The following is a 61,511-nucleotide window of genomic DNA, read 5'->3' as shown; positions in this document are numbered from 1 at the left end:
ATTGGAATCCAAAATCGTAGCTACCATGGAATTAGTGGAATCCTCAATTGTGTCAACACTGTGTGGATGAAATTAGTGGGGGAAAAAAAAACTTGCCTTTGGCATATAGATAATTTTTGAAGAATTGATAAAGGGATTTTATGAATTCTCACATATGGTTAACTGTGATGTTCGCATGTAATCTACCTTGATCATTAGGTGCATCACTCCATTTCAACCGCGGTGCTTAAAAATCAACATGGTTTATGATGTAAGTGGACTGCATGATTAAAAATAATATATAGGGCAATGCTCACCTTTCGAACTATTTTGTCTTCAGGCGCCCTACCTAAATCAAGAATTGGCCTAATATTTTGTCAAATGACCTAAATTTTAGCTTGACATCTAACAGTTGGAGTGGATTACATATAATCATCACAGTGGACCCTAAAAATATCAAGGGTGACCCTCTCTCCCTACTAATTCCCTCTCCATGGGATTAAATTGGACTGGTTTTTTTTTTGGCCCATACGGCTATAATGGGGTGATGTACTTACAACTAGGGTGATTTTTCAAAGTATCATAGTGGGGCCCACTATTTCATGTGATTTATGAGAAATCCACCTCAATCATCAAGCATATCCCTCCATTTTAGATGTAAGGCTCAAAAATGAGCTTAGTCCGCATTTTAAGTGGACTAATGATTGAAAATAATATATGAGCCAATGCTAACCCTCCAAACTATTTCATTTAGTGTAGCTTACTTGAATCACATGGGCCTGATCTTTTATCACAGCAATTACGTTTTAACTCAGCATCTAACATTTGGAATGGATTTCATATGATCATCGTGGTGGGCCCTTAAAAAAACCAAGGGTGGGCATCACTCTCCCAATTGTTTTCCAGTGCTGTATGTCTCATCTACATAATGTATTAGGCTTCTTTTTGTGCCCCACAATTAAAATGGAATGACACACCTAGTGATTAGAGTAGATTTCACTTAAACATCATGGTGGAGTCCACCAAGGGCCCATTTAGGAGACTGGATTTGAAATGCATTGAAATGCAAATCATAATTAAATTAAAATCAATGTGATTCAGAATCTTCATTTGTGTGTTTGTTGAAATACATTGGAATCAAAATCTTTGATTTCAAAGCTTGTATTTGGAAGGCATCAAAATTCTTCGACATATTCACAAGACTTAGATTTAATTAACTAAATCAACTTTCATATTAAATTTGATAGAATGATTGCAATAAGCCCATTAAAATACATACTTCGTCCAAAAAAGACGAAACAAACAAGCAACTCATGAGTGTTTTATAACTGGATGTTGGATGTTTGGATGGTTTAGATCAATCTATTAATGTGATTCTAGTGTTGCGGTTGATAATTGAATTGTTTTAAGATATTATTAGCATGCCATGTGTCCAGTGGATTAGTAGCCTCAAGACACTCTTGTTACATGTGTAACACTCATGCTCTTAAAATTGAGGTAAATAAGCCATTTCCCTTGGATTACTTCATAATCTTAGTAATTTGCTAAGATTTCAAAATGCATGTAACAAACATGTCTTAATTCTTAAAGTGTATTTCTAAGTGATATTCACATAATCTATTGACATGAAACACGTTTACAACAAAAAAATTATCATACATGACCTACCATAATGTTTTTGTGAAATCCACCCTAAGCACCAATTGCCTTATTTTATTTTAGTTACATGGCCTAAAAAATTTGCCAAATCCATGATTCCAATGAACCATGCGATTGGAACTAGTATATAGGCAACACTCACATTCTAAATTGTTTCCCCTCACTTGGCCCATTTAAATAAAGGATGGACCTAAATTTTTGTCCGAGGTCTAGATTTTAGCTTGGCACATAATAATTAGGGTGAATTTAATATAATTATTATGGTCGGCTCTTAAAAAATAAGAGTGGGCATCCCTCTCAACTATTTCCCTTCATATGCCCCACTTGAACTATGAATTGGACTGACTTTCAGGCCCTATGACTAAAACGGGACGGTAAACATGATGAATAAGGTGGATTTCATATAAACATTACAATAAATGACTATTATCCTCTTAGTGAAGTCAAAATAAATTTGGATCCTCATCTTGCCACAAGTAATAAAAATTTACCTGTTTCAATTTAATTGCGCCACATCATTATATATTACATTTAATGTAACAATGCCAAAAATGTTAGTAATGATGCGGACAAACTCAGGATGCCACTTGTGGCAAGCAGAGGATCCGGATTCTTTTAAAATAGATGAACTGATACAACATATGATGAGACTAAAAGCAATCAATTTTTGCCATCAGTGCTGACCACCTGAAATGAGCCAAGTGTCAAAGGCACTCGAAGATGGGGGAGTTTTTAATTCTCGACGCTTGGAAATCTAAGTCAAAAACAAATTGCCAAAACGCGGGAACCACCTTGGATTAATATCAACTCGAAATCAGATAGACTTATATTTACGGATACTGATTCATGGAGATTGTTCGCAAACTAATTTTCATTACAGCCGTCTAATAAAATGCCTACCAATCGTCCAGGTTAAATATCTACCAATCGTCCAGTTATAAAATCCAATCAGTGTTAATTTTGGTTCATCATTTATCTAAGGTAGGATACACGTTCTGGACGGTTTAATTTAAGTTTTGATGCAAGGTGTAGAATTTTTTAGTGCCTGCGTATCAGCCATCAATATGCCAGAGTATCAAAAATATCAGCCCCGCCATGGAAACGAATGGACAGCCTCCGCGCGCGCACAGATATTTGATCCTCAGAAGAGCTCTCTCTCTCTCTCTCTCTCTCTCAATGGCGCTTCTGAATTCGACGGCCCGCTTCTACTACAGGTCTCCAAGGTCCGCAGCGACACCAATTTCCCAAGATCCGCCCTCTTCCTTGCCCTCCGCAACTCCAACACCATCCCTCCCTTCGGATCCCATAAACCCCAGTGAGACCCGCGTCATCCTCCCGAAGAAGAAGCCCCTGAAATGGTCGACTGGCGTAGCGCCAGGGGAATACGGTGGTCCACCGACGACTACGAAGCTCCGCAAGTACTGGGGAGGAGAGGCAGAAGATCCTCTCGCCACAGACGATTTCATGTGGAACAAGGAATTCATGGGCCGCATGAAGAGATTGATCCAACCATCCGACTCTTCTCTCCAACCCCCATCTCCTTCCAAGGTAATTCTTTCCATTTTCTCTGCTATACACGGCTATTCAATGTATACTCGGGACGTGGTGCTCTTCTTCTTTGAGTTGATTGCATACATACGTGTTTGTACTTTATGATGCTCTGGTGCGTGCACCTTTCAGTGATCCAGATCGCTCATCTGGTCTTCTACCACCATGGATGTGCTATGTACTGGTAATGCCCTCAGTTGAACAATCTCAGCCATCAGATCGGTGAATTCTTCACGTTGCAGGTGGAGTGTTGGCTGTCTGTTAGCGGATTTCAACTGATTTGGATTGAGGAGCTTTTCCAACTGATCACCAATCCACGGTGGGCCCACCAGATGAATGGACCGGATCAACAAAAGCATGCACCATCTGCATTCCTGCTGCAAATGAAAAGGCCAGTAATTCAGGCCAACTATGGCACATGGTTTAGAAAACAGTGTCACGAATCATTATGCCCACTTGCAATTGCATTACTGTTACATAAATGTAGAGGCTATTATGATTTTTATTTTTATTTTTGAAGGGTAGCTGTTATGATTTTTTTTTTTTTTTGAAAGATGATATTGTATTAACAGAAAGGCAAAAAACAAAACAGGAACAAAGCAAACAACAACAAAAGAAAAAAGAAAAAAGAAAACTAGAAGAAAACACCCCAACAAAAGAGTTCCCAAAACTCTGGACCCAAACCAAGGGACACTCAAAGAGCCCACTCCTTAATCCACTGGTACACTTTACAATGAGCCCCACCATGAGGAGAGGATTTATCCCCAAACACGGACCGTTCCTTTCAAGCCACAAGGCCCAACTCGCAGCCAGAAAAGCAATTTTCCATCTCTTTTTTGCAAGCTTCCCTCCTCCCCCAACTTCCCAAGAGCGAAGATGATCTTGAATGTGAAACGGCACTACCCAAGCAACATCCCTACTGGAGAATTCAATTCCAGATGTGTGTAGAGAATGAACAGTGAATCAAAATGTGATTGACAGACTCCGCATCAGCCATACAAAGAGGGCAGACAATTAGGAGAAAGAGGCCTATCTTTTGGAGGTTGTCGATGGTCAGAATACGATTTCTAGCAGCCAACCAGACGAAAGTGCCACTTTCGGGGGCGCTCTGCAGGACCAGACCAAGGCAATGCAGCTGGGAAGGGAAGGAGCTTCTGAATAGACAAGGGTACTGTAGAAGGACTTGACAGAGACCACTCCAGACTTGACAGGAATCCAAATCATCGAATCTTTAGCCTCAGGTCCACCAAAAAGCCTTGCAATCGAGAAACAAGGGAAGTAAATTCTTCTATTTCATCGTCCCTGAGATTTATATGAAAAGTAGGGTACCAAGCTCCACCCGAGCCAGTTAAGGAATAACATTCGGACACAAAGGCTTGAAGAGAGGAAGAAATCTGGGCCAGGGGGAGGGGAACTACACCAGGGATCCAACCAGAGGAGAATATATATATTTTTCCATCTCCCCACAAGAAGGAAACATTATAGAACACCAAATCACCGACCCTACTAATCTCTTTCCATAGATTGGACATCCTATATAGGGATGAGTTTTTGAAACTCTAGCCACCTTGATCCACTCCATACTTGGCCCTAATAATAAATCTCCACAGGGCAGCCTCTCCCGAGGTAAAACGCCAAGCCCACTCACGAAGAAGAGCAGAATTAACCAAGTCTAAACATTTAACACCTGAACCTCCTTCCCAAACAGGCTTACAAACCTCTTCTCACCTTAACAAAGGAAGCTTTCTGCAAGGAGATTCCCCTTGCCGCAGGAAGTTCCTTCAAAGCTTGTTGATCTTAAGCTGAACTGATTTAGGACAGCGAAACAAAGAAATAAAGTAAAGAGGGAGGTTGGAGAGAGAGTCTTTAACGAGAGAAATTCTCCCACTCAGGGAAAGGAGATTGCTTTTCCATGGAGAGAGCTTTCTAACCATCCTTTCGAGGACTACACCCCATAGATGCAAGGCAGGCTTGCCAATACATACTGTAAGGCCTAGATAAGTGGAGAGGAGGAAGCCCACTCGACACCCAAAAGCAGAAGCAAGAGAAGCCACTTCATCCTGGGTCAGATGGATGTAAAAAAACTCACTCTTGGCTCTATTAATGTTAAGCCCTGACACCACTTCGAACTAGCATACAATCATGGCTAAACAATCCACCATAGAGTTAGAAGGTTCGCAGAAAAGAAGAGCACCATCAACTAATTGAAGGTGACTTATTCTTTGTTGGAAATTGCCCATAGAAAAATCACGATACAAGCTAACCTCCTGACCCCTAGAGAGCATTCTACAAGGGGCCTTAGATACGATGATGAACAAAAAAGGGGACAAGGGGTCTCCTTGTCTAAGGCCCCTAGATGAGATGAAGAAACCAAATGGAGAGTCGTTAAGGATAACAGAGAACCTAGCCGACGTTATACAATTATGCATCCACCCATGCCATTTGATCCCAAAACCTAAGTGATTAAGCATGTAATCCAAAAAATTTCAATTGACATGGTCATAAGCTTTTTCAAGGTCTGGTTTACAGAGAATTCCTTTTTTACCAGCCTTGTGATAGGAATCCATACACTCGTGAGCAAGCAGAGCACAATCCAGAATTTGTCTCCCAAAAATAAAAGGCACTTTGGAAAGTAGAGTTCACATTAGATAGGACTAGCGTAATTCTGGAGCTTAGCTATTTCGAAATAAGTCTTGTAAGGGCTGCCAATAAGGCTGATGGGTCGAAAGTCTTTGAGGCTTTCAGCCCCCTCATGCTTAGGGACCAATGCTATGAAATAACACCCAATTTCTGATGGAAATTTCAAAGAGCGGAAGAATTCATGAACCAAATCAAAGACGTCTTGTTTCACCAAATCCCAAAAGGACTGGAAAAACGCCAAAAGAAATCTGTCGGAGCTAGGGGCGTCTCTTTTGAGATTGAACACTGCAGGCTTAATCTCTTATGGGAGGAAAGGTCTTTCCAGAGAGTCTCTTTCCTCGGGAGAGACATGATCAAAAGATAGATCATCTAGCAGAGGCCTATATAAGTTTTCATCCAATAGAAGACGGGTATAAAACGACAACAACCTCAACAATAGGTTTCTTCATAGTTAATCCTTTGCCCTCTACTACATTAGAAGAAATAGAGTTACACCTCACTCAAGTTGATGGGGACATCAGGCGCACATGCACGCCTCCGACGCATATACGCAAGGAGGGCCCCATCATCGATCTGGATCGATGACGATGTCCAAGGGAGACCCCCTAGCTAGGGGACTATGTTTTAGTTCCTTGGAGTGGACCCGATCGTCATGTGAATCCCACCATGGGATCTCATGATCGTAGCCCACTATTTGAGATGATCTAGTACTTTGGGTTTTGCTTATTATTGTTATTAGAAATATTATGGACGGTTTAGATTGCTTTGATTAGTTGTTATTTTTGATTACTTTGTTTCTAAGTAATAGGGTGCACACATGGCGCGAGTTTTGGGGTATAAGATTTTATTGTAAATAGACACCCCTTGTAGTCTTTTTTTTCTCATTGATGATTGAATAAAATTTCTGCGTTTCCCTGCTCCTCTCCGAGTCGTGAAAATCCAATTGGGTGAGAAATCCTCTCTTCTTTGAAGGGCTAACTATCGTGATGCGAAGCCACACCCATCCCAATTCGCACCCCACCTTCTACCATCCATATTCCTCCTCCTACAGTCATTCCACTTGTAAATCCATCATTATTTTGCAACCATTCCTTTTCTACAGCAAATTTCTGGAATCTGGCCTTGCAGGAGGGCTGAAACTTCGACGGAGCACCAGGCACGGACCGTACGTTGGATCGGACTGAAACTTTTTTTTGAGGGGAGGGGGGTTTGTAGTCCAACTTTAGCTGCCTAGCCCCAAAGAGGGGGTTTTTGAGTTCATGGGCCCCACGCACATGCGGACTGCCCTTAGCGTACGTGTGTCTGGTGTGGCCTGCTGTCCACAAATGCGGGCAGCCTTCAAGTTCACTCTCTCCTCTCTTTCATTTCTCTTTTACCTGATTTCTCCAACCCTAACCTTAGATTGTTTTAAACTCCCAATTTCTCTGCCTTTTTTCCAACCCTAGGGTTTCCCGAATTGAAACTTGTGAATCTCTTGGATTGGAGAAATTATTCCTATGCATGTGTGGCTGAATCTACTCTCCTTTGAGTATTGTTTGGTCTATAATTTTAATTGATCCAGTCCTAGCATGTGTAGGCTTGGACCCGCATAGATTTTCTTTGATTGAGTGTTTGAATTTATGTGGGATGTGGAATTTTGTGTGATTATTTTGAACTAGTATGATCTAAAGCTTGGAATCTCGCATAGCATGTTTAAAATTTCATGTCCTGCATCACAAGCATTAGCTATGCCATTAGAGAATCTTGTGTTTCTGTCTCCCTCTTTAAGCCAAACTGCTTTAGAATGTTGGTGCCACATTATTTATTCTTCAACAAGTCTACTAGAATAGTTAGACAATAACTTTGCTCTTAGTGAAGTTTCTTGCTCTAAAAGAGCCCCTCCTTCCTTGATGTCTAGAGCCTAAATCTAGCACAAGGAAACTATATCCTTTTCTTTTTGGCCAAAGATCTCGCGGTGCTACACCCTCAAATTTTCTTTTAACACATGCATTTTCTTAAAAAGCATAAAATCTGGTTCCCTTTGACCGTAAAGGAAGACCATCACTCGCCTATCGAGGATCGTAAGCCTTCCAACTTCAGCCAAGCCAACTCGAACTTTAAAGGCATAGGGCCTTTGTTGATTTCGTCTACTTCCAGGATAGTAGGGCAGTGGTCAGAGAGAAATGCCCCCAATTTTGGGCCGTTTTTGTATTGTTGGGTCCTTCTCGAAGTCGGTGAGCCAATGTCTGCTTGCTTTGTATGGCATGGGTCTTGGAAAATCCAAGAATATGCTTTAGAGAATGGCTTTGCTTGTCATTTGGTGGGCGGTTTGGAAAAAGAGAAATGCTAGATGCTTTGATAATTCCAAGAAATTGGTAGATGACACTTCCCAAAGGGCTAGATTTTTAATTATTGAATGGGCTTCTTCTGTCTCGCAACTATTGGGTTGTAATATGGATTTTCTTGGGGCGTAGTTCGGTTGTTGCCTCGATGTTCCTTTGTTGTTGCTATGTTTTTCTTTGTTGTAGGCTTTGCTTGTAGTCGTTTTCCGCTTTTAATAAAATTTTGTCATCTTGAAAAAAAAGGGCAGTGGTTAGACATGGGCTTGGGCAATCCTCTTTGACGGGAAAGGGAAAACTTCTAAATCCAATAAGGGACAACCAAGAAACAGTCTAGGAGGGACATAGCCTGGGGGACATGCTCATTTGACCAGGAGACTTTAATATCCCCATAGGGACATCCACCAGATTGTGCTTATGACTCTAGTCAAAGAGCCTCACATACTGGCCATGACCCTGTCCTCATTAACCTTCTTGTGAACAAAGTGGTTGCCATTAAAGTCTCCGGCAATATACCAAGGGAGTTGCCATCTATCCCAAACAGAAGACAGCTCCGCCTAGAAGGAAGCATCCCGTGTGTGTGTGTGTGTGTATGTGTGTGTGGGATAACCAACAAATTCAGGTGAAGTTTCAGTAAAAAATAAGTTAACAGAAAACTAACCCGACCAGCTTTCTTCCCTTTACCAGGATGCAGGATCCCAAAGAACTAGAATGCCTCCTGCACACCCCGATGCGTCCAGGGCTTCACATTCAACACCCTTACAACCCTAGACAGATCTTACTTTCTGCCCACTGATTGCAACTTAGACCATTGGATAGCGATAAAGTGAGCCTTCGATTTGTCGCAGGTTTCTTTCACTATGGAAAACGTTTGAACCATGCAAAGTCGCGGCCATATGTTTACTGAAAAGCATCAATATCATTCTGCTGTCTATAAAGAGAATTGCCAAAGGGAAAAAATTGCATGCAGTTAGTTTTTTGAAATTATTAAACTTGAGAGACCATCAGGTGGGCTAAGTATATGGAGACCTTCCCATGCTCATAGTTGCATCTGGAGTTGTTGCTATCCACGTCAGCTACTTTGACCATCCATTAGGTCCAGTCCATTCTTCTTGTCTGCCTAAAAAAGAATTAGATTAATAGAATGGTCCAAACTGCTCAGTTCTTTTGCATGCAAAAAATGGATGGTGAAGATTGCTTGTAGAAGGTATGTCTAGTTGCAAATGTTCAGGACCATCTGGCTGTTGCAATATTTGGCAAGTAGCAGAAGAAGAGTGGACACAAATACCTAATGAACTGGACCTGATGTGGATGCCAATGAGTGCAAATGCAACTGCATGCATCAGAAGGTTTCCATAAACTCAAATCTCTGGATCATGTCTCATTAAACTGTGCCTTAAGAAATGAGGGATTTTAAGCAAAAGAAAGAGCATTTAGGTGAGTGGGGTGAAGCTCCATATTAAGTTGATTCATGGTGCTCTCCACCAAAAGTGGCGAGATTCTATGGTAGTTCAACACTATTTTATTCATGGTTCATGGTCCTTTCTCCCCCAAAAATGGCGGGACTCCTATGGTATTTCACCACCATTTTAAAAATGGTGGTAACTCTTTGACCATACACATGGCACAGTTGTGCAGAAATCCAGACCATCCAAAATCGTTGACTCAATTTTGGATAGAGCATAACCTAGAAGTTACATTGAGAAAATGATACTAACCATCTGATTTCACCCCTGGAATTTTGAAAATTTACTATTTTACTTTTAAGCATCGATTTCATGGCCATCAATTGGAGGGTTAAGATTGCTTGGTCAGTATAATTTTACTGTGCCCTGCAATTTGGATGGTTTGGATAGTGTTCGTGAATGCTGCATGTAAGAAGAATGAGTCATCACCATCTTCAAAATGGTGGTGTCTGGCCCCACCAAAAGAAACTTGTCTTTTGCACTGCTTCACCTCTCCTCTCTCCCATGACTTGCAAACAGTTTTCTCTCTCCATGCACATCATACATGCCAATTCACTTGTAATTCATAACTTATTCTGTTGTTCTGTTATACAAGGCTGTTTAATAGATAATGGCCATTATTTTGAAAATAGTGGCTGTTATTTAACATGTCTTTTTCGTGACAAAATGAAACATAGGGTGACCTTTACCATTATAACGGCCACTGTAGCGCTGTTATGACCCTTTTGTAAACGTTGGCATTGCATATTTCCTTGTTCATGAAAGTTTTGGTAATGGATGGATATCAACTTTAAGGATAATGCATGATTGATGCACCTGTATAAGCAGAGTAGACAGATTTTAACTTTTGGTCTTTTTCTTCTTCTTTTTGGGGAGCAGGAGGATTCAGGTTTTCTAAGCCTAAACAGAGCCATGAGCCTTGACAGGTTTGTTTTTTATCTTCTGCCTTCGAATAGTTTTCTTGGAAAAAAATATCTACATAATAGAAAAGGAAACTAGATGTTTGTTTCTTCTTCTTCTTCTTTTTAAAACATTCTAGAAGGATTTACGTTTATCATCAATGTATAGTGTGGACATCGATCTGAGTAGAGAGCTCACGTCGCCTCCTCCAAAGCCTGTGTTACAACTGCAAGTTGAGGCTGCGAGGCGTGGACGTTTGTCGGCTGAAGTAAGATAAACTGTTTGGTGTTTAAGATACCATTGCAATTATCTTGATTTTTTTTGGATTGTGGTTTTCACTAAGCAGCAGAAGAAAATGATTTTTCCAGAGCGGTGGGAATGCGGCACCTAGATGGAGATTTGTTCCTACTCGACGGGAACAAGAGAAGTGGGATCGGGCAAATAAGGCTGCAACTGGTGGCAGTGTAAGTGAGCATTGTTCCTCCACTGACTCATGAGAATAACAGAAATACCAAAATTTTAATACGTAAGTACCACCCTGTAAACATTGCTTTAGCTCTTCTTGTTGAGGGCAATGACATTGAAGAGTTCTTTTGAAGAGTGGAAGTTTATGCAACAAGGACACTCCATTTCCAAAAAGATTCCCGTGACACCCATGCCAGCCCATCAATTATGAAAAACCCGATGACACCCTATATATATTTTAAATCATCCATGTTTATGTGTTCCTGTTGGTATGTTTGATACTCCTGGGAATGGCTCATAGAAAAACCTAATATTTGTAATTTATTATAATATTTTATTTTGAGGATCCCTTTTACACACACTAATGCAGGGGCATTTTCACCCCGGGCTCGAGTTGGTGGCCTGTGGGATGTATGGGCACACTCAGGGTGGGCGGCCTGTGTGAGGCGGGTTGTTCGTGTGAGCAGAACCCATGTGAAGTGGGGCCCACGAGGGGGGTTCGGCTGAGGTCCTAACCCATGTGACATGGGGCTTGGGCTATGAGATAAAGGGATTGATTCGCCATGCTCTATCAGTTCGAGCTTTTAGAGCAAGTGGTTAATTGTCCTACATCACATACATAATTCATCATCATTGTCATAGCCTTCCCTAGCTATTTGGGATTGGCTTTACAAGTATCATTTCACTAGTCAATCCTATCGAATGCCCTATCCTTGGTAAGTGAACGAGATTTCATATCCAATCTCACCAATTTGATCCAAGTCCTTTTAGGTCTTCCTCTCATCCTTTTTCACGCGCTTCAACCAAATCAATGTTCCCTTCTATACTAGTGCTGTCTGTAGCTTCATCACACCTTACACATAAATTGATCCAAGTGAACAAGATACTAGAGCTGTCTGTAGCTTCATCACAACTTACACATAAATTGATCCTATCGAAGGCCCATCCTTGGTAAGTGAACAAGATTTCATATCCAATCTCACCAAATTGATCCAAGTCCATTTAGGTCTTCCTCTCATCCTTTTTCAGGCGCTTCAACCAAATCAATGTTCCTTATACTAGAGATGTCTGTAGCTTCATCACACTTTACACATAAATAAATAGAAGTTTATTGTTTTCTTTATTTATTGGGCTTCTTACAATAAGTAATTGCAATAGAGGACTGATCACCTACGACTGATTGTGTGCTACAACCCATTTTTTATACCTTTCCAATTTGTTTGTTGAATGTGTGTGTGCACGCGCATGTACATACATACATACATACCTACACACATGCATACATATAAATATTTATTTATTTCAAGGGAAAAATTCTTGTACAAAAGGTTGTAGGTTAACCTACACCTGATTGTCGGAGATTAGCTCTTAATACAATTTGCTATTTTAATTTTCTATGGGCATGTGAGCAAATCAGACCATTAAAAGCCACTATGTTCCACACCCCATATCCTTGTCTGATGCCAAGATATGCTTGTGTCCAAGTTACAGGGGGAAACTGTTAACCAGTTTATTAGTTTAGCAGTATTCATGCACTAGCTATACAGTTCTAATCTATTTCAAATGATGTATATACATTTTCCCATATCTTATGCATGTATGAACTACAACTTATATTTAAAACATTTTAAGATGCTCTGTGTATGTTTTGGTATTAAGGGTGTCAATGGGTCTGGCAAGCCTGTCAGGTATTTGGGTCTGGACCTAGGAATGTCTGGGCCAAGATTCCTAGGTCCATCAGGCGGGATCTGGTCTAAAAGATTAGGCCTAATTAGTAGTCGTGCCAGGATCAGGTCTAGCTCATTGCTCCATCCAGTCAGATCAGTCTAGCTTGGAATCGGGCCATCTTCATCATACTACTGATGTATATTAGTTGTTTAGATAGGTGTACCATCAATAAACATGTAGAAATTGCTTAACAGACTGGGCTTAGGCTTGACAAATTTTCAATCAGGCGGGGCGTGTTTTGGGTTTGGGTTGGGGTTGGGCTGACCCAGACCTGGCCCTTTGACACCCCTAGCTGCTGTGTTTGGGTTTCCAGGGTCACTTGTGTGGCTATATGACGCCTCTGTTCATATCCGGCATCATCTCTCATGTCTGTCCTGTTTTTAAATACTGTGCATAAGTACGGAACTTTGCCCGGTAGCAACATGCCAGATTGTCCCAAGCTCGGGTAAGCCAGTAAGGTGAAACTTTTATTAATCAATCATGAGAATTCTTGTCTTGAATCTTGCGATTTGCGAAACAGGATAAGTACTTCCAACCCCAAATAGCTGTGACTGGGCAATGATGATGATGATGAAACACATATCATACAGAGAACTCTCACACATTATAAGAGTAGAACTTGCAATGAATTTGAACTCCTCTAATCTAGTACTTCCATTCTTTGGCAAATCTGTTGTTGAGACTGTTATGCTTGTTTAGGCAAATAGTTTTTCATCAAAGGCCATTTTCTTGTTTTGTAGATTCATGGTTTGGGCAGGAAATGCTATTAAAAAAATGGGAAGGAAATAATCAATCACAGATGGAGATGAACATGTGTGATTCTTTTTTTACTTTTATCATATGTTTTAATAATCTCTATCTTGGGCTTCTGACATAGCTTCCATTTACAGGAAGTCACGCTGCGTGAGTCGAAAAGGGAGAGAGGGGATCCAAAAGTATTGGCAGCTCAATCAAGGGAGCAGTATTTTAAGGTATTTATCTATGCAGATGAACTATTGGCAATCCTCTGAATTCTTTACTTTTGTTGGTGCATGACTACAGTATTTGTGGAAAGTCCATCGAGCTGTTGACATTTTATATGTTTCATAATTACTTTTGCAGTTGAAGCGGAAGTTGCAAATCCTCACGTTGGGGATAGGCGGCGTTGGTTTATTCTCTGCTTTCGTTTCTTACTCTCCAGAAATCGCAGCTAGGTAAGAAAGATGAGTGTGTTCATCGACGTAGTTTCATTCTGGCGCCACCATTTTGCACCAGTAAAGTTACAGGATTTGAAATGGACAACTCTTTGTTCTGGTATTCTGGTCTGCTACAGCCATTTCATCTGTTTCTATTTGTTTCAGCCAGAAAAAAAAAAAAGCCAGTGGACAACTTTGCTATTTCTGGCCATTCTGGCCAGTATCCTGCAATGCCTTTGGAGGCATACTAGGTAAAATTAGAGAACCACTCTGAATCAAATGGGAGGATTAAATATGTGCAATGACTTCTCCTTGGGAAAGAGAGCTCTCCTCCCCTTCCCTCAATTTCTGTATCTAAATTGTTTCAAGCCAGTAGGAAAAATGAAACATGCATTGATAAATTTCATATTAGCAGTTGATCCTGACATCCTGTTCTAAAGCTAAGATATTAAATTTGAGGTTCATAGGTCTAAGTTAGTGGTTCTTTCTTTTGGGCCATGGGACTGAAGTTATTGCCTATAGGGATTGCTCTTTCCCTTTCCCTCCGCTGAGTTAGTTTACGGTTTTGTGGATGATTTTTCAAGTCCATTTAATGGATGAGACCATTGACAAACTCAGTCTGGTGCTTCTGGATTATGTAGTTGTTGAGCTTTCGCTTCTATTATTCTCCTACAAAAATCAATGGGAAGCCTGTTTGATGCAGGGACATGTGATAACCTAACTCTAGATGCATGTATAATCAGGTTAAAGAATATTCAAATAAATACACCAATTAACTAACTATTTTCAAACAAAGGGATTAGGTAAATCTCAACACAAAGATGAGGTTATTCCGTCAGGATGATGCCCCTTAGCATAAGATCACGTAAACAGTAAAAAGGGAGGACCTCGGGATATGAGGAGATCCTAGATATAGCATAAGTCAATCTACAAGTAAGCTTGGATCTGATTCTACTAACTAATCATCTCTCTTTTCCGTTCGAACTAGAAATGGGTATTTAAAGAGAAACGAAAGGGGTGAAGGATGAGGGTTTGAGATGAGGAAGGCATAGGTCCATTGCCGTCAGAAGAAAAGGAGGAAGATGATTCTGACATTTTCATGTACCTCGAAGATCTTAGAAAGAGGGAAACCTGAATTCGGGGTGGACTCCTCAACACCCAAGAGCCAATCCTGAAACCATAATCTCTTGAATAAAGAGGAAGAAATTAGATGAATTCTTATTCATTCAATAATAACAAAAATAGGGTTCCTAACAACGTATATATAAGCTATGGAAAAAGTAAAAATGCAATAAAGTTCCTGAAACAAAAAAAATAACAAAAAAAGTCCAAAACTAAAACACCCATGTGGTAGGGTGTGAAATCTGACTCATGGATCTATGGTCGGGGTGAATACCCGTGTGGTAGAGTGTGAAATCCGACTCATGGATCTATGGTTGGGGTGCGGTCATGCCACTCCTGCACTCGTAGCGCGTCAGAAAGTGGGTCCGATGGACCCGTCGTCCATCCACATCAACTCCTCCGCTCTGGTACTCTGTTAGCGACGCCTCCTCCTCTGGTACACTCTAAAGGGCGCACCACTGATGTCCGCATCACTGTTACTCTAAGTTTCTGCAATCACACTCCACTGGAAGGAAGTCTATGAACTGACAACTAGCAAATATTGTCTTTTATATCCTTAGAAATGACTGCTTAAACTTCAATTCAAATTGAGGAAGGCAACTATTGGTGCAAAATACTGCACAAACTTTGATATGTATTCCGAGATCACAATTTTATGTGCCCTCCCATCTGATGGTATAGAATTGATATGAGAAAATGACCTTTTTGGTTTCAACATATTCTAGATGTGGAGCCATGTTTGGAAGCATACTGCAGGGTATGCAATTGATGAGCACCTCACATTTGCTGGAAACAAAGCTCAATGCCCTAGTATTTGCATGTGTTGCCCTAGCAAGCTGCATTGCCCTAGCAAGTACTGGTTATTGAATTAATAACCTCAGACCGTCTATGTTTAATATCTTGCACGGTATTGTACACTGCTCTAGGAGAGGCTCAGAGCTATTTTCTCCCACTTAATAGCCACCATTACAATTTCCCCAACAATGGGTCATCAAACTCCCATAGACTTCAACCACCACACTGTTACTTGGATAAAGAAAGATTGTTGTTCATTGACTATGGCACTCTTTTATGAAATCAATGTCTGTTGAGCCTTGAGAGAATATAACCTTGGTTGCATGGTCCTTCTAACCAGGTGCCACTCGGGTCCTTACTCATGGCTTAGTGGTAGACTCACAAGAGTTTCAACACTAAGGTCATGGGTTCAAGTACCCATTGTGGTGTGTGTGGGTGTGAAACAAAGGCTTTCTCCTGGGCCTAAATCTGTTGCCACTTTGCTTCATGCTTCATGCTTCATGCAACTATAAATATAACAAATTTCAGCATTATAATCTGGAGAATGAAAGAAATGGAGATCATATGAATACGAGAGAAGCGTCATGGACGAGTTTTTCTAAGTAAATTTGATGGTTGCTAGTTGGGCAATCCATTTCTAGGAGAAATTGGACATATCAGGGATCATACTACTGTACTGTCAGATTAGATTTTGTATTTTTTTTTTTTAAAGCACTTTTATTGGTCCTTTAACGGTGGAAGGAGTAATAAGAGGTTGCTTTTTAAATCACCAATGAAATGGAGAGTTGCGGATACTGTAGATTATCAGGTCCGTGATCTCCCGATTCTTCTTGATACTGTTTCAACGTGCCAAAGGGAATGAGGCTGCCAACCTTTTGGTGAATGATGGAGTCTTTAGATTATCTCCTACTATTTTGGATATTCCTTAGCTCCCTTGCAACATTGTTGATGAAATATTCTTTTCTGAAACAGTGCAACCATGATCTCTGTTACATTGTTTACTTCTCTCTCTCTCTCTCTCTCTCTCTCTCTCTCTCTCTCACTCGATGGCCCCATTACTTTTCCATCAACACTTGACAGGTTCCTTTGCAAAGAACCATTTATCTTTTCTTTCAATAGTCAGAGAATTGCTAGCCCCGCAATGCAGCCACATGTGCCAAACTGGCACTAGTGGAGGATATCCAAGCCGTAGACCAGGTGGGACCCACTGTATAGATTATTTGTACAAAAACACAAGCTGTTTAACTTTAAACGTCAGGTGGGTGACACATGTATGGAAACAGTGGATGCTCTAAAAAATCTTCCAAGTTTTTCTTGGCCACCGGTTAGTTGATGCACATGTGGCCTACCTTATAGTTGAACATCTGTTGGCAAGATCATCTAGAGGTCAGGTCCCACCTGATACACGGTGCTGATGTCTTACACACGATGTCCCATACACATGCCAGTTTGGAATGTGCATTTGCATATGGGGCTATCAAATCCCCACAGTCACTTTGTCGTCTGTCTATTTATGTCAAATTTCAAGGCATTTGTACAAAGCTACTCATACCGTATGTGCGTAAGGGCACAAAGTTTCCTTATATGAGTTCTACCAGCTTCATTCTCATTCCAATGCATATCGTCCTTCTTCAGCTTTGGCGCAGGGTTGCTTGGCTCACTGATTTACATACGTATGCTTGGCAATAGCATCGATTCGATGGCAGATGGAGCTAGAGGAGTTATCAAGTACATACAACATCCTTTCGAAATTATTATATATTGAATTTTTAACATCAAAATTTTGAAAACATTAACTGAACTGAGAAGTACAATTTTAATTGGCTTTTGGAAATATTATCTACACCCACTGCAATTGATAATGGTACCTAGTATTTTGTTCTAGGTAATACAATAGGGAAAACTCTGTACTGTTGTACCAAAGTAGAAAAAAATTAAATAAATCTGCGATCAATCACAGTGGGTGTAGACGTGGCTCCATTTGCTTTTAACTTTTTCATTGGCTGAATTCTGTAAAATTCTGTATTCGAGCATGCTGAATTGTCGTCATCACCACCACCACCACCACGACCACCATCATCGCCTTATCCCAACTAATTGGGGTCGGCTACATGCATCCTTTGCCGCCATTCCACTCTATCAAGGGCCATAACTTCAGTTAGACCATAGGTCATCAAGTCTTTTCTTACTGCCTCCACCCAAGTCCTTTTGGGCCTTCCCCCCTCCCTTTTAGAGCCTTCAACTTGTACCAACTCACTCCTAACTGGCGCAGTTCTTTGTCTTCTTTGCACATGACCAAACCATCTAAAGTCTACTTTCCCTCATCTTATTACCCATTAGCACTATTCATTAGTTCCCTTGAGTGCATTCCATTTCTAATTCTATCCTTTTGTTGCCACTCATCCATCTCAACATTTTCATTTCAGCTACACTCATCCTATGAATATTCTGTTCCTTAACTGCCCAACATTCTATTCCATAAAGCATGGCTAGTCTTATAGTTATTCTATAAAATTTCCCTTTCAGTTTGAGTAGTACATGATGATCACAAAAAACTCCAGAGGCACATCTCCATTTCTTCCACCCAGCTTGAATTCTATGGGAAATGGGGTCAGTGTGAGTCCAACCGAAAATACAAGGCCCAACCACGACCTGAACCTGATGCAGGTCAAGTTCTTTGGTCCTATCCTGACCTGATTGAAAGTTTGTCAAGCCAAATCCCAGCCTGTTAAGCAATTTCTACATGTATGTTAAATTATTTTTTGAAGAATACTGCAATATTAATTTTTTTTGAAAGATATATACTACAATATTATTAAAAGCCACATAGACCAAAAGTCAAAGTGAAAAAGAATACAACCCCAAATTACCACCCTATACCAACCTGATACACCAGCGAGCTTAACTTGAGCCTGGAAAAACTACTGATCATGTTTGAAATTTAAGACCCAATCCAATCCTACAGGCATAGGAGTCGAGGCCTGAGCCCGATCCATGACAAGCCAGGTCTGAAGACCTGGTCCGACATTTTGACACCCTTAGCTGTAGTCATGTTTTGTGTTTGCAGGATTTCAGATTGTAGTGTGTAAAGAAAAATAGTTTTGGTTCTAAAGCTTATAACATGTGCTAACAGAAGTTCCTTGGCAGGGGAGCAATTGGGCAACCGAGGCTATTGGTTCCAGTGGCATTGGTCATGATTTATAACCGGTGGAATGGGTGCGTACATTGACTGATGTGCTTTCCTTTAAAAAATTAAAAATAAAATAAAATATTATGTTCATAAAAGAATCTTTAGCTGCAGAACTCCATCTATAATCATGCATCATTTGTTGAAAATTTCTTTTCTGCAGTGGATCTGTTGCTAATTCTTAATCAAATATCTATGTCAACATTCTCCTTCAATTGGGTCCTTGTTAGATCTGTTGCATTTCCTTCTTGGTTCCTTACGGAAGGAATCATATGATCCTTTGACTTGACAATATGATTGTGTCTCAGGTTGTCAGTTTGTACCAGTGGGGCCCATGTTTCAGTGATCCCAGTTCATTGATCTGATAGCCCCACAGTGGATGGACCATATCCCATATTCTCCCAGATTGGAATTTGGCCTTCTTTTTTCAGTTGAATGCAGATTGTTTCTGTATTTCTTCTCTTAACCATCTACCTGCAGGCCGCTGATTGAAAGGTTAAGGAGATATCAGCCATGTGATCTATCCTTGGTGAGCACCATCAGATTGGCAGTCTAGATCATGAGAGCATGGGCACAGCTTTTACAGACAGAAAGCCCAAGGATTCTATGCATATCCTGGGGCGAGGATCTTCTACCACCTCTCTCAAAAACTTATGTTTTGAAAAAGAAAAGAGAGAGTCACTAACAGCACCTCCCGTTTGCAGGATCCTGGTGCCAGATTATGGCTTCATGCACCTTGATTTGATACCGATGCTTGTGGGGTTTTTCACCTACAAGGTGGCTACTTTTATTCAAGCTATCGAGGAGGCCCTGACTATTGTCGAGAACAAGCAGCAAGTATAGAACCTGATTGTTGTCGAGAACAAGCAGCAATTGTAGAAAACCAGCAATTTTTATACATGACCTTTTGTCGTGCCATTTTCTTCTCAAGGTATGGAAACTAGAGAAGCATTTTTTTTCCTGTAATTGGATGAATTATGGCATTGGATTTGAAGTTTGTTGAAAACCATGTTCCACACTATATACATCATGTATTTTAGATCCTGAGGAGAAAAAAAATCCACTTCCCTACTGCACTATATGAATATCTTATTGTTGTGTAGGAGCTAGGACTTGGTGAGTTGACCTGGTCACTCATATTGGTTTGGTAAATTTTCACCAAATTGGATTAGAAAATTATTAGTAGAAAAGGTGGGGGAAAAGACATGGAAAATAGCATCAAGAGCATCATGAAAAGTGTTTTCTTTTCCATACAATAATTAGGTTGCATTAAACTTAGTCTGAGAAAACAGATGTCCTGCAGCAGGCTGATATGCTGACAGGACATGCTGTTGATCAGTGAACACCCAAGCAGGCCATTAAAGTCCATCCTGTGTACATATTGCTTAACTTCTTAAGGAGCTTTTGAAATACCCCCACCAGCATATAGTTGAACATGTGAGCAGGGTGCGTTAATTGCTTAAGCTATTGGGCACAGAGTTCTAGGACAGAAAACCTGAGCTAGTTCCTTTTCTAAGAAGAGAAGAAGTACCAACACGAGGATTTGCAAGAAAATAGCGAAAATGACTGCTGTCAGATGCGTCCTTACTGTTGCTACCTTGAAGAACTGGCGTCTATGGATACAAAGATGGTAAAGTGGAAAAGTTCAACCAGCAAGCCGAAAAATAACCATGTTTGGGAAATGCACAAGTGGACGAGTACTTTAACTAGGTTAAAATTTTAACCCAGAAGGGCCCATCTTAGATTGATCATAAACCGCCAAATAAAATGAAGTAATAGTATGTTAAATTGCAGATTGTTGAATATCTGATGGAAAGTGTTTTGATGTTTAATTTCGATTCTAGAATAGCACATTGATTGTTTAGCAAACATGGTTAAAAATGTACAGATCAATAGATTCTGTTTACCAAACAGAGTTCAAATTTTGTAGAAAACAAAACATAATTTGTGATTTTGAAATTTCTACTTATGATCATAATTATGTTGTTTGCATTTTGGTATTTGAAGGTAGATTTAGTTCTAAAACGGGCATTGAATAGGAATGATACTGGGAGAATGTTCACACCCCAAGTATAGGGTTGTGATGTAGTAATAATCTCGGTAAGACCGAGGTCGAATCCACAGGGACTGAACCTTGTACGTAATCTGAAAGTAACTTGAACTAGAATTAGGCAAAGGTGTAATCTAAACCAGGGAAAATTTAGGGGAATAATTGTGAATTTAATTAACTAAAACTTGTGAAATTCAAAGGTGGGAAACTAGGGTGCCAAGGATCCACTTGTAGAGATCAGGGAGATCTATGCTTGATTCACGAACACAACTAGAATCAGAGTCCTATCTTCATCCAGTTGGAAGATATTTCATTAAAAACCAATCTGAATTTCCTTTGATCTAGTTTTCAAGAAATGAGAGGCATGAGAATTAGACTTGATTCCATCACAAAACCATGCCCAGGAGACAAAGTAAACAACAGAATTTAACCAATCTACATCCAATCTGAGAGAGTTATGGACGTAGGGAAAGGTTCCATCATCCAATCGTACCCATGAGACGATGGTGAACAGCAGGGTTCTTACGATCATAACCTCTACGTATGCATAGAAAATACCTAAAGATATCGCAGATCCATTGTAATTTAAGTCACAACAAACCATTAAAAACTAAAGGCATTCCTTATAATCAAACTAGAATCACAATCAGTTCAACTTAAATCAAAGGCGTAAAGAAAAGTCTCCCATCTCACTACAAGCTTCACCTCTTAGCCCTAGTTAAGACGCTTAGCCAGACATGATTAGGCTAAAGAAATCTCAAGGAAAGATATAAACAAAAGGAAAAAGAAAGGGAAGAAGATCTCCTGATGTCAGGCCGCTCCACTTCCCTCCTTTTCTCTTCACACGTCCAAGATTGCCTCCACAGCTGCCCACGGTCTAGCCTAAAGATCCTTGATGCGTCTGATGGATGCCCCACGCTTTCTCTCACGTCTCCTTTTATAGAGGAGTAAGTTTGGTTGGCTGTGTGTAAGTTGGCTAGAGGTTTTGCGTAAGAACATATGCAGCAACAACCGTGCGCAAGAAGACAACGTGAAACTACTTGCGTTTGGAGGATGGTGAGCGGTCTTTACTGGAAATCTTTCCGAACAATCTTCTCTGGGATGGTCGTGGCTGTCCTGAGCTCTACTGGGATGGTCTAGATCGTGGATTTGACCATCGCCATAGACGCACAATCGGTCGTAAAAACCAGCAGCGTCCGGACGTCTTTACGCAAGCCTTTTCACATGTAATTGCGCTTCAATCCTCGGTGGGACCCATAGTGATGTTTTCGGTGGAATCCACTCCGTCCATTGAATTCCTAGCGAAAAACCAGTCGGGAAGGAGTGGTTTTAATCGAGTTTTGGTGCGGTCCACTGTATAAAATCAATTCGCCATCCATCTTGCATTTTCTGACGATCCACGTGCGTACACGTGCATGAGACTAAAAGGAAAGCATGGCCGGGGTCATCTCCACCCCCTGAGTTGATTGAATGGGTCAGATCATCCAATGGAATGATGGGTTGGGCCCACAATCAAAACCCAATTGGCTTGGGTGCGTCCGCTGGGCGTTTTGCGCGAGAAGGGCATTGTTTAGATGTTTTGTTCAAAAAATAGGTGGGGCCCACTTCTGATGACATTCTCAGAGATCTACTCCGCTCAGCATCTTCTTAGTAACGTGTAAGCCCATGGGTCAAAGTATGAAGTAAATCTGAACTCTATGTGGGCCACACCATCCACTTGTGATGAGGCACTACCCACCGTTGAAGCAAACTTCTGTTCTTTACATGCATGCATATGGAGTTTTGTTTATTTACAAATTTGCCACTCTCCCTTCTAGGAACTACTGTCGTTCGTTCCTCCCTACTGCACTGTGCAAATGAGATGAAATTTCACCAGTACTTGTTATTTTTCACGCCCTTTCTAATGCATAAGTTTGAGCCTTGGTCGCTTATGGATTACCAAGATGCTCTTTAATGGCTAGCGCCCTCTGATTTCTCCATTGGGCCACTTCCACCGAGATCCAATGGCTAAAATTCGATGTGTATGGTTAATTTAGGGTCCTCAGGCCAGATATAAAGTTTCGAGCCAAACGGATGGTGGGAACCTTGTGATCTTGCATTCAGGATGACTTTCAGGCCTCTTGGACTTAATTTTCTTAGATCTTTGGCGTGTAAATTCTTCGATCTCAGTCCCCTGGGGTCTGTCCCTTGCCTTGGTTATTTTAGAATGTTAAATCCATGCTTTTAATACCCTTTTCAGTTCAAGTTCTTTAAATTCACCTTGTAACAACAACACGATTAAAATAGGACGTTAAGCATTATCGTGTACGAAAAATCAGGTAATAATTGGGGTCCAATATGCAATATTTGATCCTCAACACAATCCCCAACCAACATTTTCCTAGTCCCGAGCAAAGTATGCGAAAAAATAAGTTCAGAATCACAGGATAATTCTATAAACTCAAGTGATTTTTGAACAACAATCCAGTCAATAGAATTCTAAGATTCATGAATGTTGGACATTACTTTCTCCTGGACTCAAGCGCACGGTAAACTTCATAGTCGAGTTCAAAGTATTAATCCATCGATTAGAAAAATTCTAAACATTGAGTTCCATGAGTGTATAGTGAAACTTAAACTTATCACAATCAAAGGCTCAATTCTTTATTTTCATGATAACATTGATAATCACAAGAGCATTCAGGATAATCATAACCTAAACCAAAACTTGTCTTAGAGTTCAACTTTTCATTCTTCCAGCTTTTGATTTTTCCATCGATGGCTTTCACGCTATGTCAACCTTTTTAAAGGTAAAGCCAAGGAGAGGATTCGAACCCTCACTTGTAGGGAGCAAACCCATGGTGAAGACCATTCGCCCAACCCTTTCTGAAGGCAACTGTTTTTTAGGTAGGTATTAATTTTTTTCTTTGAACATGATGGACAAATTCCCCAGGTTGGTTCCTTCCATGCTTAGTGATTACCAGGTTAACAATTCAATATCGAACTGCAGCTTTAATGTGTAAGCTAGGTGTGACATATGACTCAATCAATGTTTAAAACTTCTAATCATGGATTAATAATTCGACTTAACTGTGGAATCTAACAGATAACTGAATCCAAGAGTCATAAATTACCAACATTACATATCTTATACGTCTAAATCAAAGATGGTAATCAAAATCACTTCGAATTCACAAAAAATTCCAGAAAAATGTTAAAATTTTTCACTATTTTTGCTCAAGACCAAGAAAATACTGATTAAGTAACCTAATCTCCTATCCCCAACCTAAAATCTACATTGTCCTCAATGTAAGAGATATAAGCATGCAATACACATGAGACAATGAAAATGAAGGAGAAGCGATGGAAAGATAGTACCTGATGAGGAGATCGAATGACTTTTTCCAAAGAAATTTCAGTGTGAAGGCGGTTCGGCATGAGAGGTAATCTAACAAAAGTAAATTATCCTAAAACAATTTCAAAAGCAAACTAACCTAACGGTATAAAGTCGACTATCCTAGAACGACATCAAGCAAACTATCCTAGTCCTATGAAAGCAGGAGAAAAGCTACTCAATGATGCCACAAGGTTTTTCTTCCGGCCAATATCTTGATAAATTTCTCAGTAGGTTTCTTAACAGGATCATCTAAAAGCCCTTTTTGTAATAGGCTTGGATACCCTTGAGTATGAATGTCTAGAGAAATTTATGGACCTCATAAAAAATTTGTCGTTGATTTGCCTGAGGTATCAAAAGTATATATGATTCACATAATGAATTAGATACTACAAGTAAATAAAACTCAGAAAACTTCTCAGAAAGTGATGTAGTCTTGACACATTCCGAACTTTGGTTCAATTTTCAACTCATCCTCCCTTAATGGTAAACAGTTAGGATCTAGGGAAGAAGGGGCTTCAGAGTAAGGGTTCTCTCGGCTAGCAACAACTACCGAGATATTCTCTTGCGAGGCATCCACTATTTCTTTAATCATAGGATCGTTTGAATCTGGAAAGTGTGCCAAACAATTGTCCAAAGAGTTGGGAAATTCAGCTGAGAGTGACTTATTTTCCACATTGACATCTGTGTTAAAATGTTCAAGGACTCCATCGTCTTTAAAAGTAGATGGAGGTATGCTCTCTTGCTCTTGCCCTGCACAGACAGATTGAGTGTTAGTAGACGAAGTATTGATGTGAGGATTCTGTTCATTGATACTATTCAGAAGAGGCATTGAATCGTCAAAACTTAACAGCTCAGATGGTGGCCTTAACTGGGTGGTTTCAAATTCTAGAGTCATATCTAGCAACTCGTCGCTCTCCCGAATCATATCATTATTCAATTCAAGGGAATGGTCCAAACATATCTCACAAGAGTTAGAAGGGTTGGTTGTAAGGAGCTCATCTTCCACTTTAAATCAGACATGTCAGGTGAGTGGAGTAGCTCATTATGACCGATCACTTCGTGTACTTCTTGATCATTGACCCGGACCAAACTTGAGATTGATTCCAGGGGAATTTGTGCTGCACATTCATGATCGTCATCCCAATATGCATCATCTTCCAATTCAGTGCAATACACTCTTGGGATGTGATCGCTTTCCTCACATTCTCTTTCTAAATTGGGTTGAGGTTCGAATAAACTAACTTCTCTCTCATCATTGAAACCTAGTGTGTCATGTGAGTGAAGTGTGTCATCATCATTATATTTGAAAGACACCCACGCCTCTTGATCATTCTTTTGAACTGTCATCGAGATCGACTCATCGGGAAATTGAATCATATGCTCATTAACATATTCCAACTCTTCATTCCAAATTCCAGAGTTATTAAAAAATGAGTTAGGATCACTTTCCTCGCATTGTATTTCTGGATTGGGTTGTGGTTGGGATGAACGAGCCTCCACTCTCTTATCGAGGCGCAAATTAAGTGCTTCCAACGTTTTTCTAATTTCCTCAAGACAGTCCATGTTATGCTGAAATGAATATTCTTGGATCGTTTCTGGTTGGATCTCAATGGTAGGGTATCCAAGGGAATAATCATTATAACATATTGTTGGTTCATCTTCCCAATTTCGATGTTTCCACTGGTTATAATCATACGAATCATATATGGGAGAATATGATGGTTGATAATAGTCCTCATTCTTATAATTATGATCGCGTAAGTACTTATTAACCGATGGAGCACAATATTTCAGTCGGTTCTCGATGATGGTTTCAGAAAAATCTTGAGATATAAGTTGAATTATATCGTAATCATTATACATCCCTCCCCAATATCTCTTATCCATCTCAGCATAGTGACGTACCCCCTCTTCCATGGTGAAACCCTAACTCTGAATTTAATCCAAAGAAAAATAAAAGAAAAGATCCTATAGCAGTATGAAAAGTAAGAAGAGGAGAGTTAGAAGGAAGTTACCTAATTAGAAGTTTCTATGTTAAGATCCTGCAAAAGAAAACAAAAGAAATTAGTTTCTAAAACTAGAAATCCTAAAGTTAGAAAGCTCTAACAACCTAAAAATAGAAAGTAAGCTAGTTTCTAAAAAGGGAAAAACTTCTAAAAATAGAAAGTTTCTAAAACAGATTAGGTAAGTTTTAAACCTAAATTAGAAAGTAAGTTTCTGAAAATAAAAGAAATCCTAGAATTAGAAAGTTTCTAAAAATAGAAAATAAAACCTAATATAAAAATAGAAGATAGAAAAACTAGAAAATTAGAAAGAGATTACTAATTTAAAAAGTCTATGTCAAGATCCTACAAAATAGAAAAGTTAGGTTAGTTTATAGAAATCAAATAAAAAAACCTAAATCTAGAAAAACCCTAATCTTAACCTAATTCTAAAACTAGCTAATCTTAGAAAAACGTAACCGTCAATCCTTGACAACGGCGTCAAAAACTTGTTCACACCCCAAGTATAGGGTTGTGATGTAGTAATAATCTCGGTAAGACCGAGGTCGAATCCACAGGGACTGAACCTTGTACGTAATCTAAAAGTAACTTGAACTAGAATTAGGCAAAGATGTAATCTAAACCAGGGAAAATTGAGGGGAATAATTGTGAATTTAATTAACTAAAACTTGTGAAATTCAAAGGTGGGAAACTAGGGTGCCAAGGATCCACTAGTAGAGATTAGGAAGATCTATGCTTGATTCACGAACATAACTAGAATCAGAGTCCAATCTTCATCTAGTTGGAAGATATTTCATTAAAAACCAATTTGAACTTCCTTTGATATAGTTTTCAAGAGATGAGAGGTATGAGAATTAGACTTGATTCCATCACAAAACCATGCCCAAGAGACAAAGTAAACAACAGAATTTAACCAATCCCCAATCTGAGAGAGTTATGAACATAGGGAAAGGTTCCGTCATCCAACCATACCCATGAGATGATGGTGAACAGCAGGGTTCCTACGATCATAACCTCTACGTATGCATAGAAAATACCTAAAGATATCTCAGATCCATTGTAATTTAAGTCACAACAAACCATTAAAAACTAAAGGCATTTCTTATAATCAAACTAGAATCAAAATCAGTTCAACTTAAATCAAAGGCATAAAGAAAAGTTTCCCATCTCACTACAAGCTTCACCTCTTAGCCCTAGCTAAGAGGCTTATCCAGACATGATTAGGCTAAAGAAATCTCAAGAAAAGACATAAACAAAAGGATAAAGAAAGGGAAGAAGATCTCCTGATGCCAGGCTGCTCCACTTCCCTCCTTTTCTCTTCACACGTCGAAGATTGCCTCCACGGCTGCCCACGATCTAGGCCAAAGATCCTTGATGCGTCTAATGGATGCCCCACTCTCTTTCTCACGTCTCCTTTTATAGAGGAGTAAGGTCAGTTGGCTGTGTGTAAGTCGACCAGAGGTTTTGCGTAAGAACATACGCAACAACAGCCGTGTGCAAGAAGACAACACGAAACTACTTGCGTTTGGAGAACGGTGAGCGGTCTTTACTGGAAATTTTTTCGAAAAATCTTCTCTAGGACGGTCGTGGTTGTCCTGAGCTCTACTTGGACGGTCCATATCGTGGATCCGACCATCGCCATGGATGCACAATCGGTCGTAAAAACCGGCAGTGTCCGGACGTCTTTACGTAAGCCTTTTCGCATGTAATTGCGCTTCAATGCTCGGTGGGACCCACAGTGATGTTTTCGGTGGAATCCACCTCGTTCATTGAATTCTTGGCGAAAAATCAGTCGGGAAGGAGTGGTTTTAGTGTTGTCCACTGTATAAAATCAATTCGCCATTCATCCTGCGTTTTCTAACGATCCACGTGCGTACACGTGCATGAGACCAAAAGGAAAGCATGACTGGGATCATCTCCACCCCCTGAGTTGACTGAATGGGTCAGATCATCCAATGGAATGATGAGTGAGGCCCACTATCAAAACCCAATCGGCTTGGGTGCGCCTGCTGGGCGTTTTGCGCAAGAAGGGCACTGTTCAGATGTTTTGTTCAAAAAATAGGTGGGGCCTACTTCTGATGACATTCTCGAAGATTTATTCCGCTCTTCATCTTCTTAGTAACGTGTAAGCCCATGGTCAAAGTATGAAGTAAATCTGAACTCTATTTGGGCCACACCATCCACCTGTGATGAGGCGCTACCCACCGTTGAAGCAAACCTCTGTTCTCCCTTACATGCATGCAGATGGAGTTTTGTTTATTTACAAATTTGCTACTCCCCCGTTTAGGAACTTCTGTCGTTCGTTCCTCCCTACTGCACTGTGCAAATGAGACGAAATTTTACCAGTACTTATTATTTTTCATGCTCTTTCTAACACCTAAGTTTGAGCCTTGATCGCTTATGGATTACCAAGATGCTCTTTAATGGCTAGCGCCTTATAATTTCTCCGTTAGGCCACTTCCACAAAGATCCAATGACTGAAATTCGACGTGTATGGTTAATTTAGGGTCCTCAGGCCAGATATAAAGTTTTGAGCCAAACGGATGGTGGGAACCTTGTGGTCTTGCATTTAGGACGACTTTCAGGCCTCTTGGACTTGATTTTCTCAGATCTTTGACGTGTAAATTCTTCGATCTTGGTCCCCTGGGGTCCGTCCCTTGTCTTAGTGATTTTAGAGCGTTAAATCCATGTTTTTAATACCCTTTTCAGTCCAAGTTATTTAAATTCAGCTTGTAACAAAAACACGATTAAAATAGGATGTTAAAAATTATCGTGTGCGTAAAATCAGGTAATAATTGGGGTCTAATATGCAAATTTTGACCCTCAACAGAGAACACTAAGATTTTGGGGAAATCATGTAGATCTTAAGGAGATTATTGGAATTCGAGTGGGTCCATTTAGATCCAGTGATAATCATTAGTATCTGGGAAGATTCTAGACGAGATTATAAATAAGTGGGTTGTAAAGCAACATGCATCAATGAATCAATGAAATGAAACGAAATGGTTATCTCGCCTTCCGTTTTGGTAGAAATCCCCCCTTATCTTGTTTTTGTAGGATCGCCTCCCTGAAACAGTTGTTTATAGAAAAAAAGAAAGTATAACTACCACTATTTTTATTTTAGGTTTCTTAGATAACTACTACTCTCCTTGTAGAACTTTCACTGCTAAGTGAGGATCTCGTGTGCTGTATTGGAAAGAAAAAGCTTTTTCATTTCTATAAGAGTAGCATTTCACGATTATGGGAAATTTCTACTAAGATTTGAATCCTGATTATGGTAATTGGTAAATCATTTTTCTTGCATGGAACCAGACTCGGCCTTAATTTTTCTGAATAAAAGGCATCCTAGCCGTCCAGTTCACAGGTATTCAAATGCACCCTTGTAGGCTGTTTGGATCCAGTGAAAGGTGGAACTTGGTTTATGAGTTTCCCTTTCCAAGGAAGTGACACCAGAAGTTTAAGCCAGGAAATGGTGGGATCACAGAAAGTCCTCCCTGTGGAATGTGGGAAATGGGTGAATGTGTCATTTCTTTTGGCATTCATGGGAAAGACATTCAACAGCAAACAAACCATAGTTCAAACATAGTTAGCAAAACGGCTTACAGGAAGAAAATGGTACGGGAAATGTTTATCTTTAATTCGGTCTTGGTTGTTAAAAATATGGTTAAAAAAGAAGAAGCAAAACACTAAATATTTGGAGAATGAAAGATTTGGGTTTAATATGATTTGGACTAAAAACAACAGAGTGAAGTGGCTATACATGTGCATATATGTCCATATATTTTATATAAATAAGGCTAAAATAGAACATTTTAGTTAAGATAATTAGAGTTCTATAAATATGAATGATAATGTATGTGGATGGTCGAATGTTGTTCTTCACCTCTCTTAAATCCTTTCAAGTAATCTTGGTATAAATTAGTCCATCTCTACTAAAAAAATTTCACCTTCTACTCAAATTTATCAATGGGTAGTGTTCAACAATCTTTATTTTCCCAAGTGCCCCAAAAGTTTGTTTTGCTTTTTTTTTTTTTTTTGAATAAAAAGGTATTTTATTGAAAAAATGTGTTTAATTTGGTTCACCTAAAAATGAGTTTTTTCCCCATCTTTCGAAATATATGGAGATTTAAAATTTTAGTCAATTATATGTTATTATTATTATTTTTTAATGCAGTGTTCTAAAACTTGCTGACTCAACTCAAAACTCGGCCAAGCCAACTCGGATCAGCAAGATTTTGAGCTGATTCTCTGTGAAACTCGGTATTGGGCCTGATTCGCCCTGGATTCAGAGAGACTGAGTTGACTTGATTGCTCAGTTGACTTGACATGACTTGGCATGACTCGGTACTTAGACTGACTCGGCATGAGCTTGGAGAGGCACACCGAGTCGACTTGATGTTTCAGTCAACTTGACACAACTGGTGTGATTCAAACTAAGTCACTCACCTAAGTTGCCAGATTTTATTTATTAAAAATAATTTAGGTAATTTATATTAACAATAATTGTATTGGGAGGGAGATTCAAACTCGGCAACAACCTTAAACTAACCAGTGAGGTACTGTTAATGTTGTTACTTTGAGTTGCTCATAAAAAAGAAAAAGGAAAGAAAGGTTGTTTCCCGAATTACATTTTATTTTACTGATAAGATCTAACTTCTTAAATATCAATTAACATTCTTAATATCTTCAATTTGTAATAATTAACTATCAAGTCGAGTCGGGTTAAGTCTTCAAGTCAAGCTGAATCAGGTTTTTGCACTGTTGAACAAATAGGTTTTTTTCTTTTTCTTTTTTCTCCCACGTAGTTTTAGGCTGTAATTGTGGATGAAGTATACAAGTCCTTGGGGGAGGAATGCTTTCAGAGGTGATCCTCGGCCTTTTGAATTCTGAGGCAGAGGACAGTTTAATCTCTCTTCATTTGAGGTAATCTGAATATATTTTGGTAGGGTTCTCTCTTATCTTACTTTCTCATATTGAATGAAAGCCACTAGGGTATAATCATTCTGTCCTTTTTTCTCTTTTGGAGGATATTCTTTCATCCTCCACCTGAGGATGTGCACAGGATACTTAGTTTTCATCTTGAATCACGGGCCATTTCAGTGATCCAGACCGTTGTGTGGGGCCGTTACTTGGATGGACCGTCCCCCAAAAATCTCCGAGATGGGAAGATCTCGGCCACCTGTCTTGTTTCTCTTTTTAGTTCACGTGCACCACCCTGTTATCTCCTTTCCCGATCATCCATTTGAAGGACACAAATCGGAAGGCCAGTTTCTTTTATTGATGATGCATCCATCATGGGTCGACAGCCACTTGGGTATTTATTTATTTAATCATGAACACATCGATATTTCTATTCTAACCGTCTATGACAGGCTACAGGTCAACGGGTTGGATTGTCCCATTGAGGGATTTTTTGAGGGATGGTACATCCATCTTGGGAGTGTAAAAAACGAGTGCTCTAGATTAACAAATCAGGGGCCCCAATCATCAGTATTGAAACCTATCATATTTTGGCCTTGGCCGAGGATCTAATATAACTAGTATAGGTGGGCTTAAGATACAACTTGCTGCTTGGGACATGTGAAACAGCCCAATCATCGATCTGGGTTGTTCATCCATTCCAGGAAGACTCTTGTCAGGCAACAAGGCAAAATCCCACCAGCGGGACAATCCTGATCCTCTAATCAATATAACGGAAAAGATGGATGGTGAAGATTGATAAGAGAACTATTTCAAATTCATAAACTTGAAACATCATTAGGTGGGTCACACCTACTTTGGACCAGAGCAGTGCTCGTTCATTATTTTTATGGTGTGCTCACCATATGAGTCAACCGGATTGATTTTTCTGCCGAAGTGTTCTTTTGTCATGGGGCCTAATAATCGGGGGCAGGCCGTGGTACAAAAGTCATGGCTGATGACCTGAACCTCTTGAATTCTGGCCATTGTCTTATGATCATCCATTTTTATTTTTTAATATTCCTATTTCAGATTATCAGTATCATATAATCAAAGTAGCTTCTTGGAGTCAATGGTATCTGTCCACTTAATCTTGGCTATACATTTTTCATGCATTGATCAAATGGTTGATACCACAGCATCGGTGTTCTTGTAGCATCATGGCGAGCCAATAGTTTTATGGAAGAAAGGGACATATCAGATTAAAGATTGGCTGTCCACATTCATTCAGATGCTTCAAGGATATTACTAACCTACCAAGGTATCAAGGTTCCAAATATTAGATGGTAGTCAGGCATTCACAATGGGCATTTTTGGATGGTGAAAACAAAAGAAGGTGAAAGGAAAAACATCACCACATAACCCAATAACAAAGTTGTTGGAAATAGATTTTCTTTGAGGCTTGTTTGGTTTTAATTTTTTTTAAAATTTTTTAAATTTTTTTAAATTTTTTAAAATTTTTTTTTTGTATGGTGTAAGGTAAATGAATCCTCATTATTATTTTTAAGTGTTTGTTTAAATAAGAATTATAGTCAAATAAATATAGGTAAAGAAAATTATAATCATTATATTAGAAAATTATTATTTATCTAAAGTTATCCAAGTAAAACAAATAATGGTAGCAAATTCATCGTCACAGTCAAATGTAAGTAATGTTACTACAAAATTATAAGAGTAAATAATCATTCCTCATTTTCAGCCTTGTAATTTAAAAACAAAAAATGCCGTTACCATTTCATCAGTTTTTCCTCACAGTCGAATGATAAACATGGTTGATCAACACTTTTAAAACTGTACAATGGGGGTTAAGCAGGTTTCATAGGGTAAGCATTAAAACCTATAATCTGAGGCGTTTCCTGCATTTGCAAACAGGAAAAAACAACAAATCGGGGAAATACGTATTATGGAATTGCATCAAAACTCACCCCAGAAAATTACATAGAAAATTACATCCAAACAATATTTTGGAACTTGCTTATTCCATAGAGAAGTATTTTGATACTCTGGCGCAGCACGCTGGTTGACCTCCATGCAGCTAGAAATCATTGAGAAATTGCATACCTGTCATGCAAATAATTGCAGTCCCATTTTAGATGTGTCATCTACCGAAAATTACTCTTAGTTGGTTATCTCGCTATTAGATTGCTGTTCATTTATTAGACAGTTAAAAATGAATATCCAATGGTCTTATTTTAAAAAAAAACCCTACAAATCAGAGGTTAGGATTGCTCAACAAACCTGATATTTAGAATGCAACTTGACAAAGGTGGTATGAGTTAGTATTTTTAGAATGTAACTTGGAAAAGGTGGGTTGAGTTAGTATTTTTCCACGTCTACAATTTCTAAGTACCTGCGTATCAAGCATCGTAGGCAGACAGAGTATCAAATAACGCCCATTCTTTTCTATCACCGACATGGCAAAATGGTTTTGAGCAGCTATGTTGATTCCGAAAGGGGTGTTCTGTCTTTCTCCCTTCTTTTAGCAAAGAGAGCATTATTTAACAAAAGAGAAAAGCTTGGATGCTCTGGCAGAATATGCTGGATGATAAACTGCCACTTAGAAATTACTTAGAAATTGTATGTGCGGGGTTCAAGTGATCAAAATAAACTGTCCAATTTATGGGGCCTAGTTCAGATATATCATGAACCTTATCTGACCATCAGACTCTCATTGGACGGTTAAAAGTGAAAAAAAATGCAAGGATCCTGGTTCAAAAAACAAGTGTCCACCAACAAGAGGTTAGGATTGTTCAACGATCTGATTTTGGGACTTGGGCTTACAGACAGTGGGTTGCACGATATTATCGGTTTATTTGAGTTAATATATGCCACGTGTAAAAGACGCTGCCAGAGTATCAAGTAACTGCCGTGAAGAAAATAAGAGCCAGCTAGCCTAACATTACAGATAAAATAACTAGTGATTGCTCTATATTCTGGCGGAGTACGGGGATTAGTATTCATGCGCCCCGTAACAGTACCAGATGTGGCATACGTGTGTCTCGATCCAAACGGTCCAAGGACCAGGAATCGAATATGGGAAATAACCCAAAAATCACAACGGACAGATGATCTTAAGTTTAAGGTTGGTGGCCACTAAATGGACTAATTAAAATGAAATATTATCAAGGGTCCGAATTCAGCAAACGAATGCTAAAAAACCAGATTTATTATGTGATCCCACGATTTGGAAGGTTTGGATTGATGTACATGTATGCGACGTGTACCAAATTACTCAATTTGGAATCATCTAAGAGAATAGATCATACACCATTAAGATTTCAATTACATGACTAATATATAATAATCACAGGTTGTATGTACAACAGTTGGAGTTTCAAATGCAAGAAACCAAAACAAAGTCAACGAAATTGACCAGATGAACGGCTGTTAGGCCTCTTGGGTGTCCTAGAGGTTGATACATGCCATCGATCGATCACCCCTTCCAATCCAAACTCCTTCATATCCGTTGGATCGAACACGCAATCGGTTGGGAATCCGATTGAGCCATGGCATGCTGGTTTGGCCTTACGACGGCCGGCTCCAAAGGGAACGTTACGGAGGGTCCCACCGGCGGTCCAGTACCTCTGGCAGCCCTTGCAGAAGTGGCGGGGCTGGTTGACGTTGTAGTTGTTGAAGTAGCAAAACTTGGTATCGATGGACTTGCACCGGGGGCATGGTAATGGTTTTTGGGGCCGTTTATCTGGTGGCCCACCTCCTTTAGCTTCTTCCTTCGCTTGTCTAACGTCCATCAAGATCATCGCTCCGAATAGCTTGAACCCAGGTGCTTCTGTGCTGGAATCTATTCCCTCCATGATGGATTGATAGATAGATAGATAGTTCTATGAAAATCTCCTCTCTCCCTTGTTTGGGATGCTTTTATAGAGAGAGAGAGAGAGAGAGAGAGAGAGAGAGAGATTTCTATGAAAATCTGTTATAGGAAAGCTGGTTCGAGGACATTTATTGTTATAGTTGAAAGAAAGAGGGCATTGAAATGCTATTAATACACATGTATGTCTTACAACCTATTATAATCCCATGTGACAGCCGCCACTCATCCTTTCTCATTTAAAAAAAATTGCCAATGCCAGCTATAGTAAAAGTCGACGCCGGTCTTTTTGTCCACATCAGCATGCCTAGTCAGCAAATGAGTTCACGTGGCACTTTTATTTGTAGCACATGTGGTGCCTTGTGGGCCCATTTGTTTTGGTTGTGGGCCCTTTTGTATTGGTCGCGTGGCAAGCGATAGAGGAGCATAACTAGAGGTTACAATACAACTAGGTGTATCGTAGTCTTACAATACAACCAGTTGCGTCGGACACATAGGACCATCTAACAATCGATCTGGACCGTCCATCGGTCAAGCCAATACTTGGCAGTTGATTCTGCAGTAATAATACCAATTAGATGATCTTAACCATCCTAGCGATAACATCCAGAAATGGTCGGTCAAGATCAAGCAGAGAAAAGTATCTCCATGATCCAATCATCAAATTGAAGCATGTATTCAGTGCGACAATATTGGATTGCTAATTATTCAAAAGAAACACTTTTGTCAGACGATGCTAACCGTAGGATGGGTCGCTTGTAAAATGGATGGTTAGGACTAAAATACCCAACATTCGAAGGGGAGGGATCATCCAACGTGATTTTTGAGTGTCCTGCCCACAGTGAGAGGGAATGGATGGAGTGTCCAGATTCCATATCCATGTTTGGACCGTTCGACTTGTCCAAAGAAATTAGTTGCATCATTAGCTTACGGTACAACTAGTTGTATTAGAACCTGTCAGTGGGTGTACTAACAAGCTAAAAAAAAAAAAAAATTTTTTTTTAAGGACTGGCTATTGGTGCGAGCGAAAAGTCACGGGCTCGGGTTGGGCCCACCAAGACTTTTTACGAAAGGAAACGGATTGGCTTGTGTACCGCACACCAGCGATATGGCTGAACTGTTGACGTCACCGAGTTCTGTGGGTCCCATCATGAGGTATGTGTTATATCCCAACCGATATTTCATTTTGAAAGCTCGTCTTAAGCTTAAACCGAAAAATTAGACAGATCCATAGATCAAGTGGACCACACTACAAAAAGCTGTGGGGGATTGAACCTCTACCATTGAAATCCTTTTGGGTGTCACGGAAGTTTTGGGCCGATATAATATTTGTTTTATCTCTTAATCCAGGCCTGTGTGACCTTATAAACAGATCGCATGGAAAATAAACTCGATGGTGGGCCCTACGAATGTTTTAACGGTAAAAATTATTGTCCCCACTGCTATTTCTGGTGTGGTCTACTTAAGCTTTAGATATAAATAACTTTTATACCATGATCTAAAATGATCTAAAAAATGGATGAAATATAATAATTACATCATTTTGGGGCATGTAACTTTGATCTCATTTGATTCGTTCGTACCACTTGAAGCTCGAGGATCTGCAACGCTCGTCTTTGCACGACACGTACCCGCACCAGCCATCCGCTTCCTTTCCGAAACATACACCAAGGGAAATAGTTGGGAGGAGGACGCCCACCCTTAATTTTTGAGGGGCCTACCGTAATTTATACATAGAGTCTACTCCGACCATTAGATGGATCATCCCATGCTAGGGCCAGGGCCAAAAGATAAGGCTGACCACTGATTCGGTGGGCCACATCAAAGAAAATAATTAAAAGCCATCGGGCTTACTGTGATAATTATGTCAAATCCACTCCATCTATTAGATGACACACCAAAATTTATGCCCGTGACTTAAAAATCAGGTCCATCCATCCATGATTCAGGTGGGCCAAAAATAAGAGAAACAGTTCGGAGGGTGAATTTCAAATCTTGTGGTCCACTTAAAGGCCGAATTTTGGGCAATGGCCTAACATGAAATAATTTACCTGATGGTCGGAGTGGATTTCACGTACACGTCACGGTGGGACCTGCCCGAGCCGCCGACCCTTCGCTCGCACGAATCCTCTCCTTCGTGGATATCACTGGTATATTTTATTAAGGTGCCAGATATACAAGAATGATAAGAAGAATTGGATGATGCTCGGCTAAAGCAAGGGAATAGTTCGCCGGCTCTGCAGTGATGCGACGTGGCTCATCTCTGGTGGGCCACACCTCACGAACCTCACCTTTGGAAGATCCTAGGTGCTTATCTGTCTCAGGCGGATTTCTTTTTAGCTTCAAGTAGGGAACGGTTTGGCGGTCACCAAATACATGGCTAGGATCGTCTGCTAAAAAAATTTGAGATGTGGCCCATCTAACGTGGGTCCCACCATGTGGTGTGAACTTTTGGGAATCTCATCTCATGACTAAAATGACACGGCATCAGTTCGAAGTGACATCATTGGAGAAAATGGACTGACGTTCACACACGTACGTACGTTACGATGCGACGCCAATTTCCCACAGCACCTGTTGCTGGGAACGGATGCCGTATAGAAGAAAAAGCTCCGTGGGACCCACCAAGCTGTTTTTACGGAATCCAACCGTCCATCGGTTGAGGCAGCTCACATGAGGATGTGAGCCAAAATATCAAGTAGATCGAAAACTCGAATGGGCCACATCGTAGGTAACGATGGCATGGGGATGCCCACCATTGAAGCCTTACTGGGTCCCACCAAAGTATTATATTTCAATCCTGGTGTGAATCACCTTATGAACGGGTTGGATGGTATATAAACATTACGGTGGACTTCAGAAAGGTTTCAATAACAGGTGTTCTCAAATGGGCCACAAAAGGCCACCATTAAAAAATTTCAAGGACACACCATAATGTTTATTTACCATCAAACCTGTTGATAAGGTCACGCAGACCTTGATGAAAGTAAAACGTAAATATCAGCTTATCCAAGACTTTTGTGGCCCACGAGAAGTTTCTAACGGTCACTGACCACTATTTCCTGAGGTGGGGTCTACTTGAGATTTGAATTGCTTCACTTTTTCATTAAAGAGCCTAAAATGATCCGGAAAAACTAATGGACGGAGTGGATATACAAAACATACATCAAGGTGGGACCAACGGTCAGGGACTCACCTACTAAAATGTTACCCCGAACTCGCCGCCCCCGAACGGCGTGGTAGGAAAGTCGCGTTCGTTAGAGCGAACGCTCCGAGACTTACGAAAATAACTCCTGGTTTTCTTCCGTTAACCAAACTTTCCAGACTTTCTACCCATCGTAATAAGGGCATTCTTGTAATTGTAACCCGAAGGCTTCTTATCGAAGGTCCCCGGTGGTTGGATTGCTTCGAATACCGGAATACTCTTCAACAGGTTGTAGCAAGCGGGTACATCATCAGAGCTCTATAGGGCCCACTGCATTGTATGTATAACATCCACTCCGTCCATCACTGCACACCTCGATGTTAGGCACTGATCCTAGATATTAGAACTATCCACAGATCAGGTGGGCCACACCACAGGGAACAGTGGTACAGGGAGACACAACGTGGGCATTTTCCAGATGCTGTGTGCGGCCCTCCATAGAGTATATATGATATCCAAAACGTTCATCAGGTCAGCCTCACCAGGATGAAGTGAAAAGAGAAAAATAAGCCTGATCTTAAACTGAGATGGGCCACATGGCGTGGATTTAGAGTTTTTATGCATGATTTTATATTGTTCCCCGTGTGTAGCCTTCCACTGTTTTTCCAAAGGTCTAATTATTTCATTTGCACGGTGAACACAAGGGTCTACATCTCGTGGACGGATTGGATTTCATGCACGCGACACAATAGGCCCCACAGAGGTAGGAGTGCTGTAGCCTCTAGCAACGCCAACGGTAAGGATCCGATCCTGCACTATCTTAATTATTTGAAAAAAAAAAAGAGAAGAGGGAGATTCCATCCTAAAAATTAATATTTCCAGCCCTAAAAGGGCATTTTAACAGACTCCATCATTATCCAATTACCCTTAAATGGGTGGATTCAACAATTTCAGGGGGTTTAAATATCAACTCCCTTGGGGGCATGTTTGGATGCATGGGAGGGAAAGTAAACATTGTTTCCATATAATTAGCCAAACTTTCATTAATTTGTCAACCTTTTTGAAAATTTTTGAGACATTTCATTTCCTATTTTTTATTCTTTGCTACCCAAACGCTAAGAAAATCGTTTCCACAACGGAAATAAAATAAACCTATATACATTACCATTCTTTTTTGTTAGCTTGTTAGTACACCCCCACTATCAATTCACACTTTGCTGTTAGCCACCCCGACTAGGGAATCAATGCCAAGACCACCGTGTTGAAATGAGGTATCTTTCACTCAATCTACTACTTGAGCTATGAATCAGGCTGTATATACGTCACCATTCACTTCCAATGAATTAACACATGTTCTACATATGCTAATGTGCCAAATAAGTCATTGTCCATCTTCCTTTGATCCCTACATGTAATAAAATACCACATGCGGTCTACATGTGCCATATCTCCAATTGAGCCATTGTCAACCTCCAGTTGAGCCTACATGTGCAACATGTGTCACAAACTCTCTCTTTTTTGCTCTCTACGTGTCAGCATCTCACATGTGCTGCCATCCATCTTCTCTCGTTCTTCACATGTGCTAATGTGACACATGCATTGTCATTTATCTTCTCTTATGCCCCACTTGTGATATATGCCACGTGTGCCATTGTTGCTCTATATGTGCCAATGATTCAATTGTCTACCTTTGGGTGCCTGCGGGTCAACTGTGCTAATGCATGCCTTATGCATGTGCTATTATCTACGATGTGTGCTACGATATAATTTTAAATACCTTATATTTATTGTTTATGTCACATCTGTTATTATTCATTTTCCAGGTGACATCTGTTATTATCCATTTTCAAGCATATGGTATTCACCGCATGTACCATCCAACAAGAGTTATTAGCTGCTAAGAAACTTTTTTTAAATTATTTTTTTTTAGGTTTTGCCGGACAACAAATTAGAAAATGGATTTTGAAGTTTTAAAATATTCATGTTAAAAAAGAAATAAGAAAAACAATCTTTCTTACCCTTAGGATTTTCGGATTCACTGAAAACACTTTCTGTCGTTTCCATGAATCCAAACAGGCACTAAGGAAATTTAAGATTTGTTTTCAATGGCAAATAAACAATTCGCTGGAAGATTCTTTATATAATGATATGGTTTAAGTTATATTGTCAGATTGTCAAATGAATAGGTTAGAGTGTAAATGCATGTGGCATTTATTTATTCAAGAATCTCATTCCATCCATGCAAAAGTTCTACTTACCTTTTTAACATTTATCTGGGTTTTATTTGATACCATGGCATACACTGGCCACCGTACAAGTGGCATATATCCAACTAAATCCAAGCCCTCCCAAATAGTGGGTCCCACTTGAGATGGGACATTACCCCAAAATCAAATTCATAGACCTTCCTGTCTTGTTGAATCTGAACCGTTGTCTACTTTGCTTTTTAAATGCCCGTTAGATGTCCATCAACTAGACAGTTAGGATCATATGCTCGGCGCGACTTTTGGGTTATGACCCATACATAGTGGACCCATTATTTGGACAAGTTAATTTACCGAATTGAAACATTACTGTATGCATGAGTATGGATCATCATACTCCGCCGGAGTATTAAAGATTTTGTCTTAGAAAAATAAGACTTGCGAGCATCACCTTCCCTTTCACTAGAAAAAGATATTGCTGTTTTGTGCCTCTTTTCAAAATTCATAGCATAAAATAGATAGACAGAAAAAGTAGAAACTTCGTTGAGTTGGAAAGTTCGCATCATGTTGCTTACTTTCATGATCCACCATCAAGTGGCTCTAAAAGAAGACGAGTCTTCTCTTTTTAATTTTTTATTAGGGGGACTGCCTTGAAGCATAAGAAAGTAAATAGTTTCCTGATGCTTCTATTTTGTTCAGTTAAGGACCATATTCTAGTGATCCAGACCGTTGACATGATGGCCCACTTCAGATGGTAGTGACCCAAAAAAACAATTAAAATAGATCGCATGATCTCATCAACACCATTTATAGATGTCTATGGATGTTACTGCAGACCGTTGTTGTGTTTTCTTCCTAATAGATCACTCATCAGCAACCGATCCAAGGGTTAGAATTGTCTGATTAGGGAGGTCCATTTAGGCATAGCTATCCCCTGTGGATTCCTTTGGATAAACAGTTTGGATATCCAAACCATCAGCCCTGCAAGTACATCAATACATTATTCCCTTTCTAATGCATCAGAAACTTAAAATTCCTGAATTTTCTTTTGGAACGCCAAGTTGGGGTGGGTCCCAAGGATTCTATATTTTCCATATGGGACGTGACTAAAAACACTGATTTTACTAACACATTTTGACATTTTTATCATGAAGGGCTGTAGGGTCCTTCTCATTAGTAAATGTTAATTCGTGGGATTCTATATGTTTAGGACCGTGAATCGATAATCCAAACCTTTTATCTGCTGGGCCCTATCATTGATGGGGGATTGCCTTCAAAATATTCTAGATTGGTAATTTAAAACAGTTGATAAAGAGTCTACAAATGGACAGTTAACCAAAAAACAATAGCTCATATTCAATGTAAAATAGTCTAAGATAAATGCTTATGGCCTTCCAATCCAGGATATATCCACCGGAACCCCATCTACAATGAGGCCCACCGTATCAACGTTTTGGATCATAGAACTGGGCCCCAAATGCCTAGAATCCTGCATGTTAGCAAAGTGAACTTGTGTTGATGAGAGGAACTATAGTTCCTCTAACATACTCTTCAAGCGTTATCTAATGCTGTAAATTCGAGTTTTAGTCAAACTACATAGCGCGTCTTTCACCGAAATCGGATTGCGTACTAAGTTACACAGTACGCTTTTATCGTACTGAGTAAACTCAGTTGGGACCACTGTTAATGTATGTGGTTTATCCACACCGTCCATCCATTTTAACTGATAATTTTAGGGGTTGACACCAAAATTTTAGTGAATCCAAAGCTCAAGTGGACCATTACACAGGAAACAGTGTGGAATAATGACTTCCACCGTTGAAACCTTCCTAGGGTCCAAATTAATTTTTATTTGTCATCCAACCTGCTCATAAGATCACAAAGACATGGATGAAGAGAAACCACAAACATCAGCTTGATCCAAAACTTCTTTGGCCTCCAAAAAATTTTCAATGGTAGAGGTTCAGTCAAACTTTTCCTGTAGTGTGGTCCACTTGAGATTGTAATTTGTTTAATTTTTGGGATCTAGCTCTAAAATTATCTGTTAACATGGATTAACAGAGTGGATAAAATAAATAAATAATACTAGACCCCACACAGTTTACTCAGTACGCTAAGGGTACTGCGTTACTCAGTACGCAATCCGCTTCCTCTTTCACCACTCATTTACAGTACACGTGCCAATCCACCAATCATATCAATAACCCAGTCTACCAAGAAAAAGAAAAAAAGAGTACAACCTTGGATTTGGTGGTAAATGGGTGCATTTCAAACTTAAATAACTACTTTTTACTTTTTGCAGCTTTGGATTTGGTGGTGTTTGAAATTGAAGGTAGTTTAAATTTACTTCTTTTTTTTTTTGAAATCTTACTAAAATGCTGAGATTCTGGTATAATTGAAAGAAAATAATTTTGTTGCCTCCTTTTGATTCTGGTATAATTTAAAGAAAATAGTTTTGTTGAGAGTAACAAAAGTATATATTTAGGCTACTAATCTAGTAAATACATGGTAAGCTGATATGAACCAACTAAATATTGGACATCATAATTTAATTATTAGCTGCAATAATAAAATCACATCAATAAAATAATATGAACCAACTAAATATTGGACATCTAAATAAATAGTTAGAAAACGTTGGTGAGTCACTTGTTTATAATCCTTGCATTTGTGGCTCACGGGTTGCATTGAGAATTCTTTCAACCAATTCGCTACTTTCGTATCATAATCTCTCTCTCAACCAATTCGCTACTTTCATATCATATTCTCTCTCTCTCTCTCTCTCTATATATATATATGATTTACTAATTTGAGATATAAAAGCTAATTTATTTAATCAAATCTAAGTCTCATGAATTTACTAAAGAATTCCAATGCCCTCCAAATACAAGCTTTCAAACGTCCATTTCAACCAAATACAAATGAACATTTAGAATTACTTTGATTCTAATGTAATTATGATTTGGATTCCATAGCATTTCAAATTTAAGCTCTCAAACGGACTTTTATGGTTGCAATGGGCTGTGGTTGGGATAGGCACAACTATAACTCGCCACTTAAGATCCAAGGGCTAACCTAGCCAAGCCCAAATCCCAAAACTTGGTTGGGACATTCCTCGATCCAGCCCGGCATCAAAATTGATAAAATTGCTACTTTCCACCTAAATATTTCTAATCTATCCATTGATCAAGTAGGCCACACATGCACACAGAAATAGACATTTTACAGGAATAAAACCAACGGTCTACATTAAGATGAATGGGTGGCCCGACCGAAGATTACAATGGCATATATGTAGGATAAATAGGATATAACACATATCATATAAAGTTTAGTCGAACTGGGCTGGATTGGTTGGGCTAAAATGATTTGAGTCAAAGCCCAACTAATAAATTTATCAAGCCATGCATTGAAGGGCCAAGCCCAGCCCAAAATTGAAATGGAGTGCTATCTGGCCCATTGCGACCGTTAAGCTGATTGGGAAATCTTAACAATCTGATATTGGCCTTTGAATTTGGACTGACGACCATTTTCTTTTTAGCTATCCATTTGATGACCAACAGCTGAACGGCTAGGATCTTCTGATCAGTGTCATTTTTGACACATGCTCCATCCAAATTGATGCAATAATACAATGTATCTATCAAAAATCTGGTTGTGAATATTAATTCCCTTTTCAAATGAGAGAGAGGGTGCGGTACCAGCTATCAATATTATCTAACTTCTTACTAGGCGTCAATACCTATGCTGGTGTTACACGTGTGTACGAGACGGGCCGTTCGTCTACTGGGCCCTATCGTGCGGATGGGGTGTGGTTGGATGATCCTAGCCACTGGTTGGAGAATGCTTGGGTATTATAAATTGGTGGTCATGGAAGTCCAGCTGATAATCGATGTTCAATAGGCAAAAATCATCCGTCCAGTGACTGTGATCATCTGATTGGTTCAATTTTTAATATATGTTCTATCCAAGGTAGGTTACAATAGATGAACGGTTTAGATCTGTTGGCCGCCTGCCACTATAAACGGATTGGGTGATTGGTAACCAAGATATTAGCAAAAACTTCTTTGATAAAAGTAACTTAAATCTTAGCCACAAGATGGGTGCAGGAAAGCTACAGAAGGCTTATATCCTTTAGATCCTCCACGCGTACCAATCTACAACATAGGCACCATTACATGCAGCATACGTGCCATACTGGCACGTGTGTGAGACATCCAATTCGTTTATAAGGTGGACTTCCACGTGAAGATGATATGGTCCAATATCTACGCCTGCTACTCATCAGGTGGCTACCCTTGTATTTAAACAATGGACGGTTCCAAATATGTTTGCTAACCGTCCACATTCAATGTGCACGTGTGACCTTGGACTTGCCTATTTTTTGTGTTGGGTCATCGTGAATCAAGGCCCACAAAGGGTGGGAATGGGCCGGGTAGCCCACCTAACCCAACAAGCGTAACCTTTCTTTGGGCCGGGCTTGGACGGTCAAGTGTGGCCCGTGGGGTAGATTTGGCCTTTGCAAAACTGCCAAATCAGTTGGCCTGGGCTCTGGCTGAAGTCATTTTAACTCAACACAGCCCAACCTATATATATATAGCCCAACCTAGTTTTTGAGCTCGGGACGGGCCTGTTTCTTGGCCCATGGCAGGTTCGGGACTTAGGTCTTAAGTGGCGGGCTTGGCCTAGCCCATTTGCACCCTTGGTTATGCGCAGATCGGATGCCGTACAAACATGCATGTCCAGGTTGGCACGTGTGGCACATGAAATAACGCATGTGGAGAGTGTCGTGCATGGGCCCAGAAAGACTTGGGCACCTGATTTTTCCTGCATTTGTAGCCTCCTCTCTTCAACATAAAAGGGCCCTTGGCTCACCATGTAGGGTTTGATGTGGGGGTGTCAATGGGCTGGGCTCGGGCCTAGTGAAATAAAAGGTTCCAGAATGCCCGGCCTGAAGACAATTCTAGGCCCGGTTCGTTGGATCTTCCAATTTGGTAGAGGTTTTGGGCATGGTTCATCTAAGATGGGGTTATCCGATCAGTGGCTTGGATAAACCAGTAATGGGTCCCACATGTACGGACCAGATACCAAAGGAAACAGGAAAATCGGACTCTTATAAATTTATTTATTTTAATAAATAAAAAAACATTGTGAATCTGTGTTCGCTAAAAGTGGGTGCAAAGATTTGAGTCCGATGCACTCGTCCATGCAAGGCAAGGAAATAGAACCGTCCACAGCTGGGCCATGAAGATCTGTTCGAATCCGCTTAAAATGATAAGCTCACACAAACTCCATGGACCTTACAACGGGACTTCCACATAAAATCATCGTACGGGAACCCGCGCCTGTAGTGATGAAGCACCAGAGATGGGCATCCAGTCGACCGATTAGGTCCAAATCGACTCAATTCAATTCGGGACCAAGTCCAGCAGGGCTGACTCGATCAGAATTGATTCCTTTTTGGCCTGACCTGAAGATCCGAACTGATTCCTTGTTGGCCTGACCCGAACCGAGTCCGACTCGGTTAGGCAAACCCAATCAGATCGAGTTGAGTCTGTCCAGTCGATTCGGACTGGGTTAAGTCAAGCCGAGCCAGAGACTTTGGTAGTAGGAAGAAAACAATAGGGAAGTAGGAGAGAAAGAGGGAGAGAGAAGGAGAGGAGGGAAATCGCGAGAGAAAGAGGTTCATCTAGCGGTGCCGTCTAAGGTAGGGTTCAGGTAGAAGAAGAGTAAAGGTTAAAAAAGAAGTAAAATCTGACTTTATACTATTCAATTCCGGTCCGGATCGAATCAAATTGCTAAATAATCCGAACTCGACTCAATTTGGTGTCAAATTTGAGTGAGTCTACTCATCCCACCTAACCCTGGCTTTCAATTCGAGTCAGATCGGATCCGACCGGTTCGGTTGAGTCGGATCCTGCCCACCTCTATGAAGCACTGGACCACTTAGATTCAAACTCACCATCATACACATAGATGAAAGTATGATTGGGACCGAATTTTTGTATTGTATTTACCATGGGGCCCACTTATGATCAACAGTGATAGTCGAGTAGTAGGAATTTACTGCAAATAAATTATATTCAAATTCGACATCCAATCAAAAACATTTGCAACTGATGTTGGATTAAGCAAAGCGTGTCATGGAGACCCCACAATCCATATTCCATGCAATCTGTGGAATCCTCATCACTAGGCATTTAGTGTGGGCCACAGAAAGGTTTTAGGCTCAAATTTGAACTGCTTGAATTGGCCTATCCTGTTCGGAATTTGGATTTTGATAGGGCCGCCCCGACACATTGCTGACCCTAATTCAAGTCCATGTACTGGAAAAATGCAAATCTGCTGTACACAAAACAAAATACATTCATATAATGCATGATAATAAGCAATCTACAGCTACTTTCATCCTTTGTATTTTCCCATCCACGCATGAAAACTGTTCCTGCTGTAGGCATTTGAGAAGAAACCCAACAGAGCTTCTGTCTCCCTCTCTCAACCAGCTCAATAAACAAGTGTTCCTTAACATGTGCTAAAAGAAACGGGACAGACAAAAAAAAAAAAAAACACCAAACAATTTTTAGCCTGTGTTTTGCATGCCAGCTGCGATACCCTTCATGGTCAAGATGAGGGTGTCCTCCAGGCCAGGTGCATAGTCACTCGTCGGATTCAGCTTAACAAGTTCATTGGCAGGCTTGCTTGATTCCGTCGCCTCCTTTGACAAGTGGGGCCTCAACTCCACATTGTAACTGGAGTCCCTAATCCGCTTCAGTGTGTATGCTTGGCACACGTTAAGGGTGGTGATATAAGAATCACGCAGTCGGAGTCTCTGTTTCAGGTACGGGTCTCCTTCGAGAAGATCCCTGTGGCCAGCAACCTACACACAAGCAGTCCATATCCTTTGATTAAGCTAGCAGAGTATTTAAAGGCCCTGATTTTGTATTTGCTAAATAATGAATAGGCCATGTAACATGGACACAGACAGGTGGGATACGGAGGATGATGGTCGGATTGGTCTGATTTTTGGGGCGTCCAATCATCATGGTTGGTCCTCCTGATGCTCGGGTTGGATTCCATACACACACTGGGCCTCAATTAAGGGCTGTTTCTATAATAGGTTTCCAATTCCTCTGATGCCTATGGTGTGACCTAACTGATGATTGGAACGGCCTGATTTTTGGGAACCCCCACAACTTTTGGAGGCACCTTAATGGACGGGTTGGATGGCATACACAGACCAGGATGTTGCCACTTTTGCTTAACTCAACAACCGTGGAAAACTCCCATGTGATCATTCTCCATAAGAATTAACAGATAAATTAAGGTTTTGTTCCAAAATCTGAATAGCCATGCTGATGCATATGCAACAATTTATCAGACATGGTAATTTTCACAAAATAGAGGGCCCTTGTTAACTACTCAATAGGCATTCCCAATCATTAACAAACAGGTATAACTTTAAAATCAAGCTTCGAAGCAAAATGGCTACAGAAGGATTCAAAGAGAGAGTTGGGGAGCGTTGTTGTTGTTGTTGTTTTTTTTTTTTTTCCAGAAATTATGTTGAATTTGAAGGCAGTATGCTACAATAGACTGGCACAGTTTCTCAATACTAACAAAAGCAAAAAACTCCTTAATGATTATGCCTTCATTTTCTTTAAACATCAACAGGTTTTGAAATACCACCGGGATTGGAAATAAGTAAGCTTGGGAACCTAGATATTTTAGAAATAAAAAGAGCCAATTCAAAACAAGCTGTGCATTTGCAGGGTGTGAACATAAAATAAAAAAGATGATAAAAAGCAGAAGATAGCAAAAGAAACAGCACAAAATAAGGGATGGTATCCTTGATTATGGTAATCTCAGGAAGAAGTCCTTATATAAGTAATCACAGAGGAATAGAATCCCTATTTTTTGTAATCAAGGAAATAGAGACATAACCCAGTGCCCCCATAGCACTTTATGCACTATTCCTTGGTGCATTGGGATGGCGCTGTCAATGGGCGGGGCCTGGGGTAGGTCTCAGCCCGGATTTTGACTGTTTCAGGCCAGGCCTATTCAAAATTCTGATTTTCAGGCCCAAACCCAGCCCATTGACACCCCAACATAGGGGCACATGAACCATCCAATCAATCAATCTGGACTGTCAATTAGATCCAACCCACAGTTCATGGGCCACCATGAGAATATCACCATGTTTGGATGATCCAAAAAAGAAAAAAGAAAAAAGAGGCATTCTTATTTATAGCCAGCCAATCATTCCTTAGGACCATAAGCAATTCATGATGGTCCCACCAAATGGATGGTCACTGTTGTTGATTGGAGCCATCTTCCATAAACAATACAACCTACCATTTTATAGACCATTGATGGGATGGTCAGAATCATCCAATAGATGTGGCCCATATGGTGTGGGCTGAACACAGCCCATTGGACAGTCCAAATCAACCGATTGAGCTGTTCAGGTGTCTGTATGCAACTAGGAGCACTACAACTTACAGTGCTCTGAGACTATAGCAGGTGGTTGAGCTGGTTAAATCACCTTCCATAGAATGGAGGTCGTGGGCTCAGATCCCACTTGCTGGTTTTGTGTCCGCCTGAACTGACACCCAGTACCAAAAAAGAGTTCTCTGTGAGCACCGGCCCATATAGTGTGGGCTGAACACAGCCCATTGGACAGTCCAAATCAACCGATTGGGCTGTTCATGTGCCTGTATGCAACTAGCAGCACCACAACTTAACAGTGCTCTGGGACTATAGGCAGGTGGTTGAGCTGGTTAAGTCGCCCTCCATAGAAGGGAGGTCGTGGGCTCAGATCCCATTTACTGGTTTTGTGTCCGCCTGAACTGACACCCAGTAACAAAAAAGAGTTCTCTGTGAGCACCAAATCATGTCTCCAAGAGATCTGTTACTGTGTCATCATGATCATGATTGAAAATGAACACGCGAAATGAAAAAGATTTTCACCTGGAGCAGAAGACTCTTAGTTTCTTCATAGTTGGCTCTCAAGTGCTCTCCGAATGGCCATAGATCGTCAGACACCAGCAGCTTGTCGTACAAAGCAGCTATGCCTGGATCGCCCTTGGCGAAAACCATCTCAACCAAGTCAATCGTGACCCTGAAAAATGGCCACTCGTTGTACATCTCCTGCAGCATATGGAGATTCCTGATATCCTTCTCCAAGATATGCTTGAATGCTGCCCGGAATCCGAGCCACACAGGAAGGTGAAACCTTGTCTGCGTCCACGCAAAGATCCATGGGATTGCACGGAGTGATTCTATACCCCCACTGGGCTTCCGTTTTGAAGGCCGGCTTCCAATGTTCATCCGACCATACTCCAACTCGGGTGTTGCCTGTGAAATTAGAGGGGAAAATATATGATGTTTTTCTCTTAGAGTTGACACTAGCATTAGCAGAAAATCGGGTTAGTTTGATTCTAGATAGAGACCGATCTAATCTCCTTGATTCTAGTCAAAGCAAGACTTTTTCTAAGCCCACACCTACTTCCCCATGAGGCCATAAATGCAACTGGGAACGTGTGGGACCATTGAGTCATGCATCAAGTGGGCCCTATCATGTAGATGAAATGTGTCCAGCCATCAAGCAATGCATCATGGGCCCTACCATGTAGCTGACCTAGGCCAAATAATCAGGCTGTTCTAGTGGGCCAGGCATGTATGTAAACAGTATACGGTTCCAAGGAAAATTGCTAACCTCTCTGATTCAATGCACACAAATAGGACAACTGTTAAGTAAAAAGCAGCCTGACTTTTGGGACAGATGATCTACATGGTGGGGACCCACCTGATGCACACCTACTATATTCCACACTCGAGCCACATTGGAATGTGTGGCCATGGGGGGGCTTAGCAATCATCTTTCAATTGTCCAACAGCAACTTATTGCTTAGCAGCAATCACATGACAGAAGCAGAATACTCACAAGGCGGAAATATTCAACAAATCTTGATTCTTGGAAGACAATTGATCGGTACTCTTCTGTAGCCACAACAGCCATCTCATCCATCAGTGCACGCCATTCCGGCTTAGGCGAGATTGGCGGACGCATCCCATGCTCAAGAGTAGCGGCTGTGAACCTTTGTAGAGTTCTGAAACACAAGTGCTCCTCTCCGAAAGATTGCTCGATAACTTCACCTTGAACCGTCACACGGAGCGATCCATGGATTGTGTCCGGTGGCTGAGACAAAATGGCAAGATGGGTGGGTCCACCTCCTCTTCCAACAGTCCCACCTCGACCATGAAACATTGTCAGCTTAACTCCAAATTGCTTAGCAACATTTATAAGCTCCTCTTGAGCTTTGTATAACTGCCAAGCAGCAGAAAGACGCCCGGCATCCTTGCCAGAATCTGAGTATCCGATCATAACTTCCTGCTTTCCATCAATTCGGTTCCTGTACCAGTCAATCGAGAACAATCGAGATAGGGCTGCAGGAGCAGCATCGAGATCCGCAAGCTTCTCAAACAGTGGCACAACTCTCAATGGCTTCTTCACGTGGCATTCACGCTGCAAGAGTTCGACAGCGAGCACATCAGATGGGGATGTCGCCATTGAGATAATATATGCCCCAAAGTTATCCGAGGGGAGCTCGGAAATGACATGAAATGTATCCAAAACATCAGCAATTTCTTCTGTTTTGGGAAGGTCAGGGCCAAATAAAGGACGCTTGCCACTGAGCTCAGATAACAACCATTCTTGGCGTTTTTCCTCGGGCCAATCACGGTATGACCCAATGTCCAGATGCTTTGTGATAGCATCTATGACATCAGTATGCCTCTCTGATTCTTGCCTGATATCGAGTCTTACAAGCGACAGACCAAAGGTTGAAACTTGCCGCAAAAAATCAAGAAGGCTTCCGTCAGCAATTGACCGATCACCACAAGAGCACAGGGATCTGTAACAAAGCTCAAGAGGCTCCAAGAACTGCAGATAAGAAATGGATATTAATAACTGATCCAAGATAAATGAAGGAGAAAAAAGAAAAAAAAAAGAAAAATGCCAACTAATGTTTTTCTGTTAAATAATGAAAAATGCTGCTTGCTAGTGGATTGGGAGAATTTCTCAAGAGGAGACACCTCTCTTTTCACACAGATATCATGCAGATTCTCCCCAACCTATGCAGTGACCCAGTGCCCCAATGGGCGTGGGAGTTACTTTCCTCCCACCTCATGCAAGACACACATGGCACACACATGTATAATTTGAACCATCCCACCCAATCAATTGGTTTCAGGCAATCCTAACCATCTAAGTGGAATTTTTTTGCACTTTTGCTCTGCGGCCCATGCAATACTAGTAAGAAGATGAAGAAGAAAGAGTTAAGAAAGAAAGCTTTCAGCTAGGAATTTCTGATTCTTTGAAACAGAAAACAGAGCTTTCAGCTAAGTTCTAATTGTTTGTGACGGAAAATATATCAGGTGTCCTTAAAAGTTTGTCCACATTGATTCCATGCATGTTTTTTTTCTGTTTTAAGAACAGTGGTAGATCCAATCTTTCATTGTAAGAAAAGCAGAAATGCCAAGTTCCATTCCTAATATTCTTTAGCGACAAGCATATGCAGAAAGTTGAGGGATGGTGGGACCTGCTCAACATTGGTGAAAGATGCTTCCTCAGGAATATCAGAGATCCCATTGGTCAATAAATGGCGGGACCGTTCACGAGTAGTATATAGCTTATCTCTCACATCACCGAGTATGACACGGTAAGGTTCATTTGGAGGGACTTGCTTCCAGAATTCTACATCCAAAAATACAAAACGCAAGGGAAAAAAAATAAAATCAAAATTGTCTACATAAAGAATCCAATCAATTCAAGCAATTGCAATGATTTTCAGAGTGAGTAGTTTTCAACAAGGGTTTGAAAAATGTTGTTGTAATCAGAAGCAAGATTGAGATGGTTAGGAAACAGAAAAATAAAAGACAATTATAAAAAATCACAATCTTATTTTGTTCTTTCTTTTTTGCTTCTATCCATTAGTAAATGCAAATATCCTAGTTATATGCATAATTCATTACATATACATACATACATACAGATATAATATGAGCTTGAGCTGTGTAGTCCCCACCATGATGTGTGAGAGACATCTATCCCATTAATCAGATGCACCCTTCAATGTTGATCCATGGGCCAAAAAATCAGGCCAATCCATGACTTAGGTGGGTCACACCACAGACAACAGTCGAGAGTGGGTGACTACCCATTAAACCCTTCCAAATTGTACACAGGGCCCACTGAGATGTGGTTTTGACATCTGGTCCATACATTGTGTGTGTCCCACTTGGATGAGGGTTCACACCAAATTTTAGGCCACTCCAAACTCAGGTGGGCCCCACCAAGTGCTTTAGATGTTTAAGGCATGATTTTCCATCTTTTCAGATGGAATGGCCCACCTAAGTTTCAGATACGGCTGATTTTGGCACATTCCACAACCTAGAGGGGACCTACCAAATGCACGGAGCGGATGTACATCACACATCATGGTGGGGCCTGCAGAGCATGATGATATTTCTCACAATTTTCCGCAATATATATATATATATATATATATATATATATATATATATATATATATATATATATATAGGGAAAAGATTCTATGCAGTTGAGCTCATGGGAACTTCCCATGAGGTCGAGTTGTGTGGGCCCCCGTGATGCATGTCAAACCTCTACCCCATCAGTCAGATGCACCATACCATGGTGAGCCTAGGGATTAAAAATCAAGTCGATCCGTGACTTGTGTGGGCCACACCACATACAAAAGTTGAGAGGGGTTACCCTCCAATTAAAACATTCATAATCATTTGTTGGGCCCACTGAGATGTGGTTCACAAATCTAGCCCATCCATTATGTGTGTCCCACTTGGATGAGGGGTCAGACCAAGTTTCAGACACATCCAAATTTCAGGTGGGCCCCACCAAGTGCTTTTATATGTTTTAGGGATGTCTTTACATGATTTTAGATGGTATGGCCCACCTGAGTTCCGTATACGGCTGATTTTTGGGATAGCCCATAACTTAAAGGGAATTTCAAAAATATTTTTATTTGAAAATAAATAAATGAGTCTGGTTGAAGTTAAGACCAGCTAACACTCATAATATATATATATATATATATATATATATATATATATATATATATATATATATAGTGTGTGTGTGTGTGTGTGTGTGTGTGTATTCGAACTTGTGTACATAGGTACGCACAGATGAACATACATAAAATCTATCGTACCCTACCATGAATTATCTACATGCCAAAAATCATACCAATCAGATGATCATAAGCAGCAGTAACTGTAGTATTCTGGTGCATTGAACTTTGATCATTGGTTGGAAAAAAAGAAAGGTCAAAGTGGCTACCATCTTTAACTCTAGAAAATTTCAGGGCATTCCCCCAAAAATGGTGGGGCCATCATGTCAATGGTCTGGATCATCGATCTGCTGGCTCCTCTTATCCAGAGTGCATGCATTATACATGTTCTAATGCATCAGGACCTTATAATAATTCTATTTTAAAATAGGAAATTCTAGTAGGATTTTAATAATTTTTTGACACTTTTTAGATCCGAACAAAAGAGATACAGTTTCAAATATATTTTTTATAGGTAAGATGGGCTCAAACCCAAATCGTCAATTTTGCCCTGTCAATGTGGTCCTAGAAATGGCATCAATGGCCAGTAAACTTGATCCAAGCAACTGGGATGAAGCAATGATAGAAAGATAGGTATAAATACTTCTATTTATCTAAATCCCAACAACATCATCATCATCATCATCTAAGCCATTTCCCAACTAATTGGGGTCAGTTAGAGAAATCTTGTTCTGCAATTGCACTATATGAAGGAGCATATCCTCGGTTAAACCATAGCATATCAAGTCTTTTCTTACCACCACCCATATCCTTTTGGTCTTTCCCTTGCACTTTTAAAGCCTTCAAATTGAACCCACTCACTCCTAACCAGTACAGTTCTTGGTCTCTGTTGCACATGGCCATACTATCCAAGTCTACCTTTCCTCATTTATTACCTATTGGTGCTACTCTTACGTCCTCTAGAATGCATTCATGTTTCTAATTCTATCCTTCCTTGTCGTGCTAATCATCCATCTGAACATCCTCATTTCATCTAATCAAACTTCCCAACATCAGTAAATAATATAAAATACCTATGTAATGTTTTGCGTCCTTCCTTGTTGATCTGTGTAGTTCATCTGCACGGACGCGAAGCTCATCACTGCAACGCCACATAGACAGCTGCAAGAAACAAAGTGATAAATGGTAAGGCATAATTTGCAGGAAGTTATACCAACGAATAGCTTTGCAATAACAGTCTAAAAAAGGCCAAAAAGCAAACTTGGTGAAGCTTTGTAAAGCTTTTTCATACCTCAAACATTAGATCTTCAATCTGAGAATAGTACAGATTTGCAGCCATCATTCTAGCCAACAAGCATACATCCCTTGTAACCTCTGGAGTTACTCTAGGATTTCCTGTTCATATACAATGTTAGGATGAGTCGGAAAAAATATATTCAAATATGCTATAGTATCTACACAGGGAGAAATGATCACATGAGAAACTGTGAGAACCTTGTGAGAACCATCCCACCACGTTGCGTATATGTAATCCAGGCCATACATACCCTTAGGGTCAGACAAAAGATCAGGCAGTTTTGTAACTCAGGTGGGCCCTGGTGATAATCGAGGATGGGTGTTCCTGTGCACCTTGTTCCCTTTGCTGTGGCCCACCTGAATTTTGGATCAGGGTGATTTTTGGAACGTAAGGGTTTCATGAAATGATGCATCTGATGGACGGGTTGGATGCCATGCACACATCACATGGGATGAGTTGTGATGGAAGATATTAGTGGACCAGTACTAGGAGAGCATTTCACTATGCAGGCTTTATGAGAACTTAGTTTCTTCTCAATAGCAGCTATTCTAAGAGATTGTAGGTCATATCTTACACAACTAAAGAAATGTTAATCAAAAGTCCTTAGAAAATAATCATACCATCACGGTCCCCGCCCATCCAAGAAGAGAACTGAATAAGAGGGGCATTGTAAGGGAGGCGCTCATTTATTCCTATGTTCTTCAAAGCTGTGTCAACCCGACGTAAGAATTTTGGGACACCCTTCCAGATCGTTTCATGAAAATAACTCATTCCTGCCCGCATTTCATCTTGTGGAGTTGGAGGAGTTCTACGGATTTCATCAGTACGGAAAGCAGCTTGAATCTGCACGGAGGACAACACAGGAGAAAAGTAAAATCACCATGAAAATTAGGTTGGACAGCATAGTTCTATTTCAAGCATCCGGGAAAATTTTCTCATCATCCAAAAGTAAATATCATTTCTAGCTATTTGCTTTGGTCCATGGTTCCACCTCTTTCAAAGAAGCTAGCCCATCAATGACACTACTGGATCACAAGCAAAACAGACTTCTGATGTTTTGGAGCTCACTGATTTTATAGTTATTAAACCTTAAAGGATATTCCCATATGAATTAGCAGAAATTAATTTAGAAGTCATCTGGAAAATAAATGCTTGGCTAAGCCTTTAGAGAGCTTTGCTAGTGAGACAACTGCTGAACACAGATGCAACTCCACAAACTGCACATGCCAATGATATGTGTATAAGGTGGACCCCACCATGCAGATCAACTAGCGCAAAAGTCAGTCCAGTCAACAAATTAGGCAGGCCATACATATAAAGAAATGATGGATGGTTGAAAATGAATTGCCAATGGTCCACATTCAAAATATACATGTGGCTTGCCCAACAAGCAGACCAGGCTATTTTTGAGCTGGACATAAACACAGGGAGCCCACCTGATGCATGGTTCAGATGTCCCAATGGTGTGCCGGGTTGGAATACATGGCAGCAAGTAGAGGTCTCTGCGGCTTTAAAAAACTCTACCTTTACATGATAGGGGGGAGAAAAGAGAGTAGAAGATGAAAATGGATTAAGGAATGATAAGCCAGACAAAAATGATCAGGAGAACAGTATCAATATACCCAGTTGCAACCAAATAGAAGATGTCCAAGAACAGGTTTGTAGAATCTAGGTCAAGAGAATGTATTGGTTGTGGAGATATGAGTTGGACCGCGGAAGTCGGAGGAAGCATTTGGCGTGTCCTAAGCTTCAACAAAGATTTTCTGAAGTATAGCACAGAGTAATTTTTCTCATAAGTACTATTCTCACATCATTAACGATAACAAGACACATAACAAAGTATTTAAATATAAGAACTACTACTTTGTACACCAAGATGATGGTGTCTGACTCGAGGCTATAATGGATTTGTGATGTAAGCTACTTTCTAGTCACTGAGAATAAAAGCTCATATACTTTCTAGTACAAGATATAGCATATTAACATTGCAAGCTCGCAAAGCCACTGATTCAGAATACTTGATAGTGCATAGTGTCTTATTTATTATAAAATGAAGCAGCAAACCTTGCTAGTCAAGGAGAAATTGGGTGTAGTGCCCCAAACCAAAAGAAATTAAACCCCATCTCATTACAAGCTGGCAGAGCCACGGATTTAGAATATACTTGATAGCACATAGTATCTTACTTATAGTGGTGACTCACGACTTAAAAGACACATCTCACACGAAAGTGGGCTCTCTGGTTTTCATTCTATTAAACCAAGAAAACCATCTTTCGCTAGCTCTCTGTCACCGGATTTTGAGATTGGCTTCTTCAACATAGTGGTCACTAGGGGTGCAACTCAGGTGGGTTGGGTCGGGTTGAGGGTCAACCCAAGCCCAACCCGACCTCAAGAGGACCCAACCCACTCAACCCAACCCAACCTGAATAGATGTGATTCTTCCCAACCTGACCTATCCCTGAACCCGAACCTAAACCGATTTCAAATCAGGTTGGTGCTTTTCAACCTGAACCCGACCCAAGGACCTTGACATCCTGACCCAACCTAACCCAAGCTCAGGTTGCATCAGTCAAACCGAACCCAAGTTACAGCCCTAGTAGTCACCTAATAAAATAACATGATGAGCCAAGATAAGCCTAAGCTCCTCATAAGATTAAAAGCAGCAATTCTCGAAGCTAGTGATAAACACCTCTGCATCAGTTCATTCCGAGAATGCCTCTAACAACATCCTTTCCATCTCTTACAGAATAGAAAGTGCCTTTTCCAAACAATCAACTTAACAAATAGCTTCTTAAGTTTATATTGGTGCTATCTGCAGGGATAATAAGTCCACATGATTCAACATTTCGATCATTAGTGACTGAATTTGATGTATTTAGAGACATCATGGACCTATCACGTCAATCATTTATGACCTAAAGATTTTCTATTAGAAATTCAGACGCATATAGCAATGTTAAAAACTTGTCCAACTCAAAATAGGCCAAGTCGAATTGGTTTAGCTGGGATCTTTGTAATAATTCCGAGTTGAGTCTGAGTTTCTAAACATTCATACATGGCAATCCACACATGGTTTGAAAAATCGTCTGATGTGACTTGGTATCCTTGCTGTATTGGTTTTGGTATAAAATGAAACAAGTTGCCACACACTGATACAGAACCAAAATGGGATGAAGTTGGGGCGACTTGTATCGGTTTCGGTCCCCATGTGAGACGCACTCCGAAACCGCTACTTAAATTGATCCCACCAGAAAATATAAATTCTACACTTGTAAACAAGATTCAATGAGTATCTTCAATTAAATGGCTTTCAACTAATTGCTTAATTCCTAACAAAACCAATGAATGGTTTCTAGATCTATACAATTTCTAAATGGTGGAAATAAAGTCTCTTCAAGATAATAAAGATAAACTTAGAGAACCATCAAAGATGACAATTAGAGAAGTCTAACATGACCATATAAAAGAGGCAATGATATGCTACCGTCCTAGAAAAAATATCAACGTATCATGTAACTACTGGATTGGCAACTAATCTACCTCTCTCTGTAGAGCTTCGTCGAGCTCTTGCTTATCATCAGGAGTAATGTCTTTGGCATACAACTGGGCCAAACAATTTCGTATCCTGCAGAAAAGACAAAACCCACCAAAGATAAACCGAGAATGTAAGCAGAAAAGATTTCATCATGTCACCGAAATAGATAGCTATGGGGATTTCATGGCACTAGGGTTGTTCCATGCAATCCCTATGCTACCAAAGAAGTACAAATGGCTCTCTAGTAACTAATCAGCAAACCTCGCATGCTTCTGAAGCAATGATCTCCGGACAGATTGAGTAGGATGTGCAGTAAAGACCAGATCTATGGTTTGATTCTTCAGTGCATCGAAAACTTCTTCAGGAGACTTCTTCAGCTGCACTACAAGTCTCTTGAGAGTCTCTTCGATGTCTGACTCAGTGGTCGCAGAATTCTCATCAACAAAATCTCCCTTTTTTAGCTTAATCCGCCGCCTATAAGCAATCTGAACCTCCTCGGCCAAGTTGGCCAAGTTGAGCATGTGTGAAAATGAGCTAGCCACAACAATAGAATCCCCAGGATCCAAACTCGTTAGCACACTACCAAGCTCTTCCAGCTTCCGAGGATCATGCTTCCCCTCGTACTCAGCTGAAAGCTCATAGCACTCTTGAACCTAACAACACATACACAACACATGATTAAAATAAAATAAAATTAGGAATCTCATCTCTGAATGTAAACCACATGAAATTGTGAGTAATCTAAAGTGGGCACTGTCTACTCAAATCATACCCTCTAACAAACCTGTTCAAATAAGTAACCTTGCAATATCAAAATGCACTTGGGTTGTCTTTTTCTTGTAATTTCTCATGACTTTTTGAGATGGAATATTATCCATGAAGCTACAAATACCATGGTTTTAAGACGCATCCAAGTTACCCGACTTGGAAGAGTTGACTCGGATGTGGCACTACCGGGTCTGGCTTGATACCATCAGTTGCCCAAGTCACCCCCAATGAGTCGGGCCAATACATCCCTGACTCGGGCAACTCACAACTCAACACGAGAGTGAACGAGTCAACCCGAGCCTCTGAGTCTAAAAACCATGACAAACACAATTAGTCTGAAGGCATTTAATTAACCAAAACTATCAGTTCTCCCATTAAAAGTGAAATGATATTGCGGTGAAACACAAAGCAAACACAACTGGTCAAATGAGTTTTGCTTTCATCCATCAATAATTAACCAAAAACACCAAAATTATCCTCAAATCGGTTTTTATCATTCTGCTTTTACCATCCACAAAATCGGTTTTCATCAGATCGATTCAGAGGCCAATAGAAAGGTAGAAAGGGAATCGATCACTTAGAGCCACTTGTATCCCAGTCTTTCCTGCCAACGCACACTCGTGCATGACATCTGATCCATGTAAATGGAGGGTCTCACTGTGAAGATCACATGGTGAGAAAAGTCAGGTCAATCCACTCTCAGGCCGGCTCCATCATTGAAATCAATGGATGGCCAATGGTCTGACTCAGTAAACAGGTGTAGTCCACCTAATGAGCAGATTTGCTAGATTTTCTAGCTCGGTGATCTTCATGGTGGAGCCCACCGTTTCCATGGCTTGGATTCCTTACTCAAGTGACATTTTGGCGGGAAAGATGGGGCGGCATGCAGCCTGCTGTAGGTGATCAACCTCCTAAATCGCAGAAGTTTCCAAACTTCCACAGCAAATAAAACCCGGTTTTCACTGTTCCACCATTTTTTTCATTGATTTACAACCATCATATCAATCTAGAAGCTACAGAACAACAAAAAACATGAAAGTTTACGAATCAAACACTGAAATACTGAAACCGGTTTTCATCGTTCTAGATTTCCGCATCGATCGATGAAATGGGTATTCAAAGAATCAATCAAAAGGCCAGTAAAAACCTCGAAAATAGAAAAACTCATCCACATGTCCCCTGAAATCTGAAATGGGTTTTCATAAATGAGTCCTCTATTATAAATCCCGCGAAACAGGATTTCATGAAACTAAAACAAACAAGAAACGTCCCCCGAAGGAAAAAAAAAAAACAGATCGCTCGTACCGTTTCCTTGATATCTTCCCCATGCAAGTCCTGAAGAATGTCGAGGAAGCGATCCAAGAGAAGAGCGTCGTACTCCACAAGCTTATCATCTTCCGAAACCTTTCCCGGGACGAGAAGCCTCAGCTGGGCATCGATCGATGCTAGCTTCTCCAACGAATTCCGAGCCATCTCTCTCTCTCTCTTTCCCTCCCTGTGTGTGCGCGGGCGCGCGGGTGTAAAAATCCAATAAGGATAGAGCGAGCAATAGATTTCCGACCGTTTGGACTGGAGATCGTAGAAACGGTCGAAGAGATCCTCTTAATCTCAACCGAGAATCACGGTTAAAGTTAGAGAAAGAAGAGGTGAAATCCAATATCAACCGTACATTTACTCTAGATTGAAGCCGAATGCATCGCGAAAAACCAAAGAAGAAAACAAAGCAGAAGAAGCCAAACAAAAGAGAAGAGAGAGATGTCACAAGCAGAAAGCTGGCTATGGCGGGATATTTATAGAGAAAGAAGGGGCTTTTTTCTCCCTCTCTATACTTTGTTTTTTTCCCTCGCGAGGGAAGCGGATTGGCTGGTGTACCACACACCAGCTATATAGCTGCTGTAGGTACGTGTCCTGCGAAGACGAGCACTGACACTCCTCGAGCTCCGAGTTGTACGAACGGTTCAAAGGAGATCAAAGTTACATGGCCCCACAGTGATTTATTTATTATATCTATACCGTTCATATATTTTATAGATAATTTTAGAGCATTATCCAAAAAAATGAATCATATCCAAAGATCATATGGACCACACCACAAATAGCATCCGAGATAATGATTTCACCGTTAAACAATTCTTAAGGCCCACAATCACGTTTATTTTTCATCCAATCTATTTATAAGGTTATAAAGACCTGAATTAAGAGAAAAAATAAATTTCATATTGATCCAAAACTTCTGTGGCCCTAAAAAAAGTTTCAA

General features: G+C 40.3%; 3 protein-coding genes and 1 long non-coding RNA gene across 7 annotated transcripts; 1 reads left to right on the top strand and 3 right to left on the bottom strand.

Annotated features, from left to right (window-relative positions):
* The first annotated feature begins 2,747 nt into the window (after positions 1–2,747).
* On the top strand, positions 2,748–20,061 carry LOC131241003 (protein CONSERVED ONLY IN THE GREEN LINEAGE 160, chloroplastic). 3 transcript variants are annotated; one of them, XM_058239608.1, is made up of 9 exons: positions 2,748–3,186; positions 10,490–10,536; positions 10,679–10,778; positions 10,879–10,974; positions 13,594–13,674; positions 13,805–13,896; positions 17,431–17,523; positions 18,929–19,011; positions 19,687–19,900. In XM_058239608.1, exons 1-8 carry the CDS (start codon positions 2,815–2,817, stop codon positions 18,990–18,992), a joined length of 945 nt encoding a protein of 314 aa, XP_058095591.1. In that variant the 5' UTR covers positions 2,748–2,814; the 3' UTR covers positions 18,993–19,011; positions 19,687–19,900. The 3 variants fall into 3 exon arrangements, with proteins under 3 accessions (XP_058095591.1, XP_058095590.1, XP_058095588.1); XM_058239605.1 differs by having other exon boundaries at positions 2,750–3,186; positions 18,943–19,011; positions 19,687–20,061; XM_058239607.1 differs by lacking the exon at positions 17,431–17,523 and having other exon boundaries at positions 18,943–19,011; positions 19,687–20,061.
* LOC131241008 (uncharacterized) lies at positions 13,865–15,908 on the bottom strand. The gene is made up of 3 exons (XR_009168922.1): positions 15,475–15,908; positions 14,383–14,568; positions 13,865–14,299 (listed from the first exon to the last, which is right to left on the bottom strand). It is a non-coding gene; the product is annotated as an uncharacterized LOC131241008 (long non-coding RNA).
* Positions 20,062–34,633: 14,572 nt separating the features above from the next.
* LOC131238733 (cyclic dof factor 4-like) lies at positions 34,634–35,230 on the bottom strand. Its single transcript, XM_058236341.1, has one exon. It carries the CDS (start codon positions 35,180–35,182, stop codon positions 34,730–34,732), a length of 453 nt encoding a protein of 150 aa, XP_058092324.1. The 5' UTR covers positions 35,183–35,230; the 3' UTR covers positions 34,634–34,729.
* An 11,661-nt stretch (positions 35,231–46,891) lies between these two features.
* LOC131241000 (phosphoenolpyruvate carboxylase 2) lies at positions 46,892–61,022 on the bottom strand. Of its 2 annotated transcripts, XM_058239601.1 has the most exons (10): positions 60,560–61,018; positions 58,748–59,139; positions 58,492–58,576; positions 55,572–55,794; positions 54,946–55,049; positions 54,728–54,815; positions 52,143–52,297; positions 50,486–51,484; positions 49,510–49,896; positions 46,892–47,422 (listed from the first exon to the last, which is right to left on the bottom strand). In XM_058239601.1, the coding sequence occupies exons 1-10, from the start codon at positions 60,725–60,727 to the stop codon at positions 47,126–47,128; spliced, it is 2,898 nt and encodes a 965-aa protein (XP_058095584.1). In that variant the 5' UTR covers positions 60,728–61,018; the 3' UTR covers positions 46,892–47,125. The 2 variants fall into 2 exon arrangements, with proteins under 2 accessions (XP_058095584.1, XP_058095585.1); XM_058239602.1 differs by lacking the exons at positions 46,892–47,422; positions 49,510–49,896; positions 52,143–52,297 and having other exon boundaries at positions 51,319–51,484; positions 60,560–61,022.
* Between the last annotated feature and the right edge of the window lie 489 nt (positions 61,023–61,511).

This window comes from Magnolia sinica, chromosome 3, assembly GCF_029962835.1.
Source record: "Magnolia sinica isolate HGM2019 chromosome 3, MsV1, whole genome shotgun sequence".
In the NCBI taxonomy this organism is placed as follows: Eukaryota; Viridiplantae; Streptophyta; class Magnoliopsida; order Magnoliales; family Magnoliaceae; genus Magnolia; species Magnolia sinica.
The sequence above is the reverse complement of the archived record's forward strand: the minus strand, read 5'-3'. Positions and strand labels throughout refer to the sequence as shown.

Coding starts and splice junctions, on each gene's coding strand:
- LOC131238733 (XM_058236341.1), bottom strand. CDS start 35,182: ATGGAGGGAATAGATTCCAGCACAGAAGCACCTGGGTTCAAGCTATTC.
- LOC131241000 (XM_058239601.1), bottom strand. CDS start 60,727: ATGGCTCGGAATTCGTTGGAGAAGCTAGCATCGATCGATGCCCAGCTG. Junction 55,795..58,491: donor ACGAAGCTCTACAGAGAGAG/GTAGATTAGTTG, acceptor TCCTCCGTGCAG/ATTCAAGCTGCTTTCCGTAC. Junction 52,298..54,727: donor GGACGCAAAACATTACATAG/GTATTTTATATT, acceptor TTTTGGATGTAG/AATTCTGGAAGCAAGTCCCT.
- LOC131241003 (XM_058239605.1), top strand. CDS start 2,815: ATGGCGCTTCTGAATTCGACGGCCCGCTTCTACTACAGGTCTCCAAGG. Junction 10,779..10,878: donor GTGGACGTTTGTCGGCTGAA/GTAAGATAAACT, acceptor TGATTTTTCCAG/AGCGGTGGGAATGCGGCACC. Junction 10,975..13,593: donor AGGCTGCAACTGGTGGCAGT/GTAAGTGAGCAT, acceptor TTCCATTTACAG/GAAGTCACGCTGCGTGAGTC.